The sequence below is a fragment of the Thermobia domestica genome, chromosome 13 (assembly GCF_964235325.1).
Source record: "Thermobia domestica chromosome 13, izTheDome1.hap1.1, whole genome shotgun sequence".
Taxonomy (NCBI): domain Eukaryota; kingdom Metazoa; phylum Arthropoda; class Insecta; order Zygentoma; family Lepismatidae; genus Thermobia; species Thermobia domestica.
The window spans coordinates 205,342,164-205,414,252 of NC_137466.1; the positions used below are offsets into that span (position 1 = coordinate 205,342,164).

The 72,089-nt window shown below is 36.9% G+C and overlaps 2 protein-coding genes across 2 annotated transcripts in view; both read right to left on the reverse strand.

Annotated features, from left to right (window-relative positions):
* The window catches only part of LOC145667944 (venom serine carboxypeptidase-like), a 20,721-nt gene extending 3,712 nt beyond the window's left edge, over positions 1-17,009 (reverse strand). Inside the window, exons 1-5 of the mRNA XM_081735370.1 lie at positions 16,701-17,009; positions 12,560-12,755; positions 9,813-9,956; positions 8,195-8,269; positions 423-589 (exon numbers count right to left, since the gene is read on the reverse strand). Of these exons, the coding sequence (XP_081591496.1) occupies positions 423-589; positions 8,195-8,269; positions 9,813-9,956; positions 12,560-12,755; positions 16,701-17,009 (891 nt within the window). The remainder of the gene's footprint in view (positions 1-422; positions 590-8,194; positions 8,270-9,812; positions 9,957-12,559; positions 12,756-16,700) is intronic.
* A 17,728-nt stretch (positions 17,010-34,737) lies between these two features.
* On the reverse strand, positions 34,738-48,360 carry LOC145667465 (venom serine carboxypeptidase-like). The gene is made up of 6 exons (XM_081734942.1): positions 48,070-48,360; positions 46,697-46,880; positions 42,272-42,415; positions 39,299-39,373; positions 36,911-37,077; positions 34,738-35,495 (listed from the first exon to the last, which is right to left on the reverse strand). Exons 1-6 carry the CDS (start codon positions 48,358-48,360, stop codon positions 34,920-34,922), a joined length of 1,437 nt encoding a protein of 478 aa, XP_081591068.1. The 3' UTR covers positions 34,738-34,919.
* Between the last annotated feature and the right edge of the window lie 23,729 nt (positions 48,361-72,089).

Below are 72,089 nucleotides of genomic sequence, written 5' to 3' on the forward strand. Positions count from 1 at the left end.
AACGAGGTCACACCTTAAACGTCAAGAAGTGTGAGCCGAACTCTAGGAGAGTATTCAATTAACACAACATATCAACAATAACACTAATAGAAAGTAAGTACAACGAGGACTTCCTTTTTCTACAAATACGATTATATTTCTACGCTTGTACGATTTCTACGCGATTTCTACGCTTGTACGATTTCTACGCGATTTCTACGCTTGTATATTTTTCTTTCGTTAAAAGCGGGAAAATCACAATTACTGTATCTCTGAACATCTTTAATTTTTATTATTAGTATTACTTCGAACAAAATCTGGATATAATTCGCCCAGTTACGGAATGAGAAGCTGATTTTGAAGTTTAGTTTCACTTAACTTTAACCTTATTAACAAATACAAAACAAATAGGTTTTTCAAAAATCTTGGTATACGCTGCATACCCATTGCGCTTGTAGCCATAGTCCATTTTCAATGTACTCTCTTGCACGTTCTTCGTAACTCTGAATTAGATCCCTTGTTTTAGCATCTACCAAACCTATTTGATACACATATTCTCCAAGGTTAAGGATGGTGAGGGGGTCACTGAAACCATCTCCAATTGCTAATCCTAGAAACACAAAAATCAACTATTTGACTCTTAATGGTAATTAATGGGTTGCTATGCTTATGCATCCAGAATAAATGTATTAATTCTTTTATAAATCTCACAGAGCAGAAGAAAATGTGTTGAACATACAAGTAAAAGATTGTGCGTTCAAAAATGCAACAATGCGTTTATAAGGATAATCTACCGAATCTTAAAGACGACTGAGTACTTCATTAATTATAATGCTCTTTAATAAAAAAAAATACAGATAAAGTAATAAATTCAGTTAGAACACATTTGTTTAATATCTGCGAAAAAGGAACCAATTAACTCATCATAATACAGTTTCTTTCACTCGTTTTGAAATTTATACATCAACATACTATAGTAGAAGTTTTCGGTGTCTTTGAGTGGACTTTCCAATGCCACTGCATGTGAATGCTCTAACAAGTCTCTTTGAGGCCTCTTGCAGGATGGTAGTTCTCGGGTTTCCAAGTTAGCGAGTTAATTTTTCGATGTAACAGTTGAAACATGATAGACATCCCCTTTATCTTACAACGAAGAGTCTTCCTCAATTGATTTTTATATATAGTAGACTGGTTATTTTTGCGGGGCGTTATTTCTTCAGGACCCCTTGCTGCAGTAATATCTGGTCCTCTTCTTTTGGGGGTCCATAAATGGGTAAGACCATTAAAAATAAGAAGTTAGCCTACTTGATCTTTCAACTTAAGACAAATATTATACGGAGATTCTTCATAATTAGCATAATGATGAACACTTTGCATTTCTTTCAGCCACTCTTTTGCTACAGAAGGCTGTTTCATCCTTATGGTAGCAATTTGCAGTCGCCACCAGAGGCGCTAGTTTCGCGTCAGTAACGTGACGCACGCAGTACGGAGTAGCCAGACACTTGTGTACAAGCCGTGCAGAGAAGAGACGTGTGTGAGCAGAATGCCGCCGAAAATCGACCCTTTTTGGGAGGTCCACATTGTAGCACTTTCTGATATAGTCTACAGCTATAGCCCAATAAGAACACAGTGCAAGAAGAAAGGTTTCACAGTGTCTGATAAGGGAATTAATGCAGCCATCCATCGCAATTCTGTATTCTCCACGCAAGGAAGCAGACTAAGCTATCAATCTTCAAGATCTTGTGAGTTGTGTAACGAAAGCTATTTTTCGTTTTAATATTTAAATTATATTTACATTTTGAACATGGCTTGCCTTTAGGAATAATTAAGAGGGCAAAATAAGTTTGTTACTAAGATGAAATGTTAAGATGTATTGGTACATATTCCACATACGGAAAATGAATTGTAAGGTAGTTTAAATACTGATAACGACTAATATTATCTTCAAAAATCGGGCGAATGGGGCCCATTGACGATTGTTACGACTCTGGTCCTTCCTGCCTAACAAGGGAACATCTTATATTGATAGTAGCATTGCCCAATCAAACGATGAAAAGTCAATAGAGGAGTGAAGAAAGGTGAGAAATCCAAAGTTTTATGGGCCGACTTCCAGAAACACAGGCGATACACAAGAAAGAAATGTCTAGAATCATATGAAGATATCAATCAAATCTAATTAGAAGTAGAAGCATGCCTGTGAACTCTTATTGTACAGTGTTGCAAATGTTTGAGGATAGGCCTATATGTATTCTTACTTGAATTTTTAATGTAGAAGAGTACATACAGGACACTAGTCGAACTAGTTAAAACCAAAATCTGAGACCACAAACAAGAATATAATCACTGAAGTACGAAAATAAGAGACGAAGCACAGTGTCGAAGCAGTTTTGCCCAAGTGGAAAATCACAATAGTATCAAAAACAACACACAAAACTGAAAGATGCATGCCTTTGTATTGGCAATTGATTAGCAGGCTCACGTTTCTGATGCCCTGAATGTTGTAGCACCTCATACATTATTGGAAGTCAGTTTGTCAGTGTGGCTGTTGATTAAGCACTCCGAGCGAGCCTGCGGACAACTTGGTAATCCAAAGGCATTGCTCATTTCAGCTTATGTGTTGTGTTTTGGTACTATTCTGACATTTTCCTTGGGAAACAATGCTTCTATGCTGCCCTTCGTCCATTAGTTTTGAACTTCAGTGATTATATTCCTGTTTGTGGTCTTATATTTTGGTTTTAACTAGCTCGACTCGTGTATTGTGTGTACTCTTCTACATCCAAGATTCATATAGGCTTATCATCAAACGTTGGCAACACTGTACATCAAGGTTTCACAGGTATGGTTCTATTCCTAATTAGATTTTCTAGCTGCTATAATTTGTGTTCCGTGTCGTTTAACAAAACTTCATTTTGTGCTCAGTTGGCAACAATGTATTACATATGATGTTATTGAGCATGCCTGTGGGTATAATATTTGCTTACAATACTCCTATGTAAATGTCATTTTGATTACCTTAATTATTTTGAAGTTTTTGCTGTTTCAGTGTATCTTTAGCATTGCTATCTTCATGTGATTCTAGATCCTTATTTCTTGTGTATCTCTTGTGTTTCTGGGTGTCGGCCCATAAAACTTTGGATTCCTCACTTTTCTTCACTCCTCTATTGACTGCGCATTGTTTGATTTGGCAATGCTACTATCAATATAATATGTTCCCTTGTAAGTTAACTAACGCACGCTCTTCAGATTCCAGTGCGGAGTCACACATTAATGTATGCTCTGTATTATCCCTTAGGAGATCTTGGCTTTTTGGGCTATTTTTGAGACTTTCAGTCAAGCAGCTACTGCATCCGCACTATTTATCCTAGGATCATGGTTCATACCTCGTTCTATTCAGAATAGAGCTGGCTTTCAAATGATACTACCTGCATGCTCATACCATATACCAGAAGCGGGAAAGAAAATGTCAAAGTGAAAATTTCGGAGGGAAAATTTTTTTCTCGAACTTTGGCCCCCCCTGGACCCCCCCTGTGTAATCGTAGCCATCTAAAAAAATCTGATAAATAGTACTTGGTATACTGAATGTGTGTGCAAAATTTCAAGTTTCTATCTTGAAAAGTAAAGGCGGGAGAATTTTTATCAAAAAATCCCACAATGCCCCAAAGTACCATAAAACACTATGATTTGAGGGAAATAAATTCCTGAGACATTCGTAATTACCCTAGGACTATAATCCGCCGATCATTCTCTTCAGAATGGAACTTCCTTTCAGATGGTATGACTCACGTGTCCCCATCATGTATGTAAGGCGGGAAAACGACGATAAATGGGATTTTTGGGGTAAAAAATCCCTTTTTTAACCCTTTTTCCCTCTGGTTCCCCCCTATTTTAACACTGACATCGGAAAAAAATCTGGTAAATACTGCTCGGTGGACTGAATGTTTGTGCAAAATTTCAATCTTCAACGTTCAAAAATAAGCCCGCCAAAAATATATATACCGACAATGCCCCATATTTCCCTATATAGAAGTATATTTTTCAAAAAATCCCTGAGACGTCCCTAATTACCCTAGAATAATAATTCGACAGTCATTCTCTTCAGAATGGAACTGCCTTTCATACGGTATGACTCACGTGTCCCCATCATGTATGTAAGGCGGGAAAATGACGATAAATGGGATTTTGGGGTAAAAAATCCCTTTTTTTACCCCTTTGCCCCTCTGGTTCCCCCCTGTTTTAGCACTGACATCGGAACAAAAAATCTGGTAAATACTACTCGGTAGACTGAATGTCTGTGCAAAATTTCAATCTTCTACGTAGAAAAATAAGCCCGCCAAAAAATATTGAACATAGGCTTAGAAAATGAGAAGAGAAATTTTTGACTTATGACGTCATCACCTCCTATGTCTGGACGCAGCACGGTCTGAAACCATACGTAATGTCTTCTACAATGTCTCTGGACTTGAAAAACAAAAACAAAAAAAAACGGACGAAAAAGCTCAAATAGAAGAGAAATAACGCAATGTACCATGAAAAACGCGTATGGTACAAAATGTACCATAAGATCCCCAAAGGGTTATAGGTTGAGAAAATTTGTAATATAAGTTCCTGCGTGATAACATGTTTTTCTGATTGTATGCTATATTCATCTCCTCAGTGCAAATAAGTTTCCGTGGATTTCCTTTTAAAGCATTGTACAAGGGGTCTGCTTTTAGCGAAAGATTGGGCTAGACATTTCTATAATAATTGACCATAGCCAAAAAGGATTTTAATTTCATAACTGTGTCAGGGCCGGAAAATTCTAATATGGCTCATACTTTCGAACTATTTGGTCGTACTGTTCCGCGTGAAATTACATGGGCTAAAAAATTTCTTGAATACCAAATATTGATTTCTTGAGGCTAAAGAGAAGCAAATATTTCTCTGCTAGTTTAAGAACATTGTCTAGGGAGAATAGAAAATCTTCGAATGTGGCTCCATAGATCACAAAATCATCAACATACAAGAGAAACTTCGAGGGAGGGGTGTGTGGATAAATATCTCTTAAAAAGTGACGGAGATTATAAGTAGAGTTGGAATGACCCTGTGGCAATTTGGTGAGACAATACTAGGAAAAGAGAAGATCAAAGTCTCTAACGGAAAAGGCAGTGGTGTTTTGACCTTCCGGGGCAAGGTGTAACTGATAGAATCCCTGAACCAAGTCGACTCTTCCCATATAAGCAGCTAGTGGCAGTTGATCTAAAGTATTTTGTACACTGGGCAAGAGATCTGAAATTTTAGCCAACTTTTGCGAAAGCACACGCAAATCTAAAACCACCGTAATGTCTTCACTATTAGGTTTAGGAACTGCAATTAAGTTGGTTTGGTATGGACTGACAGAACGGCAAATGACACCATTACCGATTAATTCAATAACCTTATTACACACTTTGTCGCGGATTTTATGCTGAATTATGAATTGAGCATTCTGAAATAATACGCTATCAGCGAAATCAAGTGAAACCTCATACGCATCAATGGAGCAAAATTCTTGGTCTAACCATTGAAAACAAATAACATGCTTGTTAAGAAATGCTAAGAATTGTTCTTTCTCAGAGGTGTGAGGACTTCACTAATGCGAAACCTACTAATCTATGTGAGGAGTTATTTCAGCTAGTCTCTCTTTTTTCTTGTTTTCAACCTGCTGAGCTGATGGCTCGTATAGCTTCCGTATAGTGATAACTTTTGCTTTGTTTCCCCTCTGAGCGAAAGGTATGCCTAAATCTATATCGTTTAAACTTAACATGACACAGAGTGAGGTTAACTATAAAAATGTCGAAATTATCGGAACTAACTACCACGTGTGATTTTTGGAGTGCAAAGTTGAGTCTCTTTATATAATAAGTAGTATGGGCTGAATTGTTGCTGGGCCACGGGAGGGTTGGGGGCAAATACCAAACTCACTTAATGTGCGAGATTTTGAATCAATCAATTTCACCATTATGGTCCTGTAAAATTACTAGAAAGCAATATTGGGCTACTCGGAACGGGGGATATTCGAAAAAGAATTATAAAGGACTGTTTGCCAGTTAATATTCGTAATGTTAGGCGTTCTAAATCTACTTTTGAAATACGTATTAAAGTAATTTTCAAAGAGAAAGAGCCGTTGGAAGAACTGAGGATTCAACGAGGAGATTCACTTCAGTGCCACTATCTATAAGAATATGATGTGTCTTACAGTCTTTTTCTCCGTTATCATAGGTAATTGCTTGTGAAACTTTAACGAAATTGTTAAGTTTGATTGTGTAGTTTTAGTCGGCTGAGATATGTGACAATTTGCAGAAGAGGAAGGGGAAGGTGGTGTGAGTTCTACTTGTGCAAAGGAGATAGTGGAGGAACTGGAAATGGGGAACGAACCAGAGTGTACAGTGGTGGTTCTATGAGGTATATCTGCCACCAAAGTTTGGACATAGTTAGTTGGCTCAAATCTGCATTTGCGCCTGGAAATTCTAATCCTAAGGGAGTAGGTGATGGCACTGAAGGGATTTGACTGGTTAACGTGGATGTGATTCCGGGACAGGGCTTGGTGGAATGTAATGTTGGTGGAAAAGGTTTATGGACAGAAACTTGACCGAAGTGGAATAGTGTGGAAGGGATGGGGCAAAAACAAGATGCAGTGGTGTGGAGCTGAGGGAGCTAACGCCATTACTAAGAGTGTGGGAATTGAGTCGGCAAAGGTCCTCTGCAGCATTGAGGGATTTCATGGCGCAAAGGCAAGCAAAGTTACAAGTTTTTTTAGTTGGACTCCTGAGAATTTGGTGGGTTTATGGAGGGTCCGTGTAGCGATGAAAAAGGAACTTCAGTGAAGGAATAACACTCAGGGTAAGAGGAAAGAAGACTGGGTGCATCTCATACGCGCGAGGGTTTCGGGGAGTCGTGAAATGCTGAAAGGACTCTTTTCGTGAGTGATTACGTCCTCGTGAACCATGAGGTATTTTTTTACCCTGAGTTTGGGGAGAGGAACGCGTTGGGCCACCTGTTCCACACTTTGTATAACCACAGTCTGCAGCAGTAGCCCGGGATTTCTGCTCTTAGACTTAAGACCGGCAAGCTGAGCATTCATGACGATATCTGCTGGAAGCAGAGGGTGACTTGTGGATGTGGGAAATCTGTCACATGAGCGTCACTTATTTCGGGAAAAGAGACAGGGATCTCTGGAAGAAGATACAAAAACTATAGAGAATGTTTTGCTTTCACTGTTCCTTAAGGAATTATGTAACAATGTGAGTGAATCTAATTTTGAAATTATAGTTGGCAACGCATTCTCGGAAACATTCGTGGGGCAGGCGGGAAGAAGATAACTCGACACTAGAGGAAGTTAAGCTTAGAGAGGCTAACAATTCAGCTTGCTGAAGACGAATGCATCAAACTAGGCTATAGGCCGTTGGGCGAAATCCATGTATTTAGGCAGTAATCCACAGATAATGTTTGAAAGGAGGTCAGTAAAAGTTAGTTCCTTAGAAAGTTGCTTACTTAAATGTTGTTTGGCATAAATGTAAGCAAGTAAGAATTCGTCAGGAAGTTGCACATTCGCCTTATATTTGACTGCAATTGTTAATCGAGGACCAAAACTAGAAAACTGTGCTAAAAAATACTTTCTTTATTTCTGTCCAGCTTTTGTAAGCGTAGCGTGTTCATCTTTGGATTTATACCGGAAGAGAGAGATGTTAGAGAAACAAAAGTGAAAAATCTGGGTCTTCTTTTGATGTGACCATGAGGACACAACATCCAACCGTTCAAAAGTTTGAATAAATTTTTCATCAGATTCACCCGGGAAGAGCAGGAACATTTCTAAGGAGGTAGGGACTGAAGGTTGCGTAATAGAATGCGTAGTCATGTTTCTATTTCTATTCCGTGACATACCACGAACAAAATAAAAGAAAATATCTGGACACTGGTATAGAAATCCTGACACACAGCATACGCCGTTATTTACAGAGACTTCGAGTGACTGAATGAAAGAAAAAGTGATTCATTCGTGCTAAAATTCAAACCAAATATAGCAATTAATTATGCATAAAAGATAAAACAAGAATTTTATGAATAAAGGTTGTTTGCCTTTTTAGGAAGCCACGTTTCGGTAAATTAATGTGTAGAGAATATCTTTCGCAAAGTATGTATATACAAATAGAAAAAAATATAACTTAACACTGTTTTGATTTGTCATCAATAGTCAACTTACCTTTGAGATTGATTTTCAAATCTGCTGTTGGATTATTTTGATGTATTGTGTATCCTATGGCTGGTATATATTTACCTTAAAAGAAATAAAGAAACATAACTAACAATTTTTATTTTAAAAAAAAAACATGAAAAATTTTTTACAAATGCACAACTTTACTGAAACCAATAGGCAAGTCGTATAAAAGTATGTAAAAGATATATTGAAACTATAAGATGCTTTTAATTTGTCCAGTAAGAGAGAAACTTCATTTAACGAAACTATAAGAATATGAAAGACAAATGTTTCATGTAACCAATATTATCAAAACAACACAATAATTCAATATTATTAATGTAAAACGAAAAAAATCGAGATGTGAAACACATATCAATGAAATACACTTCATTGGGCTCTTAAAAATAGGACCAGTAAACGTTATGCGTATATTTTTTTTCTAAATTAAGAAACTAATTTATTTTGTCAGCTTAAAAATAAATGCCGTACATTAAACAATGTCAGATATGTATTACAATGGGACTGATATTGAAAAATATACTAATAAAACTTTCCTCTATGTCTCTACCAAAATTTCAGTTCTCAGTTTGGTTAGAGAGGTAGAGTCCAACATTTTGGATAACGCTTAAACTTAAATTTTTGATTAACTAAAACATTGTTCACATTTATGAGACTTATATTAATCGATAGAAGAGATCGAGTTGAACACAATGACTTGTTTTTTTAAAAAAATGAAATCTTTAAGTTTTACGTCCCACGGGTATGCCGATTAGGCTAAACGAGACGGTGATGATGAGAGATGAGTGAAAGTGGTGGAATGAAGAAAGTGGGAGGAAACGGGAGAACCCCAAGAAAACCCACGAGCACGGTCTTTGGTCACCACAAAATCCACGCGGCGCGAGCTAGGATCAAACCACGGTTCCCAAGCACCGGAGGTGAACGCTCTAAAACTTTTTTTAAAACTTCCTGACTTATTTTCAACTGCAACCACTTTTCAGGACTACTAGACACGACAGGGACACAAACACAGAAACATCGAGGACAATTAAAATTCCACCCTTGCTGCTACAGAGGGACTCGAACCCCCAATGGGCTTCACCTCGCGATCACCAGCCTAACGCCTCAGACCGCTCGGCTACACCCACCGGCACCACTGAGCCACCGCGCTCCCCGCGATGATACGTTTGGAGTTAAAGAATGATGTGTGTTTTTTTCTGGACAAATTCGAGGAAAAGAAATTTTGATGGCGCTGAAATATAAGGTTGATCACAATAATTGAAAGATTTACTCTGAGTGAATATATATATATATATATATATATATATATATATATATATATATATATATATATATATATATATATATATATATATATGTTACCGGATTTAATCTATTATTCTGACATTCAAAGGAAGCACATACTCCTATGACTTACATATGAGGATTAGTCACAACAATGCAAAATGTTTCCTGCATTTTTGTAATATGAACCTTTATATTGCATGTATATATATGTTTATCATATTGACAATAATTCAACAATACTAGCTGTTTTACTGAAAGCTAGAATGCGTAATACTATTAAGATATTTCGCATTAGTCGTATATACACCATACTGACCAGCATATGATTCTCCGCTCACGTAGAAGTCGTTATCTTGAAGTTCTGGAAACACTTTGAAGAACTGAAGTAGGGCAGCGTATAAATCTCTTCCAACTTCTACTTCATTGGTCACATAACCACCTTCGTTAGTGAAGCTAAAACCTGCAATAGAGATTACATATAATCAACTTATTTCTAACCAAATATTACGCTAAATCAGAGAACTGTGGATTAATCTATATTTTTTCTTGTACACGAGAACAGTTTTGGACTTCATTTATTGAATGAGTAAAGTGATTCTGTTCACGATATCAGTAGTACAGGAATCTCGTACACACAAGGATCTCGTACGAGTTCAGTCTACATATGGATATGGACCGCTTGGATGCCAAGTAACCTCCATCCAAAAAACTAAAAAAAAAAATGGACTAATACCTCACTTTTATACACAAGTACTGTACCTCCTTAAAATTATTTTTGTAATCCATTAATTGTAAGACCATAGACTGCACAGTTATTGTTTTGTTTGCCAACTTAACGGAAATATCAGTTGTTCATGCGGTGTTGAACTTCAAACTTCCCTTTTAAAAAATTTTAATTTTGAACTTGAAACTACACTATAAAACTACAGCACACTTCCAAATTATGCAAATCCATACCTATATTAGTAAACAATTTCAGACTGTTTTCCAATAGCTGATTTGGAATTCAAGTCGAAACTTGAAATCGTTGATTTCTACCACTACCAGTTTGAATGGACTAGTAAGTCTGGAGATTAAAACTATCCTTCGAATTCCAAATTCAAATAAGAGGAGCGACTGCACAGTGGTTCATCTCTGCTAAGTGTGGGGGTATCTACAAAATCCTGTTCTTGGCCGACAAACATCGTGTATTAGTTTTCTCCTCGGGGTTTTCCGACTTCCTTCATTCCATTATTTCATTTATTCTCTCTCCATTAGCCTACCCGACATAACCGTGGAATTTAAAACTGATATATTTCACATTGTTTTCTAAATCCACATCAGAAAATTATTTCCTCCAATCTCTTAGCAGTTTTGGTCTATGAAAATCAGTATTAAAACTGGAAGTACTATACCTATTATATTTTCGGTATTACTAGAGAAATTAGAGTACAAAGAGAACTTATTCTTTTAAAGTTGAATTCGTTCGAAACACTCACCTTATCTATAACCGTTTCTACTTTATTGTAATCAATGTTGAAACCGAAACAGTTGATTTCTACCACTTCCGGTTTGAATCTGTCAAGGTAAAACATAGAACCTGCCGGCCCTGCTTTCTTTTAGTATGTTTGCTGTGATACATGTCAAGATACAGACGGTTGACAGACACCATTCTATGAGTTCCCGGTCAAAAGACAAACGACCAACAGGCATAGTATTCTATAAGACTTCCCTGTCAAGAGATAAATTGACAGTTATAGCATTCTATAAGACTTCTCTGCCAAGAGACAGACGACTGACAGACAGCATTTTATAAAACTTAGTGTCATGAAACGGACCTTGGCAAACATAGCATTGTATGAGAATTCCTTGTCATGAGACAGACGGCTGACACTCATAGCATTCTATAAGACTTTCCTGTCAAGAGATAGCTTACCAACAGACATAGCATTTTATAAGATTTCCCTGTCAAGAAATAAACGATTGACAGTCATAGCATTCTATAAGACTTCTCTGCCAAGAGACAGACGACTAACAGACATAGCATTTTATAAAACTTGTGTCATGAAATGAACCTTGGCAGACATAGCATTGCATGAGAAATTCCTTGTCATGAGACAGACGGCTGACACTCATAGCATTCTATACGACTTCCCTGTCAAGAGATAGATGACTGACAGACATAGCATTTTATAAGATTTTCCTGTCAAATGACAAACATAGCATTCTAAAGGCTCCCCATACTTATACACAGCCTAGTTTGTAAGTCTGAAAGTAAAGGCCGTCCTCCATACAGAACACGTGTCTTGCGCCCATGGGCTGTGTGAAGGTAAAAGCTCACACAATAGAGGTAATGTAGTTAATACCACGGTCAAGCCATCTTTACTTATCCAAGTTGCTTCAGGTATCCATTTTTACAAAAGTTGAATAAAATATTGAGCCGGATTAGCATGAAAGTAGAAAGAGAAAAATCTTGCTACCAACAAGCCTTGAACCGAGCAGCGCTGTTGGCAGGTAGGTGCCTATGTCACTACTATCGCGGTTTTTTTCATTTAGATAGAAATTCAAAAAATAACTATAAAAATTTACAATATTAAATATACAAAATAAAGATTGAAGATAATTGGTGAGCCCCAGTGGCCCTATGCTTGGAAGAAATAGAAGATTCATTCGTATCATTCCTCCCTTTACGTAACATTCCGGATCTCAGTTGGCAATACAGGTACGATATATGTTGTATGTGATTTAGGATTCTATTGTTTATTCATTTAACATGCTCCAAACAGAACCTACGAGACCATTTTTTGTTGGATCATTACCAATCAGCAACAACAGAAAAGAAATAGACTAGACCTTTATTTATAGGTCTTTCCCAACAATCGTCTAGTAGAACTGAGGTAAAAAAAATATATATAGTATTTAATCAGGATCGCTGGCCACTGGTTCGTACCCGGAATATCCCGATTCTGAATTGGTTTTGATATTACCTCTCTGGTTAAAAACAACAATAAAACTGAAAGTGCAGAATCGTGTTATAAGAGAGTTTTAATAACCTAAATTCTTCCATGAATAATTTTCACTTACCTGTTCCTACAGGGTTGTCAATATAAATTAAATTATGTGTGAGATGCCAGGAGTAATTATTCATTACCAAACCACATTTCCTTTCATCACTTAGTACCGCCATGAAAGGTCCATTTTCTGTGAACAATCCAAATAGAGATGATCCACCAGGGCCACCTTGTAACCATAGAAGAACTGGTGCGTCTTCTGGGTTCGTCTGAAAATAGAATTATAAAAATCACACATTTAAAACACACAAAAAAGCTCTTGAGTGTTGGACGTTAATTTCTAAATATATCTCTAATGATGTTTTGCTCAATTTTAATTAAATTGGATTATACATGGTGTATTCTTTTCTGTTTCTCTGAAAAGCTGATGCAAAGTTGAGGTGGTATAATTTTTAAGGTTTCTACCTAAAAACCTACCTATTTACCATATGATCCCGATTTGGGTATGGAGGGATTTAAGTTTTGTTCTACTTCGTTCCAGAGAGGCTCAAGAGTTCACACAGACTCTGTAACATCGATAAGTGGTGTAGCTTCATGGATAGAAACGCAAAATCCTGGTGATAATTTCATCGCTATTGGTATGTGCCAAAATCAAGAAAGTGTGCAGCCGTGTCGAATTATTTAGCCAGATTATCTCCAGGAGAGAAATAACACTAAGGTACAGAAGGAAGCAAACCTAGTTACTTTACTAAAATCAGAAGTTAAACATGAAACCAATCCAAAACTTACCCCCCTAACTTGTCAATTAAATCCCATCAACAAATTATTCTAAAAGATACAAATTAAAAGATCAAATCCTTATAGAACTGGATACCTGTAAATTACAATTTAGTTTCAGAGGAAACTTGCGTCAATTACTCGCTTTGCTGGGTTAAAACAAGATAAAATAGTGATATGTTCTGTTAGTCACTTTTTCTGTTACTGAAGCACTCTTTGATATCGATCGTTTATATATATATATATATATATATATCCCCTTCTCCTCCCTCAAGTTGCGGGGCTGAATTTGGATTTAAACTGCATTGGAAATGCCACTGTTCATCTCAGAGACCCCGGAAACTATGGATTCGACACTAATATCGGTCATTTTTAATATCTCCCCCTCCCCCTCTACTAACAAGGAGAAGGCAGACTTTGGTAAGTGAACTTCGGGGCCATTTTTTGCGAGGTGGTAGTTGCACATTTAAAGAGTTTATATTACAAACTGGGAGAGCCCAATGGCCAAAAATTACCGAGAAAACCCGTCTTAGAGTTTTCTACTCGCCGCATGTATCGTAAGACGCGCAATGGGAATCGACCCCGGGACCATTTGCATTTGAGTCTCAGGTTCTTCTCACTCTGCCACGCCGTCACCTGCAAAGTTTACAATATATGCGGTGAGTAGAAAACTTTAGGATGTTTTTTCTCAGTTATTTTTGGCCATTGCGCTCTCCCAGTTTGTAATATTAACTCTGTAAATGTGCACTACCACATTGCAAAAAATGGCCCCGAAGTTCACTTACCAAAGTCTGCCTTATCCTTGTAAGTTGCACCGTCAAAACGCAATGATTAAAACCATTTCACGCTCGAACCTCATCTGTGTTAAAAATTTGATCGAGATCGCTCGGGTGGTTCAAGAGTTATTAAATCACAACCATAGTCACTTTCATTTTTGTTTACCGGTATATAGATAGATAACATTTTAAAAATCTGAACAAAAATATGTATTTATTTATTTCTGTATATATCACTGTGACGTTCGATAACTTGTGATGGCCGGCTGTATTGAAAAATTATCGGCGTCACTTTTCAATCGGCTGTTTAGAATTTAACCTCACTTTTTTTTTTTTTCTTTTTTTTACACCGAACCTATATATCTAATAATATCTGGATATACAACTCAATGTAGGATCCAAACTAATCGAGCTCTCGCCAGAAATTGAATCCACGTCTATCCTGCCGAATAGTCCCGACATATTATAGAGTATCGTTTCAAAATATCAAATAGTGAAACGGGTGGGTGGAAAATAAAAGAAAACGCTTAGAAGTAAGAAAAGGAATGAAGAAAATATGAAATGGAGGTACTCGTATACTTTTAAAGAATGTCCGGATGAGACAAAAGATCAGACTTCATTAAGCTGTCGCGTACGTGTATAAGCATAGGTACTAGGAATGTGATGGCTGATGTCCTTCACTCATGTACCAATATCAACCTTCTTTTACTTTTATTTTATTTTATTTTATTGGATTTGAACACAACAGGTTAAAAAACATTTACAGTGTTCATACATTGTTTACACTATTTTTGCAGCTACACTGAGAAAAAGTGTAGGTGGCGTACTTAAAAAGACTTTCTGTATAAGTGTTCCATCTATACGTACTTTCCGTATGAAACAATGTAGGCGGTCAGGATCTCACATACAAATGGACGTATATAACATATAGTCGACGAAGGTAACATAAGTATATGGATGTGATATACGGAAAACTGTTAGATGTCAGATATCGACATGATGTAACATCTAAGGGCAGTGCCTATGTAGCATACGGATAACGTATGCTCCGTACTGAAGCAAGAGGATACCGTATATTTGTACAGCGGTGGACACTTTTAAATGGTACACCTTAGCCGTAAATCTCCATATGGCTGTACCATTTAGAAGTGTCGCCCACTGTACAATATACCACTGTCCGGAGAACGGATTTTTCTCTGTGTACTACACATTATTACAAATTCCTTTTATTTTTTCTTAAAAAGCTTTTATCTTACAACGTAAATAAATTTCTTTATTTTTTTATTTATATTATTATAAGTTACACTCATTCTCCATGTTGGTGACTTCTAGAGCATAGTAGTCCTTAGTTTTCCGGAATAAAACATATCAAAGTTAATGGTCACATATTTCGAAGTGGACTATGAATATGGAAAGATGTAATAAGTTCGTTACAATCAACATTACCATTTAATATTTTATAAAGGGATGTCATGTAAAATAGAGTTCTTCTTTGTTGTAAACTCATGATACCAAAATTAGTATCTACAGAGTTGCTGCTATCTGTCTGTGGGTATATATGTGTTGCTTTGTACGTTAGATGCCTTAGAAATTTTGATTGATTTCTTCTACATAGTTTGGCAATATTATTCTTGAAGAGTGGATTACACAAAGTTACTTGCATATTCCAATTTATAACGAACATAGCGTCAACTATTTGATGAAAGGTCGTATCTCAAAATCTCACTTTTTCAGACATAAAGAAAGAAATAATAATTACGCAGACAGGAAAACAATTGCATATCTAATAACTCATTATCTATTCCAAATTATGTGAAATTATTGATCAATTACTGCATAATTAACTTTTTTCTCCTGTATGGAATTATATTTCTTTGTATGTCTGAAAAAGTACGGTTATATTGTGTCTGAAAAAGTGCTATTTTGAGATACGACCCTTTGTCAAACATTTAACGATAGAGTTCATAAAGTCTTTGAATTGTTTTAGTTTTTTTCAAACTCTCGTCCACTTCTAAGTATCAATTCCAAGATTTCTATTCGCTTAACCGAGACAGCCCAAAGGGTGTCTCTGAAGTTCTTACTGAAATATGAACTTTTGTAATTATTTGATGCTGTTCATTTTGCATTACCATTAACAAATGATTTCATAGTAAAGTAGTGATTAGCCTTTTCTATTTATAACGGAAAATAAAAATGGACGCGGTGGGTTCAGGTAGCTTGTATATGCAGCAATGAGTCTCACAGAGAACCCTTGGGACTTTTCAGGGTAAAATTAGCATGGGCTGTCTCGGGATGACAATCGAATATTAAAAATTTGGAATTATGGTATAAGATACCTAAGTCCGTAACTATTTCCGGAGCTGGTAATATCTTGTTGTCAATTGAATATCAAAAATATGTCGGTACCTTCCATCTTGTAAATGCCATTACTTTACATTTGTTAACATTTATTTCAAGTATATTTTCCTCACACCACTTAATTTAGCTCCCTCATTTAGGTTTTCCATATACTACCCATTTCAATCACAGGTTAGGAGGACTGGTCACTCTATCTCTGATTTACGAGTATACTCAATCCATCTAGTTACATTTGGCAAAGTAGTTATAACCTGCCTTTGACTATAACATTCAAAATTATGTTTATATTTCAAGGTAACTTACCTTGGCTGGAAAATACCAGAAAAACATGTTTCCATTGTATTCAGGATTAACGGTAAAATACCCAGAGTAACTAGGGATGCCTTCGATCCCAAGATCTCCGACCAGAGACAAATTCCGAGCTTCTTCAATATTTCCTGCTTCGATCAGTGGCGTCAAGATAAGGGGTTCGCCAACATCTTCTGCCACATCCAAGGATTTTAGATAAACACTTGATGGACTTTTATGATTAAAATGTTTCTTATAAAATAGAACGCAATGAGCGCTCGCAAGTAGTACAGAGAGAATGTAAAGCTGATATAGAACTGCCATAATAGAATTATCCTTCTTTAATAAGAATATCTGTTTAATACATGCGTTATTCGTGACAGTTCATTTATATGTGTCGAACATAATATTTCCTTGATTTTTATAATATTTTCCAAGGCTACATATATTAAGTGTCTATATCTACAGAGGACATCTTGACAATTTATGACTATTTTTCAGTATTTCTGAACTATACATTTCAACTATTGTTATCATAAAAAAGTTTAAAAGAAAGAACTCTTATAGATAAGAGAAGATATTTCAAAAGTTGATTAGTAGTATTTAGAGAAAAAAAAATTACATGCATTTTTCAACTTTTAAAATCGTAACTACAGTAGACCGTCGATTATCCGAACGTCGGTCAACCGAACGACCGCTTAACCGAACTGTGTACTCGCTCGCACCTGTTACTCTCCCACCCTACCGTCCATCATCCCCCTCACTCCCAAACCAAGTTTCCCACAGTAGTCACCGCACTGAGCCACCGCTGGCGGAACATTGCTTCTAATGGGGCCTTCATAAGGCGCTGCTGACCGGCCAAGCCGCCAGTCGCTGTGTTTCAACAATCAGCACACTTCTGTCGGTTTGGCACTGGCTGTAGAAGTACAGTGCAGTACAGTACAGTACAGTACAGTACAGTTCGATTATCCGAACAAACCAGTTTTCCGAACACCCATGTCCCCCAATTACTTCGGATAATCGACGCTCTACTGTATATATAAAACTACATGAACTGACGATATAAATTAAAGGGGTACTTCCGGTTGACGTAGAAAGTTGAAATATGGTATGATTGTAGCTTTCCAAGACTAACCGACAGAAAAATTGCCAAAAGTGAATATTTTTAATTTTTAGGGGATCTAAAGGGGAGATGCAGAAATTTCCTATGTTATTTAAATGGGCCTTTTTTTTTAGTTATAATCTCATATTTTAGTTACTTGGAATTGGAATAAAAACTTGGAATTCGGTATGTTAATACATTTTTATTAGCGTTAAATAAGTAAATCGCTAAAAATAAAAATTTTCAATTGTAGAGTGGTTTTATGGGGAACTGAAGAATCTTTCCCATATGATTTATATTGGACATCTTCTACGCCCTAAAATGTTTAGGCATTTTCGGCAGGATTAGAATGATGAAATTTCGCATGTTTGTAGCCTTCCGGGACTAACCTACAGGAAAATCGCCAAAATTGATTATTTTTAGTTTTTAAGGGGTCTAAAGGGGGAATGAATACGTTTCCATGTTATTTAAGTGAGTGTCTTGGGATCCAAAATCTTATCTTTTAGATAATTGAAATAGGAAAAGGAACTTGAAATTCGACAGAATTGTGGTTGTAAGAAGTGCGAGATCGTAGGTCGAGCAAAGGCGCGGCGGTGGGAGCGAAGTCCCCAGCTGGGCAAATTCAGGAAATATGAAGAGCAAATGCAAGAAATTCACTGTTAATGCAAAGGCTGATACATGAGAGATGCGAGGCCGTAAGCCAAGCAAACGCGGGGGTCTGGAGGCGGAGCACCCAGCTAGCCAAAGGCTAGTTTTACATATAAAGTATTTTTAATTTTTCGAGGTTAATTAAACTAATTAGAAAGACATGTTATTCAAACTAAACTTGAAATATCTAGAATGGTATGAGTGCTAAATTGAAAGGCATTACAACCTCAGGCAATGGTCATAAATGAAACAGAAGTTTCCACAAATGTCGTTACTCAGATAAGAACAGTACGCTGAACTGTAAATCTTATTTTCAATGAATTACGACTATCATTTGACTTTCAGTAAAGCAAAAGAATTTTTTTTTCAATTTATTCGAATAATATCATAAATCACGAACATAAAAAATTTCCACAGCAAGACTTTTTGCGTTCCGGACTTACCCGAAGCAGATTGTTGAAGGTGCATTCGTGCAGTTAAGGCAGATTTTCATGCAATCATCCATTGCGTTCTTTTCTTGCGATTTGACTGAATAGCCAATTGAGAACGTTGTTGAAGTACGGTTCTACGTGTAAGACAACTTTCTGTTGGCTACACATAGAAATCGCAACCAATGAATGTAACGGACGCTTGCATAAAAAATCCGCCCTTATTGTTCTTTCTGATTGGTTGAACCCCCCTGGCTTTTTTTTTCTCTGCTGCACTTTAAGCTTATTCGTGATAAATATTTTAGACATTCTTAATAGGACACGCAACATGGAAGCTTATCCAAATATCTTGTATACTGCTGACCTGATATATCTTCTAATACGAAATATTGTGAAAATGTAAGTAATTTCTATTTCGACGAGGAGATTACGATTATTCTGTGTTGGTCCAGCATCGTGAGTAAAAGGAAGGATATAGGAGCAATAGAAAGAGAACACATATATTATATTCTAGTTTATCGGCGAATATTGTAAAATTTTGTTCCTTACAGTTTATAGGTGGAGGTAGGTTGAATAATTGAGCGTCTGGAATTGACTCCCGCTACCGCTTTATTTACGAATTCTCAAAATAGATTACAATAGTATTCACAAACACTAGTATACAATCCTCTAATCTAAGGTTCTGGACAAATGCACGTTCCCCTTGACCTGAAGGTCTCGGGAAGGACTCCTCAGTAGCGTGCTACATGAGGATCTGTAGGACGCACTCTACTCCACTGCAAGTAGAGGGGGTTAAGATTCCCCTCAGGCCGGGTTGTGGTTAGGACTCTTCCTCTTCTCCACTGCACGCAGGAAAAAGAGGTAAAGTTTTGGAACATTTAGCTCCGCCCCCAAGCTAGGGCTTTGGGAAAGTGTTGGTGTCTCTTAGACTCCACTACAAGTCTATAGAGGGGAGGCCAGAAAATTGGTGAAGATCTGCCGACTGCGTCCCATTATATAGGCGTCCTGGGAGCGGTGGCGCTCCTTTTCCCACGTCGTCATGTGGTTCGTAGGACGCGTTGGTGGTCTGTCGTCTGCTTCTTATAGTAAATCCACGCGGGGTGTAGTACTCTGTTGTAAATCTATATAGTGATGTTTATAAACAAGAGCGTCAACTATTGTTCGTATACAGAAACATGTGGTACATTACAATATAGAAGAAAGGTAATAACTCGAAAACACTGAGATACTCCCTATTACACTACCTATATTTTCTATTGTCTGTTGACTGTCAGTTTCTCTATTGACTAAAGATTTAACTTAAATCCAAGTTTCCATACGTAGGAGGGGCAGATGGCGTGATTCTCTAATCCAGCTCTCTTGAAGATGAAATTGCGTTTTGTTGAAAGACCTATACTGTGAGATCTACTTTGCATGATTGCGTGTGCACCCGCCAACTGCACCTGACTCAAATTCTGGACGTGGTTCGAAACGCACGTTCCTGTCCTTCATAACATAGATGTTGCATAAGGACCAAAAAATTAAAAACTGAACTCAAATTTACATACGCTTGCAAATTAGATGAGGTAATGTTTATGCATTCGATCATGGAATAGATGGGTTAAATAAAATGTAGTATTTAGATGGAAGTGATGGTTACACCATATAATAACTCTAAACATGCCACCTTTTTGAAGTTACAATATTTGTCTCCTAATGCTTTCTGAATTGAATTTCAATAGCAATTTCATGTTTGTATTACCTGACGATATGTCGCTCATTTGCTGCAACAGTGATACAACTCAAAAATGAACCTTATTGAGTTAATGGAAAGAAAAAAAATCTCTTTATACATCTACTTTCTATTGCCAGAGCGAGATGTGTGAAATTGCTAAATTGGCTGACAGAAAGCAGTTGTGTAGTCACTGTGTTTGGAGTTTTTGAAAGTTACTTTCATTGCAACACTGATATATCTCAGTTGCGAGGGTTCATTTGTACTTTATGTACGTTAATTTTTAGTGGAAAAGTATCCAATTTCGCAGTGTAGCATTATTGCTCAAAAGGTAAGTGTTAATTCATTCTTACTTCAATCAAAAAGCTTGCACGATTTGAAATAGGAACTTTATTGCTGAAATAATTTTAATTTTTCATACTACATGTAGAACATTACATCGTTCTTGCAGCAAATTAATGTATATAGATTTGTGACATTTCTACATGACGTTATTACAAACAGTATATTTTCGTTTCCTGATTATCAGTATAGAATATATGTAGTTCTGACGTTCTTGCTGAATGTATTTTATTTACTTTTAATAATTTCTTAATAATATTGCCTTTTGTGTCATTATTCTTATTAATTTACCTATTCTTGAATTTTGCTTTGCAACAATTGTATATTTTGTAACAGATATACAACAATTATAATCACTGATAAGATGCGATTATTGTTTTTATTTTACAGTTCCTATCATCTTCTTTCAAGGAAAGAAGATTCTCGAGCTAGTTTCACAACTACAGAATGAAGGTTGTTCTAATTCCGGTGCCGGATTGATGCAATCAGCAAAAGATGAAATTGCTGTGGAAAATGAACTTTCAAATGTAACTTCTTTGGAAGGTTCTTCAGGAAATAATGATACGTGAATTACAATTCCTAGAGCAGCCTTAATAGTAGGTATCACGTTTATTTTTTTAAAGATAGTCATTGTGATAGTGTTTCTTCTTTTTCCATGTTTGATCTTATTTAAGTTTCTTATACGATGCAATTTTGAAAATAAAAATGTTTAAGTAATTTAAGATTTATTTTCTATAGGCTGTTTCAAACTAAATATCGGGATTTTAAGACTTTGTAGTTTTTATTACATTTAACGTACAAATATAAATAGTACATGTAATGAAAGAACAACTCAAACGGTTTTTCACACAAGCGTTCAATGTAAGCCAGTTCGTCACACGGCACACATCGAGTCGATAGCTGAGTTTGTCCCAAACCTTAATCGGTGTGTCTGGAATAACTGCTTCCATTCTGTTTTTAAGTCGTGGAGGTCAGCTGGTAGCGGAGGCAAATACACATGATTCTGTATGAACCTCCAAAGGCGAAAACCGCAATGCTGCAGATCTGGTGAACGTCGAGGCCATGCGAAACAAGCTAGCACTTAACACTAGTCTAGACTAGACAAACAAAACTAACACTTTCTAACGTAAGACAGAGGAAACAGAGCATGCGCATGAGCACAGGTGTACCAACACAACTTCTCTTTCATTTGGTGTATCTATGACATGAGATTCAATCTGATTTAAAATTATTTGTCTTCGTAAACACTATTCATTTATACAGGAAATTACAGGGTGTCCCAATTGAATCTCCCTATTTTCATTTCTGTAATTCTCAGTGCTTGCAGTATTTGCACTTTGTACGCGTACAACTTCAGACGTTTACGCACAACTCTATGGACAGTTGATCCAGTTCCTGCGAGGCTCTGCGAATGGACTTACGCGGACTTCTTTGAAATGTTTCCGAAATGCGCTGCACATTGTCTTCTGGTTCACTTTCGCGACTACCACCGTGCTTTATAACCACTGAACCAGTCGCGAGGAAATTCTTTTTCCATACTAGAATTGTTTTCGCATTAGCGGGTTCTGTCTGGTATTCCTGGCGGAATCATCATTGCACTGCGACAATGGAACCAAGTTCTGCATATCACCACACTACCTGCGCTTTCTCTGCGTTGCTCGTCATTTCACTATTCCTACTGCTACCACCACACGGCGAGATTTTGGGGATCGACAAATTTCTAACAAAACTCTGGTGTTTCTTCTACTGTATTACATCTGAAAAAGAAAGAAATACAAATACATTAATTTACCACCAGAAATGAAAATAGGGCGATTCAATTGAGACAGGCTGTATATTCAACGATATGAACTTATCTAATAAGTTTCGAACTCATATTTGTGGAACTAAATCATGAATCATGTCGTATATGAGAGGAGCTAAGTAAATATTTATTTAGGAAATATTAACACTTTATTCAAGGATTTTTGAAAGGAACCTGTCGCCAAAACTTGTTTTCACAAGTAAACTACTACTATTCACGAGTATTATCTTGAGAAATAGAGTACGTCATATTGTAGGTATTTTAATGAATTATTAGTTCATAAAATATTAAAAAATATATTATGGTCATTGTTTGAAAAAAAAATCGCATAAAATAAACCCATCTTCTTAGAAGCCATCGTTTATTTTAAGAAACGAAGATTACTATAATATATTGTTAATAATAAAATGTTTGTATATGTTATAAAAAGTCATTAGAGGGCTCATGGTGGATTACTAGCAGAGCTCTAACTTCTAATGCAAAGAATTCTAGTTTGATTTTAGATCATGGACAATTATGGTAGAAATACAAACTTACTTTTTTGTTTTCCTGCTTCGCTACTATCTTCATCCAACAAAATTTTCTTTTCCCTTGCATTTCTGATCTGTCCCCTTTGCTACCAGACATTATACTTGAAGCATTAAACGCAAGGTTTATGTTTTCAAAACAAAATAGTTAGAAGAAACTTCCCATTTTCACTTGTTAGTAAAGTATCCTTATTTTCAGTGGTGCATGAAAGTTACGGGTACCTTCTCTTGGAAGGCGTATTAAAATATTTCACTTTTCAAGTGTGGTCTCGATAATTTGAATGATGTAGCCTCTAGTTTCACGTACGTTAAGAAACCATATTTTTGGGAATGAAGTTAGGCCATAAAACTATACATATTAAAATATCAGATTAAAATTTTTCAACACTACAACGTTTTTTCAAAACTTGTCTTATTGAAACAATCTGAGATAAGATTCTAGTGCGAACTGAATTATTATTTACAATTTTTATCTGTTGTTTTAATTTTCGCTTTAATTATTTTTTCTATGTTCTTTGGCCATCTATAAGTAGAATTAATTGTTCTAACTTTTTAATATTATGTTAACGTTATCTCTCTATACATATTACATTACAAGGTTGATTCATTTACTATGCTATATTAAAGATGATAATTGTTGACTTTTCTTAATAATTATTACACAATATTTTACTGAATATTAAAAAGATACTGAGTTTTGATCCAAGATACTGAGTTTATATTATACAAAAGGACACATTTTTATAATATAATGTAGTAGATAGGAAAATAAACATATTTGATATTTTGAAGGAGCTATGATATACTGTATAAATAAGTTTTTGCATTTCTTGGATTCTCGGATCATTATCATTAGCACTTTGTGTTATTTAGAAGGATTCTTTTCTGAACTTCAGTCTTTTTTTAGAACAAAACACACTTGAATAATGGATAGAAAAAATATTTGGTTCTTTAATTTAACGCCCTTTTCAGGACCAACATTATAATATGAGCGTTAGCTACAGCTTAAAATGGAATTCTATATAGCTAATAATATACTTTAAAAATGAAAGAAGTTATTGGATCGAAAATGCCAACATTATAAAGAAAAACGTCGAAGACAAATCGCATAAGAAATCAATTAACTACCAATTGTTTAATTAATGAATGTTTAAAGATATTTTAAAATTATATATGTGAGATTGGTCTAGATGCTTTCATTGTTTCATCTCCTTAAATTTGTCCCTAGGAATAACAGAACAATATAGAAATCCTCTCGCATAACACTAACAAGTAAGTGCTTTATGGTAATTTTTAGCAGTTATCCTAATAGATGTCGCATCTTGCGTTATGTCGCTAACAGATGTCGGTAGTGTGCAAGCAATTTATCTATTTCAAACATTTAAATTGTAGCTTGGAACAAGGGCGCCGATCCTGGTGGGCCAAGCCCCCCCCCCCCGCCAAAGCTCATGTGGGCCCTCATTATTGTATTTAGGAATATACAATACTAGGCATAATTTGAATGCAATTTGTCTTTAAATACTCATATATGCCTTCTGCATCTGAATGGTCCCCCTCAAATTTACAGAGAAATCGGCGCCCTTGGCTTAGAACACTGTAATATTTCAACTTGTTATTTCAGAATTTGACAAGGGCCGTTAACTATTTTTGAATTTGAAAAAAGGAAATTTGTGGGTTTTACGTCCCAATGTTATGCCGGTTAGGCTAAAGGAGACGGTGATAATGACAAATGAATGAAATGGTGGAATAAAAAAATGAGAGGAAACGGGAGAACCCCGAGGAAACCCACGCACACGGTGTTTGTCCACCACAAAGTTCACTTGGCGGGAGCAGGGTTTGAACCCGGGACCCCATACACTAGAGGTGAACGCTCTACCACTGAGCAATGAGCCACCGAGCCGCTCTACCACTGAGCAATATTGTCATTTCTTGAAACGTTGGACGACGTGGAATTCACCTGGCTGATTGAACCAAAATAGCTATATTTAATTTATCTGATGTATACAACATGTGGATTCCTCAAGAACCACCACTGTTAGAAGATTCTTAATATCTAAATAGGTGACAAATAGGACAAAGGAAAGTTCATGACCCCTGTTTACCCTAATTAGTTGGTTGGTTTATCGACTATGAGTTTCACATTTGTTCAGCATCAATGCCACATAAGACATGGACTTACTGTTTAACGTGGGATCCAAACTACTTGTTCATGAGCCTCCTACCGAGAATCGAATCCTGGTCTCCCGTGTACGCTAACCATATAGTCACAAAGGAGCTCTACCATGATTTAAGGTTGCCTAAAGTACATAAAGTATTTAATTACGGAATGTATAAGCTACAGCTTTGTACTTTCATAAAGTGTCTGATTAGGTAATGATATATTATTGAAAGTGTAACAAAGATGAGTAATAAAGAGTGTTTGCTTTGGCCATATTTTTTCTTTTTAATTTTGTATACGCAGTTCCAAAGCTAGTATAAGCAGCATTCAGATTATTTCAACCTTATTTGTTTATGTCTGATCAAACCAATAACCCTTTTTAACTCTACCTCTTCTAGAACTGTTGATTTTTATTTGCCAATTATCACATTTATTCCTTGGTGTTTCTCGCCAGATAACAAGAATATTGGCTCCAAGAGCAACTTGGATTGTGCACTTGAAATCTGCCAAAAGAAAGGTTAAGTAGGGAAGGAGAAAATAATCAAACAATCACACATTCCATTTTACTAAATAATTATCATAACTCTAACATAAACAATATTATCAAAATAATTTTGGTGTCATTCTAGAGTTGATTAAACGACCTATTATCATAATATTAAAAATGTAATAGTGTTGTATAATTAATGTCTTGTATATACTTAAAGATTAAAACAAAATAAACACACTAAATTTGTGCATTTTCTCAAATATAACTGAATATATAAGATCAGTATGAATAAAACACTCCATTTTCTACATTATGCAATTAAGTAACACAATATTAACAAAACTGTATAAAGGTAGAAAACACACGAAAAAGCACAAAAATAGAACAAAAAGCAGTTTCTGAAAAGTTAACTCTGACAGACAATGTTGGAAATCGCGCAAAATCACTCCTACGTGCGTGGAATTCTCGGTATAGCGTGGGTGTGCTATCGTATCACCAAATATTGTTTGCAGCCCGAAGGAAAAGTTGTTCATGAAACTCTTTCGTAAACCAAGACGAGGAGTTCGACTGTATACAAGGATGTTAATGAATTATACCAACAGAATATAAGAAGTGATTCCTCACATGCGTTATTCCAGATTCTAGATAGAAGTTCCTCAAATTTTAATTGCGCTATATCTAATCTATGTTTGCTCATTAGCAGCTACAACTTTTGAATATATTACATCTGCCAAAGTATTATCTAAACCTGTTTTGAGAACATTCGAAGCCTATTTTACAGATGGAAAGAATTTCTGATAATATTTTACCCCTACCAGAGTTACTGAAAATGTCTCAATTTTCCCATGAAATTCAAACACTTGAATCAATATCTATGTCTATTCATTATCTTGTCTAAAAAATACATGGTAGAATTCAGCGTGTTACATATACACTTGGAAGTCACACTAAACATTCTTTAAGGAAATGTAAGTTTTCAACCAGAAAGTTCGTTCCTTGTAAATCTCGCAAATCTCGTGATAAGATCGTGGGCCCAATCTGATTGGTCTGCAGAAACCATGTGAATAGCAACACGAACCAAGCATAATGGAATTTTCTACCCAAGGTTGGTACTATATCTGTGATTTTGACCCTTTACATATCCAAATTTGCTAATTTTATAAGTATAATAAAGCATAATTTACAGTAATAAAGCATAAAGCATAATGCTTAATGCTTTTGATTCCAAAACCCTGTGTATATGTACAACAAAGAAAAATGTGTTAATATGTTTAGTACCAAACAAAAAAATCAACAAAGGCTGTTATCAATACCGCAAACAATGGAAATGAACTGCCAATTGCCTTTAAGCATAACAATGAAGAGTTCGACTTCCTCCTTTCTCCTCACCTTAATGTAATTTTGTATGAGCATACCTTTATGCACTGTATTGATGTAATTTTAGTGGAGAAAATTAATAGTTTCATACATATTTTTAATGCTTGTGTAACTAAAAAACGAGTAAAATAAAACAAATATGTAATAGAAATGGGTAAAAATTAAGTATAAATCAAGAAACAGCATATTAAGGCATGATTTAGGAAAAAAAAATCAAAATAAAGCATAATGTGAGGAAAAATAAAGCATAGTATACAGCTGTATAAGCATAAAATTGGTTGTCCTAATAATGATGAAGTGAATTACCCTCCCGGTCTTAATAAAAATATTTGCAGTGATAAAGTTGAAAATAAAACTTCGAATTTCATAAGATTTAAGCATACACACACACACATGTAAATGTATGTAAATTATAACTACTTGTTTGAGTAAACAAATGATGAACTGTGGATCAAGAAAACAGAAATCTTGAAATGAAGTATTTCAGTTTAACGTCCCACGTTACACCCATTAGGCAAAGGGAGACGGATGATCAAGGTAAGTGAATGATAATGGAAGAATTGATAGAATTAGAATAGTGCTCTCAACGGGTCGGGTCGGGTCGGATTGAAGACCGACCCGACCCGACCCGATGACCCGACCCGACCCGACTGACCCGAACCGTGATCCGACCTGATTGACCCGACCCGAAAACCCGACCCGACTGACCCGACCCGACAACCCGACCCGAGCTGACCCGACTGACCCGACCCGATAACCCGACCCGAGCTGACCCGATTGACTCGACAACCCGACCCGAGCTGACCCGACTGACCCGACCCGACGACCCGACCCGACAACCCGACCCGATCCGTTTGAGAGCACTATGGTCACGACACTGGGTGAACGGCAAAATACACTCCCATTGGGAATTGAACCCGGACCACGTGTACCGAAGTCTTACACGTTAACCACTAACTAGATCAAGCGGGGGATTTGTATATGCATCTTAATGAATATTTGGCACTTTTGAGGTTTGGTTATTTCTTTTTATAACTGATACCAATGTCCGACGTGGGAGAAATTTTTTTTCTTGCTTTAGTTCTATGTGACGAAATTTTTCTTCAAGGTAAGTGTTCTCACCTGCTCGGACAGCAGGAGGTCTTCTCGGAAGGCAGTAGCAAGAGTCTCTTGGCGGAGACAAAAGGAAATCGTTTAACTACAATGATAAGGGTTGAGAAAACAGGAGAACACCTGTGATTTTTTCCAATCCTTCAACTTTCATTCCAAAATAGGTTCTTATGATTCCGGGACCCGTGCCACTTTCTCGGTAATTAAAACGTATTTTACAGTATATATAGTTGCACGTAAGAAGATACATAATATGAATTTTGTAATTTAAAATTTAAAAATACAGTATGATATTTAATTATAAAGTACTAATTTTATTTCATCACTTTCAGCCCAACAAATGAAATTCAAACAATTCGCTCCCTGGGTCTTGCAGGCACGTAGCCAAGGGGGGAAGGTCCGGGGGGTCCGGACCCCCTTCGAGACCAGAAATGAAAAAAAAATCAAGGAAGGATGAAACAAAATGAAATGAGAAAAAGAAGGATCAGCGTTAAAAATAAACTACATGAAGCTTTTGGTTACTCTTTCTTATGAGTAAATTTGTATTACTTGCAATACATGGTTACAAGGTGATCCTGGAAGAGTCAGGGAATTTGAAATTTCTAGAAAAGTTGCGGAATTCTCAGAATTTCTGCTACTAGTCAGGGAGATTTCAAGCTTCCTAAAGCATAGTGCCGTTGTGTAACAGCGTGGACATTTTTTATCATAATTTTTCGTCATCGCATCCTTGCAATATCAAACATGTTTTTTCAAAAACAATTTTCTACTGCTCCTTTAACCTGTCATTTGAAACAGGCAGTAGTTGACAGAATAATAAAAACAAAAATATATGTGGAAAGAAAGTTCTGTTAACATTTGATTCAACAGAAAAAGGAACGCAGATATTGCAAAATATTTTACAAGACATTATTGAGTATGTACTTTTTATAATAGTGAATATATACTTTTTATAATGGTTGATTTCATAATGAAAGGAAAATTGTTATATTTGAATAAATAGAGGAAGGATGTAAATATTGTATAATCTTTTTCAATACTTTTTTTTTTTTAAATTTTACTTGAGATTTCTTCATAGTTTATTAAAATACTTACCAACATATCCTCACAAAACAATATATGTTGATAGTAAAGTAGTTTAGATTGATCGAGCTCTTTCAGAATTTCATGCCACGGACCCCCCCCCCCTGCCGTTACGAAATCCTGGCTAAACTAACCAATATATATTCCAGTAAAATTGTTTAGAATGATCGAGCCCCTGGTGTGATGACTATAATATTTCATGTCACGGACCCCCTCCCCCTTCGCGCAATCCTGGCTACGTGCCTGGGGTCTTTGTCATCAATACTGCGTCTTATTCTTTGTATAGCAGTCAAGTCTTGGTCCTGCATTTCGTAATCTTGGTGGTCTTTCATGCTATACAAGAGCCAAGAATTCTCGCCTCATCGGTACAAATGAAGACCAAGTGTGATTTGATTATGGTCTTTCATACTATAGACCAGCGTTTCCCAACCTTTTTCAACTTGCGGCACACTACAGGTGTAACTTGAATTCTCGCGGCACACTCATATATTATTATTATTATTATTATTATTATTATTATTATTATTATTATTATTATTATTATTATTATTATTACTATTATTATTATTATTTGTAAATATAAAATACCGTGGTAATTTTTTTCTGTGATTACTGATATTCTTTTCACAGAGAAGAAAGCTGGATCGCTTGTTTTCCTCCGTGGTAAACCATTATGCTTATTTTTCATTCTAATTTAAAAATAGAAAACAATTACAATGAAGTATAGCCCTCAGGTTTTTAAAAATACGCTTTCTTTTTCGAAAACTGTATCCAAACTTTCATTAAGAAGAAAGATCATTAAAGAACAAAGAAACAAATCTCTTGTACTTTCAAAACACAAATCTAGGTCATTTGTATCCATGTTTGTTTTGTCGAAAGGATTGAATGATATTTCAAAATTTCAAGTTACGAAATAATCTGCAACAACAAAAATGTACAGAATATTAACAGAATATGAAACTTAAAATTGTAGATTCATAGTAATGTGAAACACAGATATACATTTTTCCTCATAAATATAATGTGAGACTCAATGTCTTGCAATTTGGTTGTAATAGAATTAGTCTAATAATTTTTTTTCGATTTCCTCGCGGCACACCAGTGTGCCGCGGCACACCGGTTGAGAAACGCTGCTATAGACCCTACGGAAAGCAAGAAAATACGCTCATCGCTACGCGGTGATCACCAAAACAAGGCCAAGAACAAGATTACTATGCAATTCGTCTTGCATATCCAATCTTTATCTTGTTCTTGTATCGATGTCCTTGGGCTTGGTGAAATAAAATAAAATATTCAGTTTAAGGTCCCTCGATTCTGCACTGAGGTTAAGGGGTATGGTGACCATGAGAAATGAATGAAATGGTGGAATGAAGAAAGTGGGAGGAAACAGGAGAACCCCGAGAAAACCCACTACATGGCGTTTCTCCACCACAAAGCCTACTTAGCACAAACTGAGATCGAACCATGGACACCATGCACCAGAGATGAATTCTCTACTACTGAGCCACTGCAGCCCTGCTTGGGCTTGGTCGTCCATATCCAATTTTTTCTTTTGGCCTTGCTTAAACAACTTCTAGTTTTGTTCTAAATCCAGACTCCATATTGGCGTAGATATTAATATTACAGTCGATTGATAAAAGAATCTTCCACATTTAAAAATTAAAGTACACACAAGTACAAAAATAAGCATTTACCATAAAACCACTAGCTGCAAGTGTTAAAAATAGATTTATGGTTTCTATAAAATCAATTGAAAATTGCTACTTTTAATTAGGCAGCTAGTGAAAAACAGCAGTTTTCGACTCCAGCCGAGTTTAAGCTCAACTTAAACTCAGTTGACCAAAGTGAACTGACCCGACTGACCCGACCCGACAACCCGACCCGATAACCCGACCCGAGCTGACCCGACTGACCCGACCCGATAACCCGACCCGACAACCCGACCCGACTGACCCGACCCGAGCTTACCCGACTGACCCGACCCGATAACCCGACCCGAGCTGACCCTATTGACCCGACCCGACAACCCGACCCGAGTAGCCTGACCCGACAACCCGACCCGAGCTGACCCGACTGACCCGACCCGACAACCCGACCCGAGTTGACCTGACCCGACCCGTAACCCGACCCGTTTGAGAGCACTAAATTAGAAAGCGGGAGGAAATAGGATTACTCCTAGAAAACCCACGGACAAGATATCCACCACAAACTAACTTGGTCGAGGCTCGAATTAGGGACCCCTACACACCAGAGGTAAATGCTGTACCACTGAGCCACAGTGCCCCACACAAAACACAAATAGTGTTAAAACATTCAATGGTTTGACCATTCATTATCCAATGCAACACTGAGCCACGGTGCCCCACACAAAACATAAATAGTGTTAAAACATTCAATGGTTTGACCATTCATTATCCAATGCAACACTGAGCCACGGTGCCCCACACAAAACACAAATATTGTTAAAACATTCAATGGTTTGACCATTCATTATCCAATGCAACACTGAGCCACGGTGCCCCACACAAAACATAAATAGTGTTAAAACATTCAATGGTTTGACCATTCATTATCCAATGCAACACTGAGCCACGGTGCCCCACACAAAACACAAATAGTGTTAAAACATTCAATGGTTTGACCATTCATTATCCAATGCAACACTGAGCCACGGTGCCCCACACAAAACATAAATATTGTTAAAACATTCAATGGTTTGACCATTCATTATCCAATGCAACACTGAGCCACGGTGCCCCACACAAAACACAAATAGTGTTAAAACATTCAATGGTTTGACCATTCATTATTCAATGCAACACTGAGCCACGGTGCCCCACACAAAATATAAATAGTGTTAAAACATTCAATGGTTTGACCATTCATCATCCAATGGATCGTGCTCCAATAATCATTATTTTTTATAATAATAACAATTCTCACCAAGTGAAACACATGAAAACGTTAACCATTACTGTTAGCGTTATTACTTAAATATGAACAATAGTTTGTACTAAAAAATTAAGATAGTTAATTAAAAATTACGAAAACTTGTCATATTAAATTATATTTCTTCTAGGAAAGCTCTTATGTGTTAGTAATCGATTGATAAAACACTGTACAAAAACCTTGGAAAATATTTTAAAAGTTTATGCTGAGACTCAAATTTATCCAGTTGAGAATGCTCCATGAGCATTGCCAGAACGAACTTAAAACGAATGGAGAGATGGAGCGGGTAGGATAACTGTGATTGTTCCTACATGGAAAAGTAAATCTTTTATCCGCACCTACTTCTCTTTCTCGCAAAAATTAGCAAAATATCATCTCTCTATGACTTACATTTCTCGAGATATGACTGCTTAAATATCTAGAAATTCGAACTTTTTTCGACAATATCTGGGGAACGGTCGCAAGTTGGCCAGTAGACAGTTAATCATCAGTGACCACCGGTTACTATTTGGTACCAAAATGTTTACCACCCTCGTAGGTGTTGATCAACACCAATATGATCTCTGTATGATTTACGGTTCCCGAGATATAGCTCCTTAAATCTCCCGAAATCGGAACTATCTTTTGGCCAATATCACGGGAACGGGAAGTCATAGAGAGATGATATTGGTGTTAACCAATCTCTAATAGAATGTTAAACATTTTCGTACCGATATTAATCTATAGCCACTATCCAACTGGACACTGGTTTTTCCAGTGTCCAGTTGGACAGTGCCCACTGGTTACTATTTTGTACCAAAATATTTATCATCCTCTTAGGTATTGATCAACATCAATATCATCTCTCTACATGTTATGGTTCCCGAGCTAAGGCTCCTTAAATATCTAGAAATTGGCCATTTTTGGCCAATATCAGGGGAACGGTAAGTCATAGAGAGATGATATTGGTGTTAACCAATACCTACGAGGATGATAAACATTTTGGTGCCAATATTAATTAGTGGCCACTGGCCAACTGGACAGTTGGATAGTGGCCACCGGTTACTATTTGGTACCAAAATATTTACCATCCTGTTAGATATTGATCAGATTTGTGGTTCGGATTCCACGTTAATCAGTAGGTCCACTTCTCATATAGCTTCGCCGCTGAAAGGAACATTCAACTCAAAATCAACTCAATTCAACAGACTGAGAACCCTACTTGTTGGTCTATAAAAAAAGTGTAGAAGAAAAGTTTTTTTAGCATCTTGCACTGTTCTTAAACACCTACATTTTAAAATTATGCAGCAGTGTTCCTTACTAAGTATTAGGTATAAAGATTTTCAAACTACCGTATATACACGAATCTAAGACGCACTTTTTCTGCCAAAATTTCAGGTATAAAATGAGGGGTACATCTAGGAATCGCATAGAAAATCGCTCCGGCAATGGGATTGAGTGAAATGTGTGTTACCGCTCATTTCCTGGAAGGTACACTGCCTGTGTGATTATGCTTGTGACGTCACACTTGTAAGATTAGTACTTTTGTTCTCTTTTTGATCTTGACATTCAAATGTTTAGTTTGAACAAATAAAACCCATATGGCATAATTCGTACTGTCAAATTCTGATTTCATTCATTGAATATCCAGGATGCGTCTTTGGCAAACTTTTGAAGTTTACAAATGGCGGTGAGTCTTAGATTCGAGCACGTACGGTACAAAAGTTTTATTTACAATTTTTGATTGGACTTAACACTCTTTATGTAACAAGCACATTTTCTTTAGGTATTTTTGCTGTGGTTAGGAATTATACACTAGAAAATATTTATTTATTTACTAGCAGCGTTCACCCCGCTTCGCTGGGGTCACCCCGGAACGCAATAAACTTTGTTACTTAGATAATTTTTACTTTTTCGCTTTCAAGTGATATGATAAAAACCATAGTAGATTGCAGTAAATGTCAACATTATATCGCCTGTCATTTATGTTAACCCGCCGAGTGACACGGTCATGCGGGTTGCATATAAATACGTTTATTTTTATACCTATGATGAACTAACAAAGGATTTGTACGTTATGGACACTTGAATGGTCAATTATCTCAAGACACTGGTAATTAAAAATTAAAGTGATATGATAAAAACCATCTAGGGTCCAAATCCTAATAACCCCCCAAAAATGAAAGAAATTGGTTCAGCCGTATTAGCGTGATGAGCTAACAAAGGATTTGTGCGTTCTCTTTTATATAATAGATTTATTTTATAATATAAATCAATATTAAGAAATGACGTTAATTTTATTAGTTTCATAATCTATTTCACAATTGAAACCAGATTTACAGTTGCATCAAGTTTACAATGAAAACTAGTGTTAAAGTTTTGGAAGTTAAAGATGGGAGATAGTTTCCTTCCTTCCCATTAGTTGTGTCTTGCCTACTTAAGTTGGTAATAGAGAAAGCTATTTCATACTTTCAATATAAATACTTACTTTGGGGGGGGGGTCATTTTATCTACAAATTAACCACTTATTTAGAAAAATCTCAAAAACTGTTTCCCTGTTACTTTTGGAGCATCCTTAGGTGCAAGAGGTTCATTAGCGATAAATTTACTGATAAGATCCAAAGCCCAGACTGGTTGATCAGCAGGTACCATGTGACCAGCATTGCGAACTAGAACTTCACTAAAATTCCCTCCTGATTTAACGTACCCAGCCAAATCATCCCCCACGTACCAAATATAACGGTCAGCATTTCTATACTCCTCGGCAGCGCTAAAATTCAAAGTTTGATAATAGCTCTCCGACAATGGGTAGGCAACAATGATATCCAATTGTCCAGTGTAATACATGACCCGGTAGTTTTCTATTAATTCTTCTACCCAAGGTTTCACTGATTGCATCATGTCCCTCTGTAATTCTGTGTAAACAATAGCACTACTTTGGCCATGGTAACGTTGGTTACCGACGTGGATCGCCTTTCGGACGTCGGGCTGCACGACGTATTTAGTATACCAAGAACTTTCTGGTGCCTCAGTTGTATACAGGTAATTGTATACGTTATCAAAGCCGGACGCGAGTTGAAATTCTGCCAAAGATGCACTCCATGCCTGAAAGAAAATTCAGCATTAGAAACGTTAAAATATATATACATTCTTCATTTCACTTTTATATCGTACAATTATGTTATCAAATACAGCATATCCACAAAAGTTAGGAACTAAAGAAGTCTAGCTGGGTGACCCTTTTAAAAGTTTTTAATACAAATTTCTACCACGACAGTAATGCCCAAGACTTATCAATGAGATGTTGTATTAAAGAGACATTTCAGTATATCAATACGGAAGAACTAATGTTGAAAGGTAATTTAGAAAATAAAAATGTGAATCTACTAAGAAGTCAAAATATTGTTTTTCATTTATTCGATTCCGTTGTTCGATTTTTAGGTTTCTAAACCAAGCTTGTCACCAGTATGGTAGGTCTTGTATTACGGCATGTTTGTGGACAGTTATTAGAGAAAAACGATAAGTGATAGCGAAAAGCGACTTTTTGGAATCGATTCAGCGTTCCAAGAATATATTCCATTTCCTTTCTCCACCATCTACTCAAACTTGAAGCGGTGAAAGAAGTCTATGAATCCTGGTTTCTATACAGAAAGACCCATAATTAGACAAATGGGCTTTGTGGTAGACAAACATTGTGTACATTGGTTTTCAAGGAGTTCTCCCGCTTCCTCCAACTTTTTTTTTCATTCCACTGTTTCATTTATTATCTTCACTGCTGTTTCCTTTAGCCTTGAAGCATAATCGCGGGTTGTTTTGTCAAAAAATCAAACTTGAGACCACAGATGGGAATTGGTATTGTAATACTTCTAAAATGCAGAATTCATGTCTTGACTTTCTAATCTGACGTATTGGTATATGAAATTTAGAAGCAAGGTAGTCCAATTCAATTTTCTGAAAATGAAAAAGTTCAATCGAAACTTCCTCAACTAGGAACTAAGCAGACAAACTACAGCGCGATCAGGTGGCAGGGGATAAACGTGTATGTGTACAAAATAAACGTGGCAATACCGCTGGCCTCTCATTTGCTAGCAGCATTTAAAGAAAACTTGCAGCGCACCCTTCAAATGCCAAGATGTTTGTCACACCGTTTAATTGTGTTGTTCCAACGTGTATTTTAAAGGGTGGATGCAGTATCAAGTAAATAGATACATGTAATACCTTGGTATAATGTAAATACGGAAAATAAATAAAATATACTCTTTCAGTAATTCGGCACCTATCTGTGCAGGAAATGGTAGGATTAGCGATAATATATCATATAGTCAATGTAAAATATTTCTTGAGAATTGAGAACTTTTACGTATTAATGACCTATCAGGATATAATTTTATTTCAATTTTTTTCCACGATTGAATATTTCTCACAATCGTCCACAACCTTTCCTATGTAGCTCTTGAAGAATTGTTAGTAATGATTTCGTTAACATGAAAATGTAATAAAAAAATTATTGTTATTCTCACCGCACGAGCTATCAGCCACTCCTCTTTGCCAATAGCGTTTCTTGCATCTTGTTCGAAGGCTTTCATCGAATCTCGTGTGTGGGAGTCCACTAAGCCTATTTGGTAAACATAGGCGCTGTATTCAAGCATATTCACTGGGTCACTCAGTCCATTTCCTATGGCCAGCCCTGCGAACAGAGATAAAGAACATAGAGTAATGAACAACAACAGTTACTAGTTTTAATAAATATTACTTTTTATGCTATCGATTGAATTGGAAAAACGTATTTTGTAAAGAGCTTGCTTTACCCTTATATATTGAGACGGTCTGTCCGAGAGAAACAAAATGTAAAGAAGTATTGAATGGATTTTGCCCAGGATAGAGAGGGTCAAAAATTATAAATCGAGCTCGTGGTTCGGAGTGAACCATGATCCCAAGATATAACTAGCATGACAATCAGTGGCGGCGATTGGACATTAAAAGTGGAGGGAAAGACATTATCTGAATATTTGTATATCAATGTTAGTTTTCCTGGTTGTTTCTAACACTTTGTTTGACGAAAGGTTGTATAACTAACAGGATACTACCTTTTTCAGTTAAAGTAACGTATATTATCGTATTTCATATTTTATTAAGTAAATTGACAAGAACAACGTAAGTAGGTACTCTTAAACAACGAAGGTGTAAGAAGAGATTTGATTCCTTGCTCATGAACATCTTAAAATTCTATCTGGAAAATTGAGTGATCAGATTATTGAATAACAAATTTGCAAAACAAATAAATAGAAAGGATAATATTAATCATAGTAATGAATAATAAGGCTTGTTTTGTAAAAGTTATATTGAACTGGGTATTAATGAACAACTTAATTTTTAATTCCACACATGCTATTAAATGTATGTTACTCTTAGAAAATCAAACACAATCAATACTAAAGGCATATGCTACGACACTTAAAGAAATACTCATTTTCGCAGCTTCCCGAAACATGTTCGTTGCTATTAGATGCAGTTTTCACTTTCTTGGAACACATCAAAAGACAACAATACTTAGAACCACTTCACAATCAAATTATACAAAATAATCCTAAAACCTAGAATTATGTTGAATTCACTAAATTTGATTATATATACACTCGTACACCTCTAAACACATCCACTTCACTCATACATTACACTGAAACAATGGAAAAGGTAGTTGTTTCTTATTACTCTCTTTTTAATCAATATTCCTTCCTATTAGTAAGAAGAGAAGACATTTTAGGAACTGTCAATTTTTGTGCAATTAAAGAGTAACTTGTGAAAGACTTTTTCTTGTGCGAAATGTGCTCTCAATTAGTTTCAAAACGGATCACTAACATATCGAGCCCTTGTAAGAAGAATTGAAAGCATGCTGGAATTGTGCTCCAAATTTTAATTTTTGGGTTATTTTCCGTTGCAATTAAAACGCAATTCCTGTAGCTTTCTTAACTCCACGGAAAAACAACCAATACGTACTCACGAAACGGCAAATATTATATGGCACCATTCTTTCTATGAACTAGTAATACATACAGAAACTTTACATTTCCAAATGAAATTATATACATTAATTGGTTACTTCAGGAAATGGGGGGCAATTGCCCCCTTCTGCCCCCTAAACGCCGCCCATGATGACAATCCTTATGGGCCTGAGCCGCTCCAACGCCATCTGTTAACCAGTAGCTGAACTACGTCGAGCTTAGTGACGAATACATGGTGAGCGCGCTATGCCACCCTATCTTTAACAGGCCTATTAGTAACTTTCTAGGCCTAATGGTTGTCACGTCTATTATACATGTAACTCCCCAGTTTGGCTCACGACGTTGAGTGAGCGCCGAAAATTGGGAAACATTGGTCAGAAATCGAACCCGGAACCACGCAGACGTAAGCACAATGTTCTAACTACTAAACCCCGGTGTCCCCTAGATTCCAAGGTCTGGGACTAGTCAATAAAAAAGCTGTTCTCCATTTATTGATATTGGAGTAATTATGAGTAATTATCCTTGCATATTAGACTACTAGCACTGTTGGGTTTGGCGGATTAGTATAATTCTCAGGATGCAAAAAAAACTAATCTGTCCGTGGAATACAACGCTATTGTAAAATGAAACTAAATGACTGTCTAACTCTACAAATCTAAATATTTAAATATGTCTATTATTCTCCAATACTCAATTTAATTTAAGCTATAATGCTCTATTTAAACCTAGGCTTGTTAACATTTAACGTCTTAAGGAGTTTAATTTACCAAAGAACAACCATACCCTACCATACAACCATACGCCTTCTAAATCAGTAATACGAAGTATCTTTTAAAAAGGATTTACAGATTTCTTTTATTTTGCAAAGACATTAAGAAGTACAATACAAACATTGTCATAGCTTACCTTTAAGATTGATCTTTAAATCAGCTGTTGGGTTCTTTTGATGTATTGTATAACTTATGGCTGGAACATATTTTCCTAAAACATAGCAAGAAACAAGATTAGGCATTTGACACTTACGTAGTATAAAGATAAATTTTCAATTATTACAAATATATTGTACAGAGAATTGTTACAGACGATACGGAAGATATTTGGGAACTGCATCAATAAATCAAATTAAACTCATATATCGTCGCTGCGCCTCGAAGAACCGCTATGTGACATTTTTGTCGAAAATGAGTTATGTTGTGCAAATAAACCTGAAAGCTCTCAGGCAGCGTCCCTCATAATGTGATAAGTGAATATTCAATTGTTTCGCCGCAACTATGAAAACATAATAGGAAATTAAAGGCTTCAGGTTCTCATCACATACGTATTGATTAATGTATACAAATCCTCTATGTGCTTATAAAGGCGCAAAAGGTAAACCGACATCTGCTACGTAAACACAGAAATAATATATTATTATTGAAGCAAGCTAACGCAGAAACAATTTTATTATATTTTTCAAGTGTTTCCGTGTATATTTGGCAAAATTTTAAGAGTTCGAAATGTTTAATGTTTCTCCTGAAAAATTGTTGTTTTAACACATAGCGGTTTTTCGAGGCGCAGCGACGATATTCTAGATTCAATAGAAAAGTATATTAAAGAAACATAAATTTTCAGCGCAATAAGCTACCAAACATGGAAAAATCTGTACTTGAGCTATCAAGTTCGACAATTATGAGAAATGAAAAAAATGGAAATAACTACATGAGACGAACGACCTATTTATCCTATTTAGATATTCAGATTTTAGAATGTCATTTATAAAGGAAATGTACTGTTAAGATCTTTAGTACCAAATTCTGTGTATTTCTTTTCAGACTTTTGTGCTTTCTTGTTGGTGATAGGGAGAAATTCCATCATTTTGTAGCCAGTTGCTTGAAATATGGATTTCCCCTTCTTATGGACACTTATAGCTCTGAAACGATGCGTATTTTGACCTTTATTTCTTAAGGTTCTACACTAAAAAATATTCTTCTCTCAATCTTCCAGTAATTTGGAAATTATTTGTACACGTATATGTTACATGGCCCAGAAACAGGAGCCATCATGAAAAATTAGGAATTACAATTGCACTTTAAACTCAAATTATAATTGAAAATGTTCTCTTATCAGTTAGGAGTTGACTTTTGCAGTCTTTAAGGACCTGCGAAATTGTTAAATTACCTTCATAGCAGAATCCTGCAACAAAAAGAAATATCTTCGAGAAAGGTGCTTTGTAAGGCACCTAGAGGGGATCCTTCTCTCCCTCCGATGGGCTGCGTGCACAACTTTTAAAACACCATCCGGAGCTTTAATTGTCCACTTCGGTTGCGGTTCACAGTTGACTGTTCCATGTCTTGATATCACACGTTGTGTTGTGTAAAAGGATTTTTTTACACAACTTTTCAGAAGTACAGCTGGAGTCAACGCAGTACACTGTCGCCTTCTACTCCTCGTACTGAGTGAATAAACTGCTGGAACATCGTGATGTTTATGTCGATTAATTATGTTCTTCATAGTTGTTGGCCGCAATGGACAACCATTTTCTTTGCACTGTTTTCGAATTTTTATCATGGAAAACTTGGCGTCGAGAGTGTTATGACGTAGCCTTCCAGACTTGGTTTATATTGGGAACCATGATGCACACCACACACACGCAAACTTGGCGCGATACTAGAGACCTTTGGCTTTCTAAGAATGTTTGAATTATTATGGTGGATCACTAAGTGTTCCCAGTGCTATGCTAAACGCTGCTTAAATAGTGTGGCGTTGGCAGGTAGTGTCGAATGTTGACTGATGCCAGATAATAGAGGAAGTTCGTTCGGAAAACAAAATTCGTACTCTGTTACTTTCTAAAGCATATTATTCAGTTCAGGAATTTGCAAATGTTAACGATGTATGAATATGATGTAATTATGTAACAAATTTAACATGATGTTTATTATAATTTTGTACTTCAAATGGTGTAATAAGCTGTAATTACAATTTGATTTATATGTATGACAACTGTAGAACTTATAGGAGATACTCTCCATATTGTAAGTCAAAACAGGCTAAATAAATAAATAAATAAAGTAATCATGGAATTCTGTTTGGATATTACTACAGAATTAGTTTTCGACCCTTACCGCAATTCCGCTTCTCGAACCGCAACGCTAGAATCAAGGAATTTTCTCATTGTGACTACTACAATAAACGTACAAGTTTGGCAACAACGCATTATGGCGTTCTGCGCAAGTTTCGTTCCAAAATCTATTTCCTTAAATGTAAATTAATATTTAAATAAAATATGAAACATAACACGAAAAACGGTCAAACAATATATCTATTTCGTAAAAAGATCGTTACTTTAAAATACTTTACACATACAAATAAACATTTCGTAAAACTGAGCACTTCTTGTAAGATCTTACAGCAGGTGCCATCTTGTGTGCTCATTGTAAAATGAATCAAATATTTTCTTTAATTTGTTACATTTTTCGATATCAGGAGACACAACCAAATGAGTCAGTGTCTTGTACTGTAGTTGAAACATTACTCTATCTTATAGTACAATATTTATAATATGTAACGTTTCATTGCGCAGTAGTTAAGTCAATGAGCTAAAATATGTACTAACTTTCGGGTGGTGGTTCACCTTAAGATCGGTCGATTCTGTCAGCAAGGGTGAAGTTTCAAAATCAACCACATAATATACTCACCAACCTTATATATATATTAGTTTCATTTCCTCAGAGCTCAATAAATTCCAGCACTAAACAAAGCAAAGAAACTTTAGAATAAAAATAAGAAGTATTTATATATATATATATATATATATATATATATATATATATATATATATATATATATATATATATATATATATATATATATATATATATATATATATATATATATATTTACCTCCATACGATTCACCAGTAACAAAGAAATCATTATCCTGTAATTCTGGAAACATTGTGAAGAATTGTATGAGTGCAGCATACAGATCTCGGCCCACCTGTACTTCATTGGTCACGTAGCCAAGCAAGTTAGTATAACTGTAGCCTGTGTAAAATAATAATTTGCACATAAAAACTTAAGATCAACATAGCAGAAGAAATTGCCTAATATTCAACAATTTGTTGCAATTATATATGTGTATACAATCATTTAAATAATTTATGTGATTAGTGAAAGTTTCTTAAAAGTTTGGCACATAAATGAACTAGACTTTATCCAGAATGTTATACTTTGAGACAACTTAAGGGAAGTTTGATTCCCTTAGCTTTGAAAACAGCAGAACTTATTAATGTATAGTATATGTTAATGTGATTATTAATCAAAAAATTAATTACATAGATTTAACTATAACTTTTAACTTATCACTTACAATGTGCACCCTAAATGAACATTCTTTGGACCACAAAGTTCTAATGCTCTACCAAAAATAAAACTTTCCTTTGAAAGACTCTTTTGATATACTTATATCAAATGTAAATGCAATTAGATATGAAACAATGACAGAAACATTTAAAAAAACGTAAAATACCAGGGCTACTTTTTCGACCTTTCTTAAGCCAACAGGAAACCACATGAGATGATGAAACGGGAATATGTCAAACGTGTTTCATGCACGTCCCCCATCCCACACAGCGACAGATAGAGTCAGCCATTTAATTATTACAAAGTACGGAACAAGCAAACATGTCCAATGCAATCGCAGCGCCCGGCAAGTGTGAACTAAGTGATTCGCACATCTCCCATACCAAAAGACAGGCTCTACCGTTCAATCATTCTGGAGTAGCAAGTGTGAAAATATATCGAGTGCAATCGAAGCGCCCGACAAGTGTGAATTACGTGATCCGCACATCTTCAATACCAAAAGACGGGCTCTGTCGTTCAATTATTCTGGAGTAGCAAGTGTGAAAACGTACTGAGTGCAATCGAAGCGCCAGAAAAGTGTGAACTATGTGATGTAACTCAATTTTTGTAATTACGAATTATTCAAATAAATTCGAACAATTATCCGAATAAAGAATTTTATTTGAATATTCGAAAATCAAATATTCAAAAACTTCATTATTTGAATAATGTAATAATAAATTGTTCAAATTTTAACGGCATTAGAGTGCATATTCAATATAGAGAGTAGAATAGAAACAAAATGTTATTGTTGTGGGATAATATATGCAATACATGTGTGACATTTTCTCTTTATTTTCTTACATGTTCGTATTGAGGAGTTTTGCAACAAAGAACTAGCACATTGTTTAGTAAAAACGCAGATGTTCCAATGATTGGAAAGGATTTGTTTGTCGTATATCATGTCCAACATGGAATAATATGAGGCAACAATTTTTCTTATTTATCATCTTGGTATTATACTCTTTAGGCTTAAGAAGAGGGGTGATTAATGAAATTATATAATGATTATTACAACTAATTCATAGAATGAGGTAGGGGGAGAACATTAAGAAAATCTACACCCTGAGGAAGGGAATTCTTGGAAAACATGCTTTTCTGGTGAGAATATTATGCCAAGACTGATGTTTCCGGCGTCCTCGGACACTGGAGTCGGTCGTACTATGGGTGAAACACATATATTTAGTATACTGATGCACTTCAACATATAAAAAGGAACAATTGGCTGCTGACTAACACGCAATTGTTGCCCTCACTTGCTGACGTTTCTCATCATGTTAATTACGGGTGTTACACCCGTAGCACGACCGACACTACTATACAAGAACCAGGCACGTAGCCAAGGGGGGGTCCAGGTGGTCCGGAACCCCCCCTTCGAGACCAGAAATAAAAAAAAAATTAAGGAAGGATGAAACAAAATGAAATGAGAAAAAGAAGGATTAGCGTTAAAAATAAAAACTACAGGAAGCTTTTGGTTACTCTTTCTTATGAGGAGATTTGTATTACTTGCAATACATGGTGGCGAGATATCCTGGAACAGTCAGGGAATTTGAAGTTTATGGAAAAGTTACGGAATTCTCAGAATTTCTGCTACTAGTCATTGAGATTTTTAGCTTCCAAAAGCATTGTGCCGTTGTGTAACACCGTGGACATTTTCTAGCATAATTTTCATCATCGCATCCTTCCAGTATCAAATATGTTATTTCAAAAACAACTTTCTACTGCTCCTTTAACCTATCATTTGGAACAGACAGTAGTTGATGGAATAATAAAAACAAAAAATTATGTGGAAAGATAGTTCTGTTAACATTTGATTCAACAGAGAGAAGAACGCAGATATTGTAAAATATTTTTTATGACATTATTGAGTACGTACGTTTTATAATAGTGAATATGTATTTTTTTTATAATAGTTGAGATCATATTGAAAGGAAAATTGTTATATTTGAATGAACAGAGAAAGGACGTAAATATTGTAAAATCTTTTTCAACACATTTTTTAAAATTATTTTACTCGAGATTTCTTCATAGTTTGTTATTAAAATACTTACCAACATATCCTCATTTTATTGTCCTAACAAACCAATATATGTTGATAGTAACGTAGTTTAGATTGATAGATCTTCTGGTCCTCCAGAATTTTATGTTACGAAATCCTGGTTAAACGAACCAATATATGTTCCAGTAAAATAGTTTAGAATGATCGAGCTCCTTGTGTGATGACCAAAGTATTTCATGTCTCGGACCCCCCCCCCCCTCTTCACAAAATCCTGGCTACGTGCCTGTAAGAACGCTATTTTATAACGACAATCCTGCGGCGAGGACCACCAAATTTATATAACGTATAACGAAATCTTCACAGTTCATATACATTTATATATAACTACAAGGCTACTGATTTAGCAAAACTCATTTTACACACTGCGTTATGATATTACCTTTTATTATAATATGTGACACATTAAACTTTTACACTCTTCGAAAATTGTACATGCGGTGTACACAAGATGGAACCTTTTATATATATATTTATTCTTCGTTGCTATGACAACTAGAAAAGAAATTACATCTATATCTTTTCTTTTTTTTCATAATCATATTCTTCCTTTCTAGAGCACCTTCTGCATAATTTAAAAGTACTTTTGCCCACAAATACAAATAAAGATATAATAAAGAGTGGTGAAATGCAAGTATTGTTATAATTTTTATATTATGTTCCTACTAGAAAGAATGTTATCCAAGAATTCCCTCTTTAATCTGCAATAGTTTTCTCATCACAAATTCATATGAACTAGGATCCTTCACACCAGAACTGAACGCTTTACGACTAAATCATCGTTCCCTAACAAACCTCCTGTCTTTTGCAGGGGCGAATCCAGGGGGCGGGGCGATTGCCCCTCCCAGAAGAGGAAACTTTGTTATTTTATATATATAAATAAAACCCATCCCAAAGTTTGGAGCCCATAAAAGTAGCAGTATGACAACCCACCGCCCCCCCCCCCCCAGAAGTCGGTCCTGGATCCGCCCTGGTTGTTTCGGATGTAGTTATGACTCTTAGTCATAATAATTTTTGCTTTATTAAAGTGTAACACGGAGTATAGTACAAAACTAGAAAAGATGTTTGCTTGTAAAGAATTAAACAAAATTTGTTATCTTATTATTGGATATTTGATTTATTAAGAAAGGATATATTGTCCTTTCGGAAGAGAAAAGAAAAAAATATTGTAATTCATTTAATTGCATGTCTATGTTTACATATATAATTCCCTCGTTTACTAGTATTGCCTTTTAGAGAATTTTAAACATTTTATTAATACGGGGTGGCCCAAAAGTAGGTATACACTCCTGCATTCATCAAGTATAGAATTTTAGTTTATGGATTTATTTGCTTCGACTATTCCGGACTTAAGTTAAGTAAAAAGACGTTAAGAACAAATAATAAAGAAACTAGGTCTACCTGTTTAATGACAATAAGAAATGATATAAAATATGGTACGGAACTGTATACCTACTTTGGGCCATCCTGTATATTTTTTATTTATCAAAAGATAGTTTTTTCGATAAGTAATCATATTCGTATATATTAATGTAATCACTTATTCTTACGTTAATTCAAAATTGTTGGTGGAGCCGCGGTGGCTCAGTGGTAGAGCGTTCCCCTCTGGTGCTTGGGGTCCCGGGTTCAAAGCCTGCTCCCGCCAAATGAACTTTGTGGTTGACAAAAACCGTGTGCGTGGGGTTTCTCGGGGTTCTCCCGTTTCCTCCCACTTTCTTCATTCCACCAATTCATTCATCTCTCATCATCACCGTCTCCTTTAGTCTAACTGGCATAAACGTGGGACGTAAAACTCAAAGATTTCAAAATTGTTGGTGGCCTGTTGTTTCCTCACATTAATTAATGAAACAAATTTGTTATTAACTTACCTGTTCCTACAGGGTTGTCAATGTATATTACATTGTGTTTCAGGTGCCATGAGTATGGATTACTGACTAGAGTTAAGTTTTCAGTGACCTTGAAAGGACCATTTTCCCAAAACAAGCCATACAAAGAAGAGGAGCCTGGACCTCCTTGGAGCCACAGAAGAACTGGAGCATCTTCAGGATTCGTCTAAAATAACAATGTGCGTTGTAGTTTATCTTATATTTTTAGATACTAATTTAAACATCATACACAGAGAAAAATCCGTTCTCCGGACAGCGGTATATTGTACAAATATACGGAATCCTCTTGTTTACTATAGAAATCAGTACGGAGCATACGTTATCTGTATGCTACATAGGCACTGCCCTTAGATGTTACATCATGCCGTTCCAGGTTGTCTGACATCTAACAGTTTTCCGTATATCATATGCATATACTTATGTTACCTTCGTCAGCTATATGTTATATACGTCCATTTGTATGTGAGATCCTACATTGTTTCGTAAGGAAAGTACGTATAGATGGAACACTTATACAGAAAGTATTATAAAACATGCGTTTTTAGTTATACGTCTGCTGTACGTTAAGTCCAAAAACTACAGGAATTACGCATGTAACCTATCTTTTTAAGTACGCAACCTACATTTTTTTTCTCAGTGTAATATAATTCTTTCGTATGACTATTTTTAATGTCTAATGTCGATAGCAAAAATCTTGTAGAGCTGCGAGAAGAAAAAGGTATAAATCAACAGGCGTTACCCTCTTTCTCCAAGCATAATATCTAATTTTTTTAAAAGGATCTTTACCATTATATAAAATCACTATGGTAATCATTTCTGAACAAGAAAACCTAATTTGTGTTTGGTATATTTAAATTCAAAATATCGAAACCCATGTAGAGCTTTTCTATTTCAAGCGTGCCCTCGGAAAATATGTGAAACCTACTGTTTCATACTGTCTTACGGCGGAGGAAACTTTCCCTTTGCTTAGGGGAAAGAAGTGAATGACGGGTGAAGATCGTAGCCTACTTAGAATGGCTAAGAAAACAGAGCACAGCGAAGTCCGTGGAATCATTCATTATGGCAACTCTGTCTGCATCCAGCTATTGAAGGATCTCTGCCACAGCAATTTGTCCTTCTTCTTTTGGGGAAGGTACGTGAAAATACATATCGTCAGCAGTGAAAATACAAGCATAAATGTTTCAGTAATAACTACAATATAGCTTGATTTAGTTTATAAAGTTGCCCGCTTCTTTTACTTAAAAAATAGTAATAACTGGTATAATTTAAAGGAAGTTAGGCTTCTTTCTCATTTACAATTTTGAAGAACACAAAATATTTACCATTCTTGTAGTGACTAATACTAATGGTCTTACCTGTGCTGGAAAATACCAGAAAAACAAGTTGCCATTGTAGTTAGGATTGACTGTGAAGTATCCTGAGTAACTGGGAATTCCTTCGATGCCAAGATCACCGACCAGAGATAAATTCCTAGCCTCTTCGATATTTCCTGCTTCAATCAATGGTGTCAGAATCAGTGCATCACCAGCGTCACCTTCTACCGGAAGTGGTCCTACATCCTGTGACCATACTTTGTATGGCGGAAGAATAGCCTGCGAGCTTACAGCCAACGACAGTACAACTAACAATTTCCAAGAAATAGCCATCATTTACTACTAAAAATAAACTTGTTAAGTAAGACTTTTTTACTCTCTGCTCCTTATATTTATATGTCACGTGTAACGTTATCTGTCTTTACTTAAAGAACCTTCAAGGTACACACTTCTTACAGTCATTATCTTTTATTATATCAGACTCAACATTGTAAGATCAATTGTTTGTGATTTAATTAGACAAGTCTCAAGGTTACAATTATTCGTAAAGGAAAGATAAAACGAAATAATTACCTTTTGATCCGACTGAAGAGGCTCTCTATTTCAGAGATTTCAACGAGTAAAACTTATCAAAATGTTTAGATTAACGTCATTCAGGCCAGCAACCGGAGGGGGCTAGGGGGCTGGCCCCCCTAACATATTCATGACCCCCCTCCAAACCTCTGTGGCTGGTTTCGGGCCTGGCGTCATTCAGTTAAACGAAACACATTAAATCTTCGTTTTACATTTCACAGTTATGACGTGTCGGTTCAAGGAGACGGCGATGAGGAGAAATGAACAAAACGACGGAATGAAGAAAGTGGGAGGAAACGGGAGAAACCAGAGAAAACCCTACATAGACTGTATTCGTTCACGACAAAAATCACTTGGTTCGAACTGGAATAGAACTAAGGTCCCCATGCACCAGAGGTGAACGCTCTACCACTGAGCCACCACGGTCCCACTCAGTTAAATGAAACGAATGCAAAAGGGTAATCGATGAAAGAATGAAACAAGAATTGGTGGAATTGAAAAAGTGGAAATAAACGGAAGAAAAAGTGACTTTTTAAATTTCAGACGAGACGAAAAATTTGACAATTGTCGTCTCCTTTTCCGAGACGAGATGGGAAATTTAACTAGTCTCGTGGGCAACACCAGTCCACCCAAGTTTTAGATTTCAAATACTGTTTTTAGTCGTACGTGATTCTTAATACAGTAGACTTTCTTTAGTTCAGCGTTCAACAGTCACGAACGCTCTATGCTCCGGCCCGGCACCATGGAGATTTTTCTATTTATGCTTTTTAGATTGTAATTCTTGTTCGCAAACCAAATCAGACGACTTATCTCTGGTACGTGGGGTCCCTGGAGTAATCGTTGGCCAAATAAGTTTGTGATGGATGACATTGTGTTCATGGGTTTTCTCCGGGTACACTCGTTTTCTCCAACTTTCTCATTCCACCACTTCTTCCATCATCATTCACTTGGCTTAATCATCGTCTCCCTTAGCCTAACGGGCATAGTAAAGGGACGTTAAACTGAAAGATTTCATGTCACTTTTGACGAGTCTTGAGGGCAACACTAGTTCACTCAAGTCTTAGGTTTCAAGCACCGTTGTAATATTTTGTGATTCATAGTACAGTAAACGTTCCTTAATTTGACATCCAACGGTTCGGAATTTATGCGTGATGCTCCGGCACGGTATTATGGAGATTTTCCATTTTTCTTTTCTCATCTTTTTTGTTTGTTTGTTTGTTTGCTTAGTTGCAAATTCTTGTTCGTAAATCATATCAGACGATCACGTCTGGAAACAGCACTCGCGAGCCTTCGGCGTGGTTCAAGACTAATGGGAAGTGTTCGGCGCTTATTTAAAAAAAAATGTTGAAAAGTGAGCGAGATACTATCTCCAAAACGCTATTTGAACAAATAACTGTTTTCAGAACCTTTTTAAAATCATATGTAAGTTTGGGTGCCCGACAATGATGACGTAATAAACTGCACACCCAATTTTCTGGTTTATAAGAAAGGGTTTGGAAGCGGTTATTAGTTAATGAATTAATATTTTATAGATACTACGTGGCTCAGTTTGCACATTTTTTTATATTCCCCATTGTCTTTCAGTAATTTGATACAATTCAAAAAAGTAGAAGTGAGCTAAGGGAAGCGTCTTCATTTGCAGAATAATTAATAAATGTGCAGAACTCATTGCTTTGCAAATTATAATGAATAACTTTTGTTTTTCTTTCTTTAAAAAAGAACTGCTTTAAAAACGAAAGCATAAGAAGTGGGAATACAATACCCCAGTACATCAACTATTTATTGATTTTAGAAAGGCTTACGACTCGGTTAGGAGAGAAACATTATACAACGTTCTTACAGAGCTTGGAATACCGAGAAAGCTAATTAGATTAATTAAGATATGTTTAAGTGAATCCCAAAGTAAAGTGCGGGTAGGAAAATTTTTGTCCACGAGCTTCCACGTCGAAAATGGCCTGAAACAAGGAGATGCGTTGTCGCCATTATTATTTAACTTTGTGCTGGAATACGCCGTAAGGAAAATCAAAGATAGCAACCAGGGCCTAGAGTTGAACGGCATTCACCAGGTTATGGCATATGCTGATGATGTAAATTTAATAGGGGATGATAGGAGAACAGTAGAAATAAATGCAGAGATATTATTAAACGCTTGCAGGGACATGGGTTTAGAAGTAAATGCAGAGAAAACTAAATACATGGAAGTGCGTCGGGACCGTAATACGGCAAATTGTGGAGGCGTTAAAATATTAAATAATACTTTTGATAAAGTGGATACTTTCAAATATTTAGGATCAATATTAACAGACGAAAATCATATTCACGAAGAAATTAAATGTCGACTAAAAGCAGGGAATTCGTGTTACTATTCGGTTCAAAATCTCTTGTCGTCGCGAATTCTGTCGAGGAATTTGAAGCTTAAAATATATAAAACGATAATCATGCCTGTTGTTTTGTATGGTTGCGAAACATGGTCGCTTACTCTGAGGGAAGAACATAGACTGAAAGTATTTGAGAACAGGATCCTGAGAAGAATATTCGGACCCAAGAGGAACGAGAATGGGGAATGGCGGAAGCTTCATAACGAGGAACTACATAGTTTATACGGTTTACCCAACATTGTTAGGGTCGTCAAGTCTAGGAGGCTTAGGTGGGCAGGTCATGTAGCTAGAATGGAAGTAAGTAGAAACGCTTTCAAAGTCTTGAATGGTAGACCCATAGGGAAACGACCATTAGGAAGACCTAGGCGCAGATGGGAGGATAATATTAAGATGGATCTCGCAGAGATAGGAATACAAAGTAGAAACTGGATCCAATTGGCTAAGGATAGAAGTCAGTGGAGAGCTTTTGTGAACGCGGCATTGAACCTCCGGGTTCCATAGGCCATAGAGTTAGTTAGTTAGTTAGTTATATATATATATATATATATATATATATATATATATATATATATATATATATATATATATATATATATATATAACTCTATGACCTATGGAACCCGGAGGTTCAATGCCGCGTTCACAAAAGCTCTCCACTGACTTCTATCATTAGCTAATTGAATCTAGTTTCTACTTTGTATTCCAATCTCTGCGAGATCCATCTTAATATTATCCTCCCATCTGCGCCTAGGTCTTCCTAATGGTCGTTTTCCGATTGGTCTTCCAGTCAAGACTTTGAAAGCTTTTCTACTTTCTTCCATTCTAGCTACATGACCTGCCCATCTAAGCCTCCTAGACTTCACGATCCTAACAATGTTGGGTAAACCGTATAAATGATGTAGTTCCTCGTTATGAAGTTTCCGCCATTCCCCATTCCCGTTCCTCTTGGGTCCGAATATTCGTCTCAGGATCTTGTTTTCAAATACTTTCAGTCTATGTTCTTCCCTCAGAGTAAGCGACCATGTTTCGCAGCAACACAGAACAATAGGCATGATTATCGCTTTGTATATTTTAAGCTTCAGATTCCTCGACAGAATTCGCGACGACAAGAGATTTTGAACCGAGTAGTAACACGAATTCCCTGCTTTTAGTCGACATTTCTTCGTGAATATGACTCTCCTCTGTTAATATTGATCCTAGATATTTGAAACTATACACTTAATCAAAAGTATTATTTAATATTCTAACGCATCCATAATTTGCCATATTACGGTCCCGACGCACTTCCATGTATTTAGTTTTCTCTGCATTTACTTCTAAACCCATGTCCCTGCAAGCGTTTAATAAGATCTCTGTATTTCTTTCTACTGTTCTCCTATCATTCCCTATTAAATTTACATCATCAGCATATGCCATAACCTGGTGAATTCCGTTCACCTCTAGGCCCTGATTGCTATTTTTGATTTTCCTTATAGCGTATTACAGAACAAAGTTAAATAATAGTGGCGACAACGCATCTCCTTGTTTCAGGCCATTCTCGACGTGAAAGGTCGGGGACAAAAATTTTCCTACCCGGACTTTACTTTGGGATTCATTTAAACATATCTTAATTAATCTAATTAGCTTTCTCGGTATTCCAAGTTCTGTAAGAACGTTGTATAACGTTTTTCTCCTAACCAAGTCGTACGACTTTCTAAAACCAATAAATAGTTGATGTAGCGGGGTATTGTGTTCCCACTTTTTTTTCGAGTATTTGGCGAATGGTAAATATTTGGTCGATAGTTGATCGATTTGTCTAAATCCGCACTGATAATCTCCAATAATTTCATTTGCGTATGGGGTCAATCTTGCTAATAGAATATTTGAAAGGGTTTTATAGGATGTTGACAAGAGAAATGCCTCGATAATTATTAAAGCCACTTTTGTCGCCTTTCTTGTGAATTGGAACAATGATTGATTCTTTCCACTCTTGTGGCAATTCTTCCTTATTCCAGATAAGGAGAATGAGTTTGTGTATCTTGTTCCACAATTTTTCGCCTCCAGCTAAAATTAACTCAGCCGGAATTTCATCTACACCCGGAGATTTGTGTTTCTTTAATTTCTTTATAGCGGTTTCTATTTCTATTCGGTTGGGTTCTGGAATATACGGTTCTCCGGTGTGTATCTCCTTTTCTCCACGCACACTAGTTTTTGGTTGCGTGTTAATCAAACCGTCAAAGAAATCTTTCCATCTATTTAATATGCTATATTTGTCAGTGAGAACTGTACCGTCAGATTTCTTCAATATATAAGCACGATGTTCATAGCCATTCTTAAATTCGCTGATCCCCTTATACATGTCCCGGATGTTTTTATTTTTACCATTATCTTCAAGTTCCTTAATTTTGGCTTTCAAAAAATCGCGTTTCTTTGTTCTAAAAGTTTTGGAAGTTTCCCGCCTGATATCTGCGAAATTTTGTGTAGTCATTTCATTCGAATTTTGTAGCCAGCGTAATTTTGCCTGTTTTCTCTTCTCTGCTAGTTTAATGCATTCTTGGTCGAACCATGGTTTGTTCCTACATATTTCCGCGTGTCCAAATTTTTCTTTTGCTGAACCTTTTATGCTATCTGTAATTTCAAGCCAGGTATCCTCAACACTAGTGCACTCCGAATCTTCTAAAGCCGAGAATCGATTCGAAACTTCAATCTAGTATTCCTCTCTTACCTGGCTCTCTTCTACTTTCTTTAAATTAAATCTCTCCGTTTTCCGAAATTGAATATTACCTTTATTCAACGATAATCTCTCTCGTATTATCGCTGCTACCAGGTAGTGGTCAGTGTCACAATCAGCCCCTCTAAACGACCGGACATCAATTATTATAGATTGCCTTCTTCTATCTACTAAAACTGATAATTTTGATTATGTGTTTTTCCGTCTGGTGATGTCCAAGCGTATTTATGAATGTCGCGATGTGGGAATTTTGTACTCTTCACTATTAGGATTTTGGATGTTGCAAAGTTCACGAGTCTAACACCGTTGTCATTACTTTCCTTATGCAGACTTTCGTTCCCTATGATCGTTTTGAAAATATCCTATCGTCCTACCTTCGCGTTGAAATCCCCTAATAGAATTTACATATGGTATCGCTGGAGTTGGTCAAATATCCGTCCCACTTCTTCGTAAAAACTGTCTTTTATATCGTCATCTTTATCTTCAGTTGGGGTATGTACATTTGAAATAATAATATCACACCACCGTCCCTTAAAAGTAATAAAAGAAAGTCTGTCAGTAACAAATTCAACCCGTTTAATTGCTGGTAATATTCGTTTGTGAACGAAAAACCCTGTTCCTAACTGGTGATTTTTATTTCCTTCCCCGTAAAAGAACGTAAAATTTCCGGAATTCACAGATCCATTTCCTTCCCACCTAACTTCCTGAACTCCTACTACGTCCATTCTGTATTTCTCTAACTCACTCGTTACGGATTTTAACGCGCATGCCCTATAAAGACTCCTAATATTCCATGTTCCAAATCTCATGTCCATTTTCTTTTGCTGAGGTCGTGCCAAGTTATCAGTCCTTGTCCGAGGCTTTTGTGAATATTTCTGAACAAGTGTTTTTTTTTTTTTTTTTTTTTTTTTTAACAGGATGAGGTTGATAGGCCTACCCGGACCACTTCTAGTCGGCTGTCCGCGACTGCTTATTCAGTATATTCGCAGCTAACCTCTATATCTAGAGGCCTTCTCGTCGATCCGCAACCTAAGGACGCGCCATGCCATGGTGACAGGAACCCACGTTACACGGATATATATACTGTATACTAGCTGAACATGCGCACTCTACATCATTCACATATGAGCATGAATCTCCTTGTCATTCCTCATAACATCTGCATATATCCCTTTACAGACACAAGGGAAAGATGTCTTGATAAAGATCGGCAAGGTGTGCCATAAAAGGGATATTTTTTCGATTATTTTTTTCAATATCTCGCACCGTTTTGCAAGATTTGAGCAATTCATGGATGATCAGTGTTTTCTTTCTTCTTGCACGCAATATGTAATAAGCAAATACATTACAACCACAATTAATTATAATGTCAGTGATATATTGTTTTCATTGGGCAAAACATTCCAAACAATAAAGATTCATCTTAAACTTGTTATCCTTCGCTTTTCATTACCATTTGTCATGAAATAGACACCTGAGAGATATAGTACCCCCTATACAACTGTATGATGTTGCAATACGTAACTCGTAGGATATGATGCTTTACTTTTTAAAAAAAAATTTCAACATCCCAGTGTATCCCTAAAAATACAATAAAGAAATAACAGTAATGTTTTCTTTTTTAATATATTCAATCAGAACTGAACAATCTACACAAAATTTGCAATCTATCAGTGAAAACTGCATCTTTCTAGAGTCTATGGTTTCCGAAAACTCACTGTCGAAAGCATTGGCTACAAACATACAGGATATTTCAAAACAACACCGACAACGTTTGGGAGGTGATTCCTGACATCAAGATAAGACGAAAAGTATAGACCAACCTGGCCGCACAAATGCTTCCTTTCGGAGTTATGGTCTGCCGAAAACATGAAAAAAATGAAATATAAAGGCCGAAATTATGGAACCTACCGTAGTTGGGTCAAGACTTCACTTGGGAACTAATATGTGGGCTATCCGAAAATACATGATTCAGAATCATAAGGTACTCACACAACAATTTTTGGACAGAGAGTTTGGTTACGGTCTTATAATTTGAAGTATTCACAAACGACCTCTATAAAAATTGTTACGGAAGTACCGCAGGATTCCGAAACATGGATATTTGGATAGGGCACATACTAGTTCCTAAGTGAAGTCATGACCAGACTACTGTAGGTCCCATAGTTTCGGAGCTATGGACGTTTAAAATTCATTTTTTTTTCATGTTTTCGGCAGCCTATAACTCCGAAAGGAAGCATTTGTGCACACAGATTGGTCTATACTTCTCATCTTATCTTGGTGTCAGGAATCACCTCCTAAACGTTGTCGGTGTTGTTTCGAAACACCCTGTATAAACGTCCACAAACATATAAATTTTCTTGACCACAAACATATAAACCTAGCATTTTAATATATAGATTCTTGATAGTATACAAGCAATAAGTCTTAAGAATTTCATTTACACGTAAGTTTTCGAAATATTTACGAGTCACCAGTTGTTCGATCAATTAATTTTTAGGCCTACAATAATACTGTAATTCTGTATCACTTTATTTTTTTAAATGTAGAATTAAAACTAAGTTTTGGATGTAGTTGAGTTGAAATGATTATTCTATTGTTCCTTGTAAATAACATTTGCTCCCAAACATAATGTTATGCCTACATTGGCGTTTAGCGATCAGGGGAGGTACTGACCGATAATTTGGCATTTTCGGTAATCTGGCATCGGTCAAGTCCTGAACTTGCCGGATTATCGGAAACCTACTGTATAAAGACTATAAATTGAATGCAATTAAGAGCATTTTGAACCATAAGAAAATCATTAAACAATATACTATAATTCCCTGCTTTTAGTCACATTTAATTTCTTCGCGAATTAGGTTTTCGTCTGTTGATATTGATCGTAGATATTTGAAAGTATCCACTTTATCAAAAGTATTATTTGATATTTTAACAAGTCGACTAAAAGCAGGGAATTCGTGTCATGATTCAGGTCAAAATCTCTTGTCGTTGCGAATTCTATCGAAGAATTTGACGCTTAAAATAGAATAATTCCTTCACTAACTTGGCATTGTTTCCTGTTCATAAAATATCTACATTAGACCCCACATGATATTGCTTTTCCCGTCTTCATTTTCTTTCATGCTTTCTCTAATTCTTTCCGATTTATTGTTGATGTTGCTCCAAGACTTGGGTTACATTGCTGAAACATTCCTCGGATTTTTTACGTCCAAAACTTTTAGAAATAAGAAATAACTTAAATATCTCCCCTTAATCACGTCTTCATTGGTAAGCACCAATTATTGGTAATCTTTTATTTGCCTAATATCCGTAATATCCTGTGTCATCTTGCCTCCAGTTTTGCTAATGTGTACAGGTTCTCACTCCACCTGGTATTTCAAGTTTGTCATACATTTCATATTGCTCTAAGCAGTGTTTTCATTACTGCCTTATTAGCCGCCTTGAAGCTACACTTACCCTCTTCTGTCCCAGAAGTATCCAACTTTTTCTTTCCTTATTTCTTCACCGTAACTGCTTCTTACACTTCTTCGTTTCACCACCATGTTGCTTTTTCTGCAGAAGGAATGTTTCCTGAAATTCTACGCAAAGTCTTCTCTACAGCCATTATGAGTACCCTATTGTTTACTATCCACCAATTTTGCACAGCCCCTCCTAATAGGTTTACTTCTTTCATAACGTCTCTTGGAAAACAGAACATACATTGTTATGTGTTGGTTGGAATTACGGATACTTTAATGAGATAGGTCATGAATGTTTACTTTTGGGTGAAAATCTTATGAAACCAATTGTAATTGATATAATGGAAAATTTGGATGTGGAAGAAAGTATATTTTCCGTGTACGCAAAATCATATTTCTACTACCTTTTTTTTATATATAATAGGTAATGTAATAGGATTTTGTGAAACTGTTGAAGCATGATTTAAATACTGTACTCATGTAATACTTGCTGATACAATTTCTATTTTTCATCAATACTAAGATCATTACGTTTTAAAATTGAACCATCCCTTAATTTCTCCTCTATTAGCCTCCACCATCAAGTTTTCGTCACTACATGCTGCATGTTCCTTTTGTATATACCTACCTATTCGAAAACAACCAACCTATGCTGCTGGCTTACATCTTTACGGTTTATTATCTTTCAGTTTTTAAATTCCTTAAGATATTGCAAAATGTAATTGATTCGACTTTTTTCTCACCACTCTTGTAAGTCAAAAGGTTATGTTTATAAATAAAACAGGTGTTTGATACTCTCGAATTATGTATGAATGAACTGTGTAAATTACAATACGGTATAAAATTTTATATTTTGAAATACATATTTCATATTAAATTGTTATAACATATTTCATGTTACTTAATTTTATTGGAACCAAGAGGTTCGTTTCTAGTGAATCTTGTGATAAGATCCAAGGCCCAAATTGGCTGATCCGTTGGAACCATGTGACCAGCAGCACGAACCAAAACCTCCGTGAAATTCCCAGCTGTTTTCACGTATCCAGCCAAATCATCACCGACATACCAAATTGATCGTTTGGCGTTTTTGTATTCGTCAGCAGCGCTGAAGTTCAAAGATTGAAAGAATATTTCGGAAAATGGGTAGGCAACAATAATGTCCAATTGACCAGTATAATACATAACACGATAATTGTCAGCTAGTTCTTCTACCCAAGGTTTCACAGATTGCATCATATCTTCTAAAAGATACTCGCTAGCGTTCCCACTTCCACCTCCATAAGTTAAGTTGCCAACGTGAATCGCTTTCCGAATTTGGGGTAGCTCAAGAAATTCTGTATACATATTAATTGCTGGGTCTACTTTGTTACCTACAAAATTGTGGACATCAATTTGACTGCCTGCTGCATAGTAAGCATTATCATACATTGCGTCATTTGCCTGTAATAAAAAAAAGACAATAAATTCAAAAACAGATTGAGATTTTTCTTGATTCAAGGGGATTCAACATTGCTATTATTATTGCACATCATTTGTAGATTGGTTTTGAGTAAAACATTTTTATTACAATGAGATATAAACCGAGTTTCATTTTCTTACTCAATAGTTACTAATAGGGATAGGCACGATCGAGTTCAAGCGAGTTTTCTTTGAAACTCTACTCGACTCGAAACAGATATCTTTGAGCTCGGCTTGAAAAATTTCCTGCAATTCGACTCGAATTCAGGTATCCTACCTAGACAATATAATTATTATCAATGATACTACTACTATACTACAACTTATTATTATTATTATTATTATTATTATTATTATTATTATTATTATTATTATTATTATTATTATTATTATTATTATTATTATTAGAACACCGTGTATAACCATGAAAGAAAGGCAGTTTGTATTTGAATGCTAAAAACTAGTTGATTGCCGATCTCGGTCATCGAGACATCTTCAGGAGGCAAAGACATCGTTCTCGAGGTTCTTGGTTTGAGTTCCAGAGAAGCAAGTATTCGGGCTTTAGCCAAAAATTATTAAAGTTACAGAGCGCCGGCCAAACATGTTAAAACTGCTCCCCTGGTTTTGGTTTGTGAACGGCTCGAGCAGCTCGGCGGAGACCTCATTCACCATTGAGTCGAATAGAGAAGTAAACCGAGTCAACAGCTCACCCAACCAAGCCGGCTCAAGCCATCGGCTCAGTTGAGACTAGTCGTTGGCTCATCCCAACCGAGCTGGCTCAAACCATCGGTTCAATTAAGCCGAACTGATGACTCATCCCAACCGAGCCGGCTCGAACTATTCGCTCAGTTGAACTGAGTCGAACCGGTTGTCATCATTACCCTAGTTGGGTTTCTGCTTGGGCTCAAAAATTTGACCTTGGAGGCCTTGATGGTAAAAACTACCGTATATGCTTATATTGATGTTGAAGACATCTGAAGCTATTTGTTATATATATATTTAAAAAAAACTACTGTCGTTCCGTTATCGAGACGAGATGCGACTAGTGTCCCCTGTCGTGAACAACATTGAAAGTATTCCACACTATTGGTTACATTTCTCAAGGTTTTCGCTTTCCAGTCTAATCAGATCATGATTTCAAAACAACTTAAAACGAGCTGAACGAGCGAGCCATTTATCAAAGTCTACTCGACTGAAAACTAGTGACTCGGCTCGGATCAAAACTCGAGTCGAATTGAGTTTTAGCTCGACTCGTGTCCATCCCTAGTTACTAATAAACGTGGTGCATACTCGTAATACGTTTAATGTCTGATTTGTCTTGTTGTTACTTAAGGAAATAAGTGTCAACTAATATGACACTTATGAAACATGAGATGACAAAAAGTATTTGTCTAGAATCAATGATATTATTCAGGTCCTGATGTACATACACGGAATTAATAGGTTTACCTCCTAATGAGGACCTTGATGAGATGGCAACATGGCACCTCCAAAATTTGGCAATGGTATACCAGCTCTTGATATCCTGACATAACAAATGCGTGCAAAGAAGGATATGTAGATTTCATTTGAGTTTATTGGTGTATCCAAGTGAGCATTTTGTTTAAATACTCATGAAAATATGTTTGTCAAAATAGTTACTGTCGCTAATGTATTTACTATATACGCAAACAAACCACTATATTAAATATTATATTTTCTGTCTTTTCTTAACAGCTACACCCAAAATCCTAACTGTTACGTGCACACAACTTGTAATACTGTACGAGCAAGACGATGAGGTGATGTTTCAGTGGAGCTAGGAGTAAGAAACATTGTTACACTCTGTTAAATTGAGCGTAGAAAGGAAAGGTAATTTTGCGTTACTTTAACCTTATTTTGAGTTACCTTATAATTTAATGTTTGGAAATATTTGAATGTTACTGAAAATATAATTATTTTGACCTTACCTCAAGAGCATCCATCCAGTCTTTGTTTGCAATTGCTTCCCTTCCTTGTTGTTTGTAAACCTGAAGTTCAGCTCTGGTTTTAGCGTCTACTAATCCTATTTGATACACAAATTCACCAACATTCAAAGTTGTAATAGGATGTAACGTGCCTCAATGGGCGCCGTTCTGGGCCGCTGGTCATAAGATCCAGGACAACTATATAAAGATTTTTAGGGGTTAGAGTTGTTAGACATATATTTTCTTTGTTAAGAAGTAAACTGGTATATCATCATAGATCTAGAGCTTAAGTTTATGGATCTAAAAAAATTAGCATTAAATATATATATTAATAATGCTCTAACGAACTTCCCTAGTCTTATTTTTATAGGTTATTTATAGTAGGTTATTTATAATGGAAAATCAGTTTTTTCTCTTTTTTTATTTTGAAAAATTTATATCAACTATCAAAAATTTATCGAAAATACACATTAAATATGATTACAATGTGATATATGTTAACTAATATGAAATCTCTTTGAATATAATACCCTTTTATACAACGCAACACGTGTTCAAATTGGTCAAAAAAGGTACAAAAACTGACACTAATAAATACTTTAATGATATTATAAATCATAGAAAACTTATTTCTTGTTGGATTGCCAATCGCTAAGCCTGAAGAGAATATAACAACAAATGTTAGCCGAAGTTCTCTCTCGAGTTTCAAGACCAAGCTAAACCTCTTTTATCATACAAAATAAAGCTCATTTTGAGGGGAAAACTAGATTGCCTAGTATACAGTGGTCATTTTTAGAACTTCCACTGAAACTTCATATTATCTATACATATAAAAATGAAAGTGATTATGTTTCTCACTTCATAACTCTTGAGCCATCCTACCGATCTCGATCAAATTGTCAATATAGATGAGGTTCGGGCCTGGGATCTTGTTAATCATTTCACTTTTACAGTGCAAGTTAGGGGAGAGGGAGGATATATATACAAATGTTCGAAAATAACCTATATTAGTGCCGAATCCATAGTTTCCATAGTTGCTGAAATGAACAGTGACACTTCCGATGCCGGTTAAATCCAAATTCAGCCTTTATGTTCAAAATAAAACTTATTCTCCCCGAGCGAAACATTTTTGAAACATTTTTTGCCATTAGAAAGTCCCAGATTTTAATCCAATGGATGGCCATCCTGATACAGGTTGTTACACAGGTAAATGCAACGATGGTTCCTTTAAACGTAGTCCTTGGCCGGTTTTCTATCACTTTGTTTACTAAAGTAGATGGCTTAGATCCTGTATCTAGAAATTCGTTAACTAACGTAGCGATTTAAATTTCTATTACTTCCAATTTTAGTAGAGAGATTAAAGAAAACCCGGGTTCAATTCTAGGCGGGAGTTCATGTGATTCGGATCCCAAGTTAAGCTGTAGATTCGCGCCTCATATAGTCTCGCTCCTCAAAGGGACGCTAAATTCAAATTATATCAGAATATTGTAATTTCCGGATAAATGCCATGAACTGTGGTCGAAGTGTAGCTTATTTTCACACGAATTAATCTCGTGCTTAAAATGTATACCTACATGGGCTGGAATAAGGAATACCTTTATTCTCATTTGTATAATAGTCGCAAAAGTAGGTCGTTTCAAATATTCAAACTAGTCTTTTCTAACTTTTTTTTTCAAAATTAAAACATTGAACAAATGTGCATACGGGAATTTAAAAAGTAATGCGTAACCATCATCATGGAACTACGTGGTCTGTACTGCTGTAGTTTCAGTTTCAGTGTTTCTGGCGGGTTTTCGTTTTTCCGAAGTGTCGGGCTCTTGCCCATGCCTTCTATTTGTGTTGTTCTCTGGCGATGTTTTTGTGAATTTATTGGTGTTGTTGGGCTGCTACTGTCGCTAGCCCTTTGCTTGCTCTACATGACGTTGTTTATATCTCAGTGTGGCCTTGGCATGCGGTATGCTCTCCGGGTTGGTTCAGCCGTGGCGATGGTGTTGATTGCTGCGTTGTCGTGGTTACGGATGGTGTCCCAGAATCGTGCTGTAAGTTTTTGTCGGACTTCGTCCAGTGTTGGAAGGTCTAGGTCCTCGTGCAACTGGTCAATTCTCGTGCCCATTGCGTGGCCAGTGATCGCTCGGGCAGCTCGGTTTTGGACTCGTTGTAAAGTGCGGAGATGGGTCAGTGCTGCATGCTGCCACGCCGGATGGGCATACAGTAGTATGGGTCTGATGCACTGAGTGTAGACTTGGCGTCTTGCTTCGTGTGTAAAGCTGTTGCTAAGTAGTATTGGCAGCAGGGCTCCGAATGTTCTTGTTGCTTTCGTTGCTGTTTTCTTGACGTGTTGGGCAAAGGTTAGTCTTTTATCTAGGGTCACCCCTAGATATTTGGCTTGGTCCGTGGTCTGCAACTGTGTCCCTTGAAATCTGACGTCGTACTCCTTCCGTTTGTACCTTTGTGTGAAGTCCACCAGGGCTGTTTTCGTGGCGTTGACTTTAATTTTCCATTTCCTTGTCCAACTCTCCAGAAGATGGATGTGTCTGTTTATTGCTGCTTCCGCGTAGCGATGGTTGGAATAGCTAGCAAAGACTGCCGTGTCGTCTGCGAATGTCGCAAGCAACGTGCGAGGGGTGGTTGGCATGTCTGCTGTGAAGATGGTGTACAGCAGCGGTGATAGACACGAGCCCTGGGGTACTCCTGCTGCTATTTGTCTGGCGTTTGTTAGTTCTCCTGCGTGTGATACCCTGAACGAGCGGTTTGTCAGGAAGTTGTGTATGATCTTCACCAGGTATGTTGGAAAGCCCGCTTGGATGAGTTTGTGCACCAGTCCTCTGTGCCACACCCTGTCGAATGCTTTCTCTATGTCCAGGAACAGTCCCAGGGTGTGGCCTCCTGCATTGTATTGGTGTGTTATTCGGTCTACGACCCGGACTAACTGATGCGTGGTGCTGTGTTCGGGCCGGAAACCGAATTGATGGTCGGGCAGGATGTTCGCTTCCTGGGCGTGGTTGAGTAGCCTTCGTTGGATGATCCGTTCTACCACCTTGCTCAGGTGGGAGAGGACGCTGATCGGGCGGTATGAGGTGGCTTCTGTGCGTTTGCCGGTTTGCTTTGGGATCATGCTGATGCGGGCTTCTTTCCATACGGCTGGGAAGTGTCCGGTTCGGAGTATTCCGTTCGTTATCTTAGTCAGGAGAACTAACACTTTTCTCGGAGCCTTCTTCAGCGCCAGTGGTGTGATCTTGTCGAGCCCTGCTGCCCGGCGGCTGTTTAGGCGGCGAATGATGTCACTTATTTCTCTGGGGGTGGTTGGGTGTCCAGGTTGGAAGTGGAGTTCCTGGTTTAGTTGGTTGATGCTGACTTGCACTGCTTCTTCTGTTGCCGGGGTTGGGGGTACAATGTTTTCGGTGAACGTTGCCTGAAGGTGCTCCGCAAACACTGTTGCTTGTTCTGCTGGGGTGAAGACTAGTCCTTGGTGGGATCGTAGAGGTTGGATTCTTGGAGGTCCCCTTGGTTTCCCAAGTGTTCTGATGAGGCGCCAAAATTCCGGTGTTGCTGCTTCCATATTTTGGAGTTTTTCATTCCACTTTTGCAGTTTGATGCGTAGTAGTCTCTTCTTCACTCTTTTAGCGAGGGCGTTCCAGAGCGCTTTGAATCTTGGATTTCGGGTGTTTTGCCATTTCCGTCGCGCCCAGCGCTTGAGATGTATTAGCACTGTGGTGCGAAGGTCCTCCGGTGGTGAGGTTGGGGCCTGGTCCTGCCTTCGTGTTGCTGCTCTGTACGCCGTCTGGATCGATGCTGTGAGTGCCGCTACTGCTGCATCGATTTCTTCTGGCGTGTTGGTTGCCATCCTCGTGTCGATCATTTCAGCAAGGTGTTGCCGGTATTGGTCCCAGTCTGTGGTGCTTATCTGGGGTAGTTTAGCACCTCTTTGATGGAGGTGATGAGACTTCCGTCAATGGTGGTTGATTCGGTTGTGGTTGTCGTGGCTGCTGTGCTCGGTTCACCTGCTGGAGTGGGGTGCGTGTTTTCAGTCTGGCTGGCTGTTACTGCTGCGGGTGTGGTGGTTTCTTCCTCTGCGTGGGGTGCTGGGTTTGGTGGAGTTCCGCCGGAAGTTGTCGCTTCACTCTCACTGGACTTCTTCGTTGGCCGGGTGGGTTGGGTTTGCTGGGAGTGTTCCACTGGCTCTTTGTCGGTGTTCTTCTCTGGATGTTGTATTGGAGGGAAGGTTAGTTTCTTGGCTATTCTCTTCTTTTTCTCCGCCTGAATGTACGGACAACCCTGGTAGTTTGCCGGGTGTGCTCCACTGCAGTTGACGCATTGGGCGGCCGTGTCCCTGGTCTTCTTGGGGCAGTCTTGCGTTGCATGCGCTCCTCCGCACTTGACGCAGCGAGCCGTGGCTCTGCACGTTTGTTGCGAGTGCCCGACCCGTTGGCAATTGTGGCATTGCAAGAGTTCTTTGCTGCCTTTGTAGGCTTCAACCTCTACTTTATAGCACAGTAGGCGGCGTATGTTATATATGTTGACATCTTGATTTTTGGGTAGCGTGATAAGGAAGAGTGGAAATTTGGGGCGGACCCCTTTGTCATCAGGCCTGCCGCTGAGTTGGCTTACGCTGGTGATGTCTAGTCCTTCTTGTTGCAGGGCCTCTTTAATGTCGTCCATGTCTGTGTCTATTGGGAGTTTTCGTAGCACTACTTTGAGGGGGCGTGATCCCCTTGGCAGTTCAGTGGCGTATTCCCTCTTCTCTTGAATGCAGAATGCCTCTATCTTGTTGAGATCCTGCATGGTTGCACAGTGAAACTTAAGGAAGTCTTTGTTTGGATAGATCAGTGGGGGGGTGGAGAGGGTAGCACAGAGAGTTTTGCTAAGCTGGTGCTGGTTTTTAACACCGTAAATGTAGATGGGCGGCACTTTCCGGGCTGTGGCGCGTGGATTTTTGGCTCTATTTTCTTGGGTTTCGTCTTGAACTTCCATTCCGTTTTCTTCGTCTTGTGGGTGGGGGGTTGTACTGGGGTCGTTGCGGCCTTGTTTGCTTAGTGGTGCATATCTGTTTGAGAACTCCCATAGTGATGTTATGGGCCCTGAAGCGGTTCGTTTCATGGTTTTGCGGGGGCGCTGGAAATCTTCTTCTTCTTCTTCTTCTAGGGATGCTCCTGTTGGAGGGTTTGGTTGTGGGGGGGGAGGCTGAGGGTGGTCTCACTTCCATTGCATTTTCTTCTGGGGTCTTGTGTTCTCTTTCTTCTGACGGCTTTTCTTGCTGGGGGTCTGGTGTTTGCAGTGGGGGGAACTGGTCCGGCCATGCTTCTTGGGGGGGGGCTTGTAAGAATCAATGTCACTTTGGTTGTTGACTATATTTGGCGTTTTCTTCTTGAGCTTGGGGGGGGGCACGGCGTTGTCTGCTGGGGGTGCCCAGGGTGGTGAAATTTAAACCTTTCAGCTGATTTGTGACTACGTTGAGCGACGCAGTGGGGGGCTTCCTCGGTCGGGCGCGTTCTGGTTTCATTTTCGTAGCACTTTTCGCACTTTGTTGTTTGCCCTTCTTCAGGAGGTCGGAAATGGCTCTTGAAAGGGCCGGATTGTCCTCAGCTTGCTTTAGAGTCTGTTCAGTTTCAGTTCCTGGTCGGGCTGTTGTTCTTATCGTGGCTCTTGAAAGGGCCGGATCGGGTGACTTTCCGTTGGCTGCCAGGGTGTCAGGCTTGTTTGGTTTTCGGTCTGGGGTGTGGGGTAGGGGGGCCACACTGAGATTTTCAACTGTTCTGGGGGAATTGGTTGTTGCCAGGAGCTTCTTTAGCGTGCTCCTGGCCGGCCAATTTTTCTTTTTGCCGTGATCTGTGGTTGCACTCACTTCACTGGGGGTACAGTTTATTAGATTGTTGGGTTCTATTTTAGTTTTTCGGGGAGAACTTGCTGCCTCCTGCTGGACGCAGCGAACTGCACTGAAATTGTTCTGGATCTCCCTTATATATGGTTCTGATCAGAATTCTGGTCTGTGATTGGCCGAAGAAGTTGAGTTTCTCCGACCAATCAGATTTGAGATTTTTCTCGGGGTCGCGCTAGTTCCTGAACAAAACTGATGTCGGGAGACGATATGGCGGCTATGTGGCGTGGCTTATTGTGTGCTAACTACACGTTCTACTGCTACCTCTATCTAATGTCATGCAGCATGCACACTTCACAGCCACTTTTTGCCACTTAGAACACACGCACGTATCTCACTTTTACACACAACACGTACAGAAAGTTCCTGAGGGTGCTGATAATGTTTTTAAGGGAATAAACAGTTTATTTCCACAAGAAAATCGCACTAGACGGGAGCGTAAACAACACGCGTCTCACGTTTAGCTGTATTATCTCACTATATGCTGTAGTATTGTTTATAGTTCCATATGAAATGTAACCTAATATTAACAGTGGCCGAAAGTTGCAACTAATTTACGATTTTCACCATATAATTATTTATTTTTATTTATTGTCACACAAAATTTTAATAATAATCTGTTGCTAACTTCATTTGGTCATGAGCTATCAAAGATGTAGAGAAAACAGAGAGATTTAAGGAGCAAATGTTTTCTTAAGACCGAAGCGATACCTAGATTTAATTTTTTTGTTATATGATCGAATACTGTTGTGATTTAATTATTCTCCGTAAATGTTTAAAACAGTATTCGCTTTACCGCATACCAATATAAAGACAGTTATATATATATATATATATATATATATATATATATATATATATATATATATATATATATATATACAGTGGCGTATTTAGGGGGGTGGCTTCCGGGCTTAAGCCCCCCCCCCGAAATCTTACTTAGTATAGTAAAGTAAATAAAATATCTTGCAGAATTTTCACATTTCCAGGCAAAGCCCACCCCCGAAAGTTAGCAAAGCCCCTCCCGAAACAAAATCGTAAATACGCCACTGTATATATATAAAGACACAGAACCTTTAGAGCAGCGTTTCTTAAACATGTTTTCAATTAGGAATACGCACGAGACAAGATTTGTGGCTGTCTCGTCTCGAAAATGTGCTGTAAAAGTGATGTCTCGACTCGAAAAATGTATATTTTTCTATTGGAAGATCCGTGTCTCAACTCGAATTTTGTCAGGAAAATCAATCCTGTCTCGACTCGTCTCGTGCGCATCCATATTTTCGACTTAAGTTTAGAGTTGCCCCTCCAGGCTGAAGTTGCCTTTGGACTTTGCAACATACAAAAAACAGTGCTTAAAGTATTAAAAATTGTTACATTTCACTTCACTTCAGTACTCCGTGGGCTTCACAAAAATTTAAAAGTTTTTTTTTTTCATTATTTTTGCGCATCCGTTACACCTGTTTGCCATATTCGCCATATTTTACAACTACCATGCTGCTGAAACCTTCCGCGAATGCTTCCGCATCCGGCAAATAGTACTAACTTCCACATATCTTTTCTCGTATTAAACATAACTCTCCTGCCGAACATCAAATTAAAAACTTCAAATTATCGTTTCTTACCTCATTTCTCCTGTAAAGTTTCCTGATTTTTATAAAAAGCGGAGGGGTAACTCTAAACTTAACCCCTATTTGCAATTGAGAACAACTTTTACTCCTCAGAATATTCTAGAATCCAGATTATTTTTGTCCCCTTTGAAAAGATATTTATTGTTTATTGGAGCGAACCTTCTCTTTACTCGAGTAAGGCGTTCGGTTATCCGGATACTGCTTCTAGATACCTGAACCGTTTTTTAACCAAATTTGAGATGGTGATTCGAGAGCGCGCTCTTGAGTGTCGTTAGGAGTCGTATGTCCCGATTGGACATACCATTGAGGAATAATCACCGAAAAAACTGAATCTCCGAGATGACAGAACTATTCTTCACCAAATTTGACTCGGTGTTTTGAGAGAGCGCTCTGAGAGTGTCTTAAGAGCTCACATGTCTACATCGGATATAATCATGGAGGAATAATTACCAGAAAACTGAATGCCCATAGATTTAACATTGGAAAAAAACATTAAGCACACGGATTCTCAATGTAAACAATGTAAAATAGAATTTTCAGCGTTAGAAATAGGGCGAAGTCCTTTCCGTTTAGTTCTGCGAACACAATTCTTCAAAGCAAAGCTTCTTTTTAATTACTTACACTGAAAAAAAAATTGTGTAATTAAATTGCCAAACATCAATGTAAAATCAATTACTCTTCATTTTGTAAGTTGATATACATTTGCTTAGATTAAATTACAAAATTTGCTGGTTGTTTCTACAAATTTACAGTAAATTTATAAGAAAATATGATATTTTTATTGATAAAAATGTAATTTTACACCATTTCATGTTAGTAATTTTACTTTATGGGTGTAAATTAGTTTCCATAGAGGCTTGGCAAACAAATTGCCAACGTTTTTTGTAAATTTACCTATGACATTTTTTACAGTGTAGGCATTCGTTTGACTGGATACTCCTGAACCGTTCGTAAGCAAATTTGACATGATGATTCGAGTGCGTGCGATGAATGTCGTTAGGACATGTCTCGATTGGACATATCATTGAGGAGTAATCACCGAAAATGGGAATAATCAATTAAGGTGAATCGCTTGGCTCCAAATTTGCAATTATTGTATTCCTAGTTTACTTTCTATTTATTTGGTTGATACCACTATGTAATGTTACATTACTCTACCATATACCACTATACTTATGTTTTTTTTATTGAAAAAAGTATCATTTATTAGAATCTCCTTAATTTTATATTCGCATTAATGGAAGAAAATAACTACCACCTTTTGATGTATTGTGGTATTATAAACACATGACAGCTATTATGAACATTTCATAATAGTACAACTGAACAAGATATTCAAATGTGAATAATACTTAACGCATTAAATTGTATAAAATATTATTTGCATAACATATATAGCCTTCATGCCTAAGATTCTCACCTATAATGTGTGATACGCAATTCACTTACATATTATTTTTTGCGCCATTTTGATTAATGTTCGATCTTTGAGGAGCACATGAGCAAACCTTGAAGACCACTTCTGGTCCGAGGACCTCAGTTTGAGGAATGTTGCTACAAGGGATTGACAATATTATCTAATATATTTAAAACTTACCTTTAAAATTTATTTTCAAATCTGCTGTTGGGTTATTTTGATGAATTGTGTAGGAAATGGCAGGGTTGTATTTTCTTGAAAAATAGAAAATGAAATTCATTCGACTTCACTTGGAAGTTTTTTTGAGAGTATATTTTAAATCCAACTGTTATATTCTTTAAATTAATTCATACAACTTGTAGTATGAATAGTTAGTCCAGAGTTTAAAATGTGAAAATCTATTGAAATCTGACTTACAATCTGATTTTCGCAGCGCATTAAGAAGACTCCTTATAAATGCAATAGGATGATTAACGAAGTACTGTTGGGATAAGAAAATCACTGGGAAAACTCCTCCACAGTATGTCGTTTACATAAAGTCACTTGGCTTAGAACACATTCTTTACCACTGGGTTAACGTACCCTTAAGTTTGCAGGTTTTCAGAAGTCGCTTCGAAGATGTGAGATTTTTTCCGTAAAATTGATTTGGCAATGATTTTGAAAATGGAAGTGGGAATTTAAAAATATAAAAATTACTTGTCTTTTTGTTCTAACCATTGTCAAAGCGAAGAAACAATTATGTAGTTGTAGATGAGCAGGCCACCCCCACTGCACTCTGATCTAGTAGAACCAAATTCAAAGCACAAACACCTCCCATTTCAACAGTAAACTGCTGAGGGTATATATATATGACCTCCAAACTTAAAAGTTAACATTAAATTTGAACTACTTTCTTTATAGTCTCGATGGTTGAAAGCAACATTACACTATATACATTTATATATTTCCACCTATCCTGGCAATAATACATAATCTAATAATAAATGTTAACGTATTATACTTTAGTCCTTCAAAGCTACAGTGCCAACTATATTGCAACAGAAACATCCCTTATGGCCAAAATGTATTTTCTTCATTTCTGTTTTCTGTGTGTCCTTCTAAGGAAAAAATTAATCATTTTTTATAATTCTGTAGTATCAATACTATGTAATATTAATACTTTTTGTGATGAAACGTTAATCTCACGCTGCCCCAGATAGACTGACGCCTGGAATAGGCTTAATGGATGCATGAGACTAACATGTCAACACAAATTTTAGCCAATTTTGTCCGGATTTTTCCGTGAAAATGCGAACGCGTAAGTTAGTAACGAGTTTACTATAGCGGCAACTTCTGCACGTTTTGTTTTAATTTTGCTCCATGGATTACTGTCTGACCATAGTTTTGAGTGACTTGAATAATACATTAGACCTTTGGGTAATGTGAAAAGCACGATCTATTTTTGCTACTTTGGCTAGAGCCATGTGAGACCACGTTGGACTCTCAATTTCTCAGGCCAAGGCTGTTTCCCATACTACCAGACCGACTACTATACAGTGTAATAGGTTTTAATGCAAAAAAAGTGAGATGAGTGAGTCACCACAGGCCATAAGTTAGCAAGAGGCTGTGTGAGACCAACCTGACACCACATGACCATAAGGAAATATTTTATGCACACTAACGTGGTCTCATGCGGCACTTAACCTGTTAATTTGATTCCGAAATTTTTAATATTTACTTCACAGAGAAATATAGTTAGAAAATAATGGTAGGTAGGTTTGTGATATGGGACGAGCCAAAGTGCTTCCTGAGCCAGAGCACGTTCCACATTTTTTTGGTTTTTAGAGAGGTGATGTGGGTAGCTTTATACTCTGTGCGTTTGTCCATATTATTTCTCCTTGAATTCACCGACAGAGGTTGAACCGTAATTGGATGAGGGAAGAATCAAAGAACGGCAAATAAACCATCAATTGATTCCCGGTAGTCTACTTGGTAGATAGGTGTTCTATTGATTATACCACCGCGACTAGAAGAGAAAAATACACTGAAAATATTTTAAGTACCATAATTTGAATTTTTAAGAACAGAGTTAAACAGTGTGTGTGTGTGTTTTTTTTTTTGTTTTTTTTTTTGTATCTGTAAAGTGTCCGTATATCCTTTTTCGAGATTTTCGTCAGGTAAGGACAGGCAGTTACAAATCTCATTTACTTTACAAGAAATTTGTACGTAAATTTTAGTTATGATTATGTTATGAGCATCGGCTCTTGCGGAAAGACATACGCAAAGATCAGTACACTAAGTAAGTTTTGTTCCTTTAGTTTGTAGTGATAAAAGTTAAAAGAGACCAGCACTGGTTACAAATAATGAATTGAGGGCAGCGGTGGCTCAGTGGTAGAATGTTCACCTCTGGTGCATGGGGTCCCGGGTTCAAACACTGCTACCGCCAAGTGAACTTTGTGGTGGACAATCACCGTGTGCGTAGGTTTCGTCGGGGTTCTCCCGTTTCCTTCCACTTTCTTCATTGCACCATTTCATTCATTTCTCATAATCACCGTCTCCGTTAGCCTAACTGGCAAAAACGTGGGACATAAAACTCAAAAAACAGAATAATGAATTGTATATTACTCATAACAGATG

Bases quoted from the DNA above. Each gene is read 5' to 3' on its own strand.
- LOC145667465 (XM_081734942.1), bottom strand. From the start codon at position 48,360: ATGGCTATTTCTTGGAAATTGTTAGTTGTACTGTCGTTGGCTGTAAGC. The intron at 46,881-48,069 runs GTAAGACCATTA...TTGTTATTTTAG, and splicing joins TCTGGTATTTTCCAGCACAG to ACGAATCCTGAAGATGCTCC. The intron at 39,374-42,271 runs GTAAATATATAT...GCTATGTTTTAG, and splicing joins TACTGGTGAATCGTATGGAG to GAAAATATGTTCCAGCCATA.